The following is a 72089-nucleotide window of genomic DNA, read 5'->3' on the forward strand; positions in this document are numbered from 1 at the left end:
TTTTGATGCACGCATTAGGGATCAACAAATTGAATCATAAGTTTACTGGATATACGCTTGTTTCATTACACATAGTTGCGTATACACGCGGTTTGCCTTAATTGAAGTAGCGTATATGAATCTGAATATGGAAATGAAAAAGTTATATTGATTTGATAATACTGATTCACCTGCCCCCTCTCAGTATTATTTCCAACAATTAGTATCAGAGCAGGACCTTTGGTAGAAGCTTGATCGCTTGAAGGAGATCCATAGAACAATGGGAAGGAAGCTGAAGAAGAAAGTGCCTCAGAAGAAGACATCTCAAAGGGACTATGACAGTGGGAGAATCGATTGGGGAATATGTGGAAGAAACATTTCAGATTCAAAATCACTTCAGATTGAAGATGAACAAGCAAAAGAACTATCAGGTATGAATTTGTTATCCTCTGGTGATACATTTCTCCATCCATTTGAAGATGATGAAAGTGATAGCGAAACAACTGAATTTGCTCTTATGGGTGAGAAAGAAATATATCAAATAGAGGCAGAATTTAAAAGGCTTACAAACAAAATTAGAGATCAACAAGATCTATTGCACAAAAGGGAATGTGTCTCCAAAGAAGAAGTTACCAATCTAAAAGCTCAACTAGAGGAAGGAAACAAGGTAAGGAAGCTATTCAAGGAAAAGGAATATCAATGTCAAAAGTTGCAGGATGAAGTAACATCATTAAGAAATGAAGTAAATGAAAGGAGCACAACAATCAAGAAACTCAGAGAAAGATCCAGTTACTATGAAAGTCTTGAAGCTACGATCCTCTCGCTAAAAGAAGATCTTGAAGAATCAAATAAGCAGAATAAAGAACTACTCCAAGCTCTTGAAAAACAAGAAAACGAAGTTCTTGAATTAAGACATCAGTTGGAAAAAGGAAGAAAAGTTGAAGAAAACATGAAGAAGTAGTATGTTGAAAAAGAAGAGCAACATCAGGTTGAGGTAAATATTCTAAAAGATAACTTAGAAGAAAAGGATAAGCTCTTATGATTTCAAGATAGTACTAAGATCTTGGATGATATTCTTAGTAGTCAAAGGTCTCCTGCTATCAAAACTGGTCTTGGTTTTCATGAATCTGTTAAAGGTGAATCTAGTTCACAAAATAAGACAAGGAACTCTAATACACAATCTGAAATACTCAACAAGGAGATGAGAGGTCAATCCCATCAACAACCAAGGAAAGAAATTCTTCAAAGAAAATATTTTACTCCTCTGATGAATAATGTTGAATGTTATGTATGTCATAATCTTGGACATGTTGCAGCCAGATACAAAAGTAGAATGGTTCAAGACCATCACACAGAAAGATCATCACGTTCCAGGTACTTTAAGGGATATTGTTTTTCTTGCAATATGTTTGGTCACAAAGCTATTGATTGCTACAGAAGGAATATGAAACATGTAAGATTTTATGCATGTAACAAACTTGGACATATAGCAAAGGAATGCAGGAACAAAGTACGGGCACCATACCAAAAGGAGAAAACATCATCACACTTGAAGATATGGAAGAAGAAGGAAGTGCAGTCAGAAAGATGTGGCACATCACAATATACAGACATAACAGACTTAGAGGGAGCTGAAAGTCTGAAACTTCAATGTTCTAAATCTCATACACAAGTTTCATGAAGAAAAGTAGCGTATATATGCGAGTTAGTCACTGCACAGTGGCGTATATGTTAGTTTGAGGGAAAGCAGTGGACAGACTCAAGAAAAAGGGTCTAATATGATTCAGTCCATTATTTGCTCTGTTTGATAATGGTTACAATCTGCTGATGATGTATGAAAATTTCTTGATACTCGTAAGATTTTTAAAAGTGTTTTGATCCTAAATTAATGATGATGATGCCTTGATAAATCTTGCTGATATATGCATGATCAGATCTAACAGTAAGCAAGATGGCACAGGTTCAGGGGGAGCATATGCCTTTAATAATGCATTGTTGGCATTATGGTTAGTAGTCCTTGGTGATGATGCTTATATGGCTAAATTATACATCTTGCTATGGTTATGAGTTTTCCATGACAAAATCTCATATGATTCTTGGGGTTACATAGTTGGTGTTCAGATCAGATTTGTGGTTGATGATGCATATATGGTAATCTTCATAAGGATAAGGAGAAGTACAAAGCTTGAATACACAATTTCATTACTTGATGATGAGTCACTCATATGCTGCTGTCGACATATAATACAATTATGATGCAAGATTCCTATAGTTCTTGGCACTCACATGGATGAGGATTGTTGTTGTTACATAGTGCTATGTACAGTATGCTGGATACATGGATGATTACTCAAAGTTGCATTGTTGGAGACATGATGATTGATTTCTTACCTATATGATGATAGGTTGATACTTACATATGTTGATTGAGGCAGATATTCCCAAGTGATGATACTTGGATGATATATAAGATCATGCAGATCTTGATGAGATGGCTATGGCTCTTTTTTTTCACATATGATATAATGTGAATGATTCGGTTGCTGGTCTAGATGCTGTTGACAGATGCTTATGGAGCAGATCATACATTGTGTATGATAGTTGCTGATGACTATCATGGTCTTATTTAGATTTTTGGTCTCTGTTATAAATGTCATGTAAAGGTGATATCAAGACTTTTGATGTAATAGTTTGTCTCTATCTATTGTAGTCATTTGATGAATCCCTTTTGGTCATATGTTGTAATTTGTACCCCCACTATTCATGGGAAGGATGATGTAATATTTCAGTCATGTAGAAACAACTGGTATCTGATGTATCCCCACTTGGTTGGGTGGATGAGTCAATATTGGTATATCCCCACTTAGTTGAGAGATGGATGTATGTATGAGTCTTTAGTGATAGGAAGGTCATTTATGATAGAGTCATGTTCTTCTTGTAGAACATCTTTTTGCAGACCTTGCTTACAGTTAGGGGGAGCATGAACAACACACTTCAGCAGAGCAAAGATTTCAACATGTACTTAGAGGGAACATGGACAGATTGGTACACCTTGGCATATACAAAGGGGGAGCTCAATCGGAGATTTCAGCAGGTACCCAGGGGGAGTATAGACAGCAGAATGTATATCAAGGAAGAGAATATCTCGGTCTGCCCTTTGCCCTTGATGCCAAAGGGGGAGAGTGACTTGGTATGGTGGTTGCCATCAAGCCCAAAGGGGGAGATTGTTGGCATTATGATGCATGTGTTGTACTTGATGGCAACCCACTTGTAGAAGAACAACTCACTTATATATAACTAGATGAACCTACATACGAATATCAGATGTGACAGAATACATGGGATGCAGGAGAGCTCAAAGGAATCGGTTCAGATGTAATGAACTATGACAACTCATTAAGATGATAGTTCTCAGTATGGCAAGTTAGCTTTGCCATCAAGTCCAAAGGGGGAGATTGTTGGCATTATGATACAAGTGTTGTCCTTGATGGCAACTCACACAGATGATAGATCATAGTGCAACAGGTCAGTAGCAAAGAATTGATGATCAGACTACAAAGAATGAAGAAAGAAAAGTATATACGCAGGTTCACTATATACCAAGTCGCGTACATACACAGGCTCACTATATACCAAGTCGTGTACACGTGCAGGTTCACTATATACCAAGTCACATATATACGTAGGTTCACTATATACCAAGAAGTGTATACATGCATGATCACTATATACAAAGGCGCGTATATTGTACACACGCACTTTCATGCAAGGAAAGGTGCGTACATGTCGAAAAACTAAGTTTTGGGTCCGTGGTATTTGGTCCATGATATTTTGGTATTTGGTCCTTAGTATTGCGTCCAAAGTGTTGAACCCAGGTATTGTGTCCCTAGTATTGGTTCTAAATGGTTTCGTACCATGGCATTTAGTAAGGCCTAAGACTATAAAAGGAGAAGAAGATCATTAGGCAAAGGCAATCAGAATACCTTGAATATCTGATGAAGTATGAGATCTAGTATGCAGGTTATGGGTTCATGATGCTTTGTTTGATCTGAGCTAAGGAGGAATCTCAGCAGTTGATGGTGAATGAGATCTAAGGATAGATCAGGATCTAATGGCTTGGAATGAATCATCTCTATACAGTTTGATCATGCTTATTCTAGATTTGTATGCTGACGTAGGTAATGTTCTATAAATATTATGATCTGGGTATAACTCAAGTTTGGAATAGCTGCAAATCATGAATAAATGTTTACAGAAGTATACATTGGTTGACTTTGATAAAAGCGCATACATACGCATGTTAGATACATCTGAATAGCATATACCATATAAAATATGATGTTTGAAGTTGTAGGTGGTTCTGGTTGATGATGCAAAGTCTGAGTTCTAGTGACTGTTTACTGGTGTCAGTATTCTACATATTTAGATTGGTTGAATGGGTTTAGCTTCAATGTTGATGGAAGAGATCTAATCATAATGACTTATCTTTATGTGATCTGATGAACTAGATCTGGTTGCTAACACATGTATTATCCTTGTATATGTAATGATCTGGGTATGTCTGAAGTCAGGAAGTGTAGCGAAGTTATAAGTAAGTATTTGATGACATATATGCTGGTTCGCTTTGGTGAAGTTGCGTATACATGCTGGTTCGACTCTTCCAAGTAGCGTATGCACTCTAATGCATGATTTTTGATGATACAGTTAGATCTGAACATTGTTGCAGAGTTCTGTGTTCTGCTCTGTGTTTTGGTGACTGCAGTTTGTTGACAGGGTTTCAGTGATTTAGTATTGGGTGATTCAGAGATTGATGATGCTAGTTTTGATTGATTTTGTGCTTGATGGGTCCAGTATGAAAATTGGATGAAACGTGGCCTTCAGATTATGATGTTGTGTTCCATGAGTATCCAGTCTGAAAATTTATGAAACGTGGTACCTGGAGGAAGAAAGAGAAGGTTGTAGCCTTCTGTAGGTCAGCACCTACGTACTAGTACATCAGCTAGTACAAGAGCTAAGGGGGTTGTAGCTCCCTTCCAGGAGAAGCTGGAGAATGAGAGAAGGTTGTAGCCTTCTACAGGTAGAAGCCTGCGTACTGGTATAAGACTGCACCAGTACAGAAATATTGTAAAAAGAAGTTTCTTATTAAAAGAAGATAGAGACGAATTGTAGCAGGTGGTTTTCACCCACATTGGGTTTCCACCTTACATCTCGGTGTTCATGTGTGTTGCTTATGTGTGATGATCTGTTCTGTTTTACTGCTCCTATTTACTGTTCATATGGTTAATAATGTTTTGATGCACTCATTAAGGATCAACTAATTGAATCATAAGTTTATTGGATATACGCTTGTTGCATTACACATAGTTGCGTATACACGCGGTTTGCCTTAACTGAAGTAGTGTATATGAATCTGAATATGGAAATGAAAAAGTTATATTGATTTGATAATACTGATTCACCCCGCCCCCCCCCCCTCTCAGTATTATTTCCAACACATATGGCTATCATCATCATGACATCAATCTTTCATCAATGGTTAGACTCAAAGCAACACATATATGCATCATCATATGTCAAATATTATGGACACAATAGAATTTTCTGTCACTCCATCAAGTTACTATATCCAGTTTAACCATATTTCATCAAGACAAGACCACAAGTAGTAAGAGATCCAGAATATCAATATTACACTTATACGTCTCCAATCAAGTTTATCATTCTCTTTTTGACCAATGAGATTAAACTAGGTCATTCAATAAAGAATTATCAAAACAACAAGAGTGTCAATCACTCTTTCCATATGCTTATCACAAGCATTACCAACAGACTCCTATATAGGAGTCAATGAACTATCATTCTATATGAAATCCATCATGACAAGTATGAAGAGTATCATTTTCTAGAGCCAAGGTGTTATCCTTCTTTATAGGGTCAAGATATCTGATAGATAGATCATAGATGTTAGCCAAACATCAAGAGTATCAATGTATCAACATTAGATAGCCTCATAGAATTCAAGAAGGTCAAAATGTTCAACACCAAGTGCATAATATCATCATAGGAGACATATATCCAAGTCACTATCATATGCATGTATTAGCCATGAAAGAAAGAGGCATTCTCATCATACCTTAGGGATTATTGAGCTAATAGCTGAAATACAACATACCATGCATACCTTGTGATATTCAAATACCTTAACAACTACTCATTAGAAATAGGTCGCTTGAAGCACTTTGTCATCTTTTCATCAAGTACCTCTTCGTCTCTTTTTCCAGATCTACATCTCAAAATTATCCTTAAGAATGATCTACTCATCACATCTCATCTAGGAGGTTAGAAACATCCATATACTCAAATACATATGCATGACGTACAAGCAATAAACATAATAATTAGATATATAAGTCTAACAAGTAAGAAGCATCATAAGTCAAGAAATACTTATCTTCAATGAGAGGTGATCCTCTCGATGTTGAACCAACCGTCAAGGGCCATCAATGTCCATGATCCATATACCTGTATTGCCTTCAAGTATCCAACCAGATCTGCTAGGGATTATCCCCTCTAGGGCTTCATCGAATCTTCGTCAAGTGCTTGAGCATCTTTACATAGATCATGCTAGATTTCAATACATCTAATCTCAAGCCTTTTCCATAAACCAAGGTTTTCATTCCAACCCTAACCTCATATAATCCATCAAACCCTAATCATCAATATGCCTCAGGTTTTCTTCAAACCCTAGATTTTTTTTGGTTCTCCACCATCCTCTTCCCTCTTCCATCAATGGTGTCATCGTCAGGGTGATCTCCATGTCTACCCAGCTCTGATAGCATGTTAAATTTTCTCAGGGATATGTTTTACTTTTCTTTGATAATTGCATTTTATCATTAATACATTAAGTTCACCCCATATCATCATTACATTATTTAGATCTACAACATTATATATCAGCGTATGCGATTACATAGAAAGAAACAACATCACCATCATCATCAATGCAAAAAAATATAAAAGGGACAATAGAAGAAATCATGCACACACATAGAGACATTAGGATTGGTCCAAGGTCAGGGAAAAAACCACTATGGGGAAAACCCTCGCAAAACTTCTTCTTCGTAGATCGTCATTAATAGATGCAACAAAAGAGAGTACAATGATCCATAAATTTATCTATGAAGTAAGAAAATAATGATATCTATGAAACAGATCTAATCATGTTAGGAATTAAAAAACTCTATTGATGATTGTAATGTGCTATCATAAACTGATGTTAACTATTTTATATTGTTGTTACTGTGTTGAAATCTGTTGAGCACTCTTGTCACTGTCAATGAGCCCAATACATATGTTTACAATAGAAACTAAAAAATCATATCTACAGATCTAAAAATCTGTATAACAATGGAGAGAAACTCGGATCTACTAGATCAATGAAGTCAACTGAGGCCAAGATATCAAACCCTAGATCTAAATTCTAGTTGCCCTCATCACAACTATCTTTGTGCGATCAAAACTTCCTGGTCTCTCCCTCAGCTACTGTATGAGGGTGACTGTGACAGAACGATCACTCTAATGAAGTCTTTATGTGTGTGACTATGGCAAAATACACCTAAATCCCAAATTCACTCCTTTAGAGTTGTTGTGCCAGTGACTGAGATGTCCTGGTTGCTCTCAGGGGCTACCATGTGCGAGTGAACATGGACTTGAACATTCTGATCTACCTCTGAAGCCATAGTCGCTCCCATAAGCCTTTGTTTCAGCATCCAAGGGTTTATACTCGCCCTCATAAGATTATGTGCTAGTGTGCAGGGACTAGAATGCCCTATTTTGTACTAGTGATTGAGATCCAAAAGACCCTAACCCAAAGAAAACCTTTTTCCTGTGATTTCACACCCTTGAGCGAACTCCCTTCGTCGAACCTGTACGAACCAAGACAAAAGAGGAGAAGATGCGTCCAAATGATCTTGAGGTATATTATATTTATAGGCTTTCCTGAAGGTCCATTTTGGGTTAAGGCTAATGCAAGAAGTTACTCATGTGGTTAGGGCCAACCCATTTCATAATAAATTTATGACTAAAATAATTCATAATGCAACTTTCACTTGACCAAATTGGGTGATATTTAGGTATATTTTTGTCCTCTCGAAAGTAGGAATATTATGAAATCATTATCTTGGTCATTTGAGTTGTCCAAGGTGGAATTTGACTGCAGTTTCAAAATTTAACAACCTCAAACCCTCGCACTGATTGGACATTGCAACATCATGAGAGGGAAATCAGTGAAGACACTTGGAACAATTTCTGAAGTAGAAATTTTCTTTGTTTCCACATAGTTAGAGGAAGTTCCTAAGCCCTAGGGCATGTGGGAATGAGCCTATCATAAATGGGCCACCACCAACCATAGGAATTTTAATCTTGGGAAATGTGGGCTTATCACTGCTAAAGTGAATAGGCTTGCATCATATCAAGAAGTGTATCTTATAAACCCCAGGGTATAGTGTGAAAGACCATGATTGAGATTTGAGCATTGAATAAAGGAGTGATTCACCATTGAATGCCAATAAAGAAGCGACCGTAAATATTGATATTGAAGAGGGGAATTATCTTACTGCCATATTTTTTTCCCATGAAGATAGGTTCCTTTGTGCCACCACCTATGGACTCAATGTTGCAACACCTACCACCACCTGCACCACTTGATAAAATTCCCTTGTGCCCACTGCTCGAATTCCCTTGTTCCCTCATTCCCTACTTGATGAACGCCCCCATACCATTCTCTTACCACTTTTTGAATGCTCTTACTCCATAATTCCCATGGAGCATTAAATATATTTTATAATATATATTATATATTATGACGATGATTTGAACATAAATTTATCATGTCACTTTGATTTGAATTTATGTTTGTCATGTATGAACTCTAGGAATTATTCATTTGAACTTAGGTTTGTCTTTGAATCGATTCATAGGTCACTCTATGTGGGGTCAACACATAATTTCCACTAATTAGTAAATGGAAAACCTTTTAAATTATTAGTAGAATCAAAGATAAAATGGGAGATGATGGTATAAACCTAAATGAGGTTATCTTTTTTTGAAGAATAATATATTTTATATTGAACAAGGCCAACTACGTGAAGGTGGAAGTTCATTTGGCCCCTCCACCACACCGCCCCCCCCCCCAACAACAACACTCTTAATTCCATTAAATACCCAATCTATCTACTATACTATATTTGAAAGAAACACAGTAACAATCAAATATAAAAACTAGGAAAATAAAAATTTAAGGTGAAAAAATTAGAAAAAACCAATTGAAAACATATAAATACATACCTCGTACATTTCAAAATTTTGATATCATTAATATTCTTCCTCATCCAAATCATCATATGTATTATCCAATTCAGATTTCATGTTCAAAGGATTCACCATATTAAAATAATCATCATCATCATCATCATCATCTATATCATCACCTGGAACATGATCTTCTACATTTGGTTTAAATTATTCAAGTTCTTCATCTGAAATGGCGTCAATATCATCTAGTTGATCTGAATTAACATTGTATCGATTAACATATATTTGAAATTCTTTTATGTATTCATATGACACATGAACCCCCTGTTCCTCTACATCATCTTCTTCTTCAATTTCATTTTCTTCCACTACATTATACTTTACCCACCTTCCTCTTGGATCATATCTAACAACATATGACCAGCCCATTTTACATGGAACCTCTACATAAAATACCTATTCACATTCTCTTGGAAGCACATAGGGCTCTGGTCCTAGCTCAACATTCGTTGTATAAACCATGGTAAATCCATTAGCATGCTCAATAATAGTGTTATTAGGGTCATGTTCAAGGATTCATAGCCTAAACCATTTGATATCAAACACAACTAATTTGAAGGATTTAAAGTCGCGCTCAAGCATAGCATGTAGATACCCATAGTATCAATTTTCAGAGACTTCTAGATGTATATCACCTCTACAGGCAACATTGATAGCCTAAAATATTGTAGTTATCCCACTATCAGAAGTTTTCATCTTTTCATGCAAACTTTTGATGCGAAATTTGTGGCCATTGCACCCCATTTTGTTGTGGTTTTTCAAATGCAATATGTTAAACACATAAAAAATGAATTGTGAGTTGATAAGGATATTTATACTTGGAAAATTTGAAAATTAAGTAAAAAGAACACCATATGCATCAATATAATTCTAAAAAAAACTAGTAGTATGGGTAAATATTATTTCTTGATAATCTTTTAAACCATACGCTAATGCATCATACCATGATAACCTACCATTATTAGCTTGTTTACATTCTTCAATCCATACCTTCATCCAATCAATATTGTTCGCAATGTATAAATATATTTCATCCCACTCTCAACCAATTGTATTAAAATAAAATAATTCACATATATATAATTAGTTACCATGTTATACCTTCATAATAATGGAGTAGGAAGACGAAAAATTAAATAAGTAAAATATACATAAAATCAAAAAATTCAAATGTACTATACATCTCCACTATGTACTTACATCTCACTTTCCTCATTCCACCTTTCTCCAATAGGTACTCCCTTTCAAATTTGTTCATGGGGTTGACATCCCAAATGTGATCCAATACATTAATACGTTTTCCTATTGTGGGGCTATATTGAATAATATAAACCATTGTTTGATATACCATATATCCCCCTACCATAGAAGCCTCAGGACGTGTTCTTTATTTTACCAAAGACAAGTGATTTCAAGTTCCGATCAACCATCCACATTGATCTTGTATGTACAAGTCCACACTTTTCAATCTCCTTGACTTGGTGTATGCGGTAGTATTCTTGTGCATTGAAAAATGTGAGAGGTAGATACTTTTGCATTTCACACACTAGACAAGGAATTTGTTTCCTCGAATACTTTATATCTTCATTATCGATTTCTTTAGATGACAACCATCTACAAATGAAGCAAGAAAATCATAGGTTTCAACAAAAAATGTATATAGTAAATGATGACAAGTAAAACACATGAAATGAATTATAAGTTCTACAACAAATTATTGAACAAATTACACTTTGCACATAAATCTCAACTTACCTCATATATTTGCCAAAAAAATATATAACTTGTTTCTCATTAGTGTCAAAGTTTCATTGGAGACATAGAGGAAGAACATATTGTAACAAAATTAATTATTGATAATTAATTATTCCAAAATTAGTATGAAGAAAAACACTAACAAGATGTTTCACCGATGTATAGATTTATACACCAAAATAATTACCTTAATGAACATATGCCAATCATGAGTTTTTACCCCACCAATTTACCTTTCTTTGTTAGGATATTCTTTATGTTTGAAGAAAATCTAGTTGGATGTTTTTTTTTCAATAACCTCTTTAACATCCTTGCTTTATTGCTTTTTCAATAACCATGGAAGGGCACTTACCTTTTGGTTGTCTCCGTCGCTATTTGAATGAGTCACACTGTGCATTACATGTTTGGCCTCCTTAATGTCATTACAAATATTGGAATTTTTTCCTTAATCTCTCCTTCCATCTAAGATTCACCATAAGGTATTTGTTACATTCTTCCTGATGTACATTGTATCAAACAAAAGAACAAATTATGGGTTCTCATAGTAGGGGAGTCTATTGAATTTCTCAGGAAAACATTTCATTCCTCGTGAAAGTACCCTATTATTAATAACTTGACTGTTAGAAATATGTTGTCATTGATGTAAACAGTATAGCCGTTGATGTCAACGGGGTGTCCATTAAGCATATGGTTTAAAATGGTGTTAACAGGTGGCACAAGTGTCCCAGAAGATAGGTTCCATGCACAAGAATAAGGGTCAAGGTACAAATAATACAAGATAGTTTGAATCCATTTTCCAGGCATTAGATGAGCTCAAAGACTACAACACACCCACTCAAATGGAAAGTGCTTTGAAAGAGCTTTCAAATGGTGTAAAGAAGTATTGAAAAGGCCTCCTGGAGTTAGAGATAGAGGAAGTCAACATTAGGCCTACAAAATTCAAAATTTCAAAAGCCTAGAAGAACATTAAGTGAGGGTAGGAGACCTAGAACTCTAGAACCATAGAATCTTGTAACCTTTTAAAATTGGAAATATTTGAAAGTGTTGGTATTGAGGGCTTCAGGCATTGGAGTTTACAACAAGTTATGGATGCATAGAACCATTTATAATGGAAAATTTCCTACAAAACCAAGGATCGAGGGACCTTTTCTCTCTGCTCTGACAAGACAGTTGGTGGCATATTATTGGGCATAGGTAATGCCAACAACCACCTATTATGAGGTGGACACGTTGCAAGCATTTTTTGTGTTTTTAGGTACCCAAAAGGCCCATTTATGGTGGATACGTGGAGCTATCACTTGTCAACGGGTGGCATGGATGACATCAACATGACATCACCCTAGTAACGGGATAAACCGAAGGTCAAAATGTCATAAGGTTTTGTTAGTTAAAGGCAATGGGCACCAGGGAACCTAGGAGAGCACCAGGGAAAATTTGAGGGGATAATATTCGCAAGTGGGTTAATTTTCAATGTTTAAAAAAAAGGATTAACTAATTTCTACTTTTTTAAAAATGATTCACCCAAATTTTATTGTGTAAAATTATTTTACCTTAAAAATTTCCAATACTTTATAGAGACAAATATAAAATCATTAGAAATTTCAACAATTTTACAAAAATATTTCCAAACATTTTATAGATTTCATATTAGGGGCAAGTAAGATTCTCCAAGGTTTCTAAACTCTAAGACAAGTTCCATCGTTAAAATTTTCCCTAGAGAGCACATATCATAGTGGCAGTGTAGTAAGGTGGGGCCACACATTGGAAATCCAAAATCTCGTAATTTTTTTATAAATGAAATTTGAAAAAGTGTGTGGATCATGGAATTCAAGTGTTAAATTGGCATTTGTTTTCTTTACGTTACAAGAAGAACCAATGGAACGAAGAACCTTTTACACAAGGAAATAGGCCCCTGATAGGACCCTGAAGGGCTTAACACCTAAGCACCTAGCCGCTGGTCACATGAAGAAAACCTTAAACACTTAAGGAAAAGGGGATAAAGCTTAATTTTTCATATTTTTTCAATTTTTTTACGTTATAAAAAGAAAAGGCCTCGGGAAGTTGAATTTGGTAGCGCAACTATTTTTAGTGGTAGTGGCATGTTGAAGAAACTTGAGGTCTGTCAATGAAGGATGAGTTGGTAGCTATTTTAACAGGGTTAAGCTTGATAGTGGCATGGATGGGTCAACAACAATTTTAGTGACAATTTTGGTATAAGTACTTATAAATAGGAATCTTTGGCAGTTTGGCCAAATTTAGAAGGTCACCAACTTTAGCAAACCGCAGTTAACTCTGCAAAAGGCTAGAATTGACTAAATTCAACAAAAAAACTGATAGAAAAGGTTGGGACTGGAAGAGGACCTTAAGAAAACATTAACATTATTATTAGAGGACTAACATGAATAGGACAAAGACAAAAATAGTAATTCATGAAAAAATGCAAGAAAATAGCAAGAAGCCAAAATTAGGAAAAGGAAAAATTTGGAAGTAGGTCTGAACAAGCAGAATTGAGAGACAATGTCTTTTAGAAATATATTCTAGAGCAACAAGGTATTGGTATGGTGGTGTTGTTATAGATGGATTTTGAGTGGTGATTGAAGTAAAATTATTTTTGAAGGAAGATAAGGCATTCATGGATCTAGTGTGAAAATGGATGAAAGATGAACCATTGAGTGTCTAGCAAGTTGTAGCTTGCATATTAGGGGTTGGTGCTCCTTCTAGTGGTTTCTAGTAAATATTTGGGGTTGTAGCTCCATTTAGTTGTAGCTAATAAATCAGGGAGTTATAGCTTCCTACTGGTTGTAGCTAGAAAATTGTAACAAGAAGTTGTAGCTTTCCCTATGAATGAATTGAAGAGAAGTTTTGAAAATTTACTTGTTCTTTGTGTGTTCCATTGATATTGTTGATATTGATTCATGTCATTCTTATTTAATTTAATTTCTTAAGAATTTAATGGTGTCCCAGTATTCTTGCACAAAGTAAAGGAAAGTTTTCACTTGGTAAAAATTCCTACAATATTGATTCACCCGCCCTCTTAGTATTGTCCTAGTTTCCAACATTGATGACCTAGAAGGTGAATCATAGTTAAAAATATTATAACAACAATATAACCTGTCAATTATTATAGTGAAGAAAATTCCATAAAAATATAAAGTAATCCAAAAATATCATGTATACTCATACATAGAAAATTTGATCCATACCTTGAGAGACTCTATTATATTGCAACTTCCATGCACGAGGTTTCATTCTCTGTGGTCTTATTCTTGTCTCTTCTTTCCCATTGAAAATCTATTTTTTGGTACTTTGATAGCTATTATTTTTATAAAGTTCCTATACTCACCAAACACCTCCTTGTTGTTGAGCACTACTAAGAGGACGGGGGGTGAATCAGTAGTGTGATATATATATATATGATTTTTTCCATTTATTAAATTTACTTACTGAATCACTCATACATGCACCAAAAAATCATTACATTATCCATGCATATAACAAATAAGAAGTTAAATCATAAACCATGTGAGAAACATAAATAATAATCAACACATCAAAATCACATCCACACAAGAGATACAAGATTTCTGGTGCAAACCCTTTTGTGAGAAAAACCACCCTTGTTTTTACTGCTCTACTCTGAATTTCTATTAGTCAAGCAATTGGTCTTTTACATAGCTTGCTAACTCCCACCAGCATGGAGACTCAGACTTCTATACACAATGCCAACTCCCATTATCTAGGAGACTCGATACTACTGATCAACTCAAAATAATTTGTTCTTGATGGATCGCTACGAACCACAATCCACTGAAGGCCACCATGATCAATCGATCCTACCCCAACTACCATTGGACTATCCAACCATCATTGGATTGAGAAAATTCTTCCTTTCCCTAAAGCTTCAATATCACTGCTCGACATCCATGAAGTCATTGCTCCTCACCACCATGTGGACCTCCTTTCATCTATTTTCAAACTGGATCCCAAGACACTATTCTTAACTAGGAATAAGCTTTGTGTTCATTCTCTTGGAAACAAGATCTCATCATCAATCAAAATAAAGGTAATGCACAAAACATGTGCTCCCCAATAGAAAACTCTAGCGACACAAATATGAATACTATCAAACCCTCACAACAGTAAAATGATGCATAATACAAATAACATCATAAGACACATTGATATGTGCTAAATGCATTAGAAACTCCTACAAAACGAGTTTTAGAGGATCACCAACATATACTCTAGCAGCATACCAAACTCTCCAAATGATCTCTACTCCAGCAACATCAAATCTGATCTACTATGTAGCATGCTTCATATCTTGATATTATTCAATCATAAACACTCATGGACTGAAACATACAGGCTCTACTCAAGATCTAAAGCATAATCTCACTATTATACCTTCTCTCTATAGATACACTCACACTCTAACTCCATCAATAGCTACAAATCTCACAATGCAAGAATATAAAACATGTAGGGAGAAATTGAACTTGGGGCTTGGATCAAGGGAGCACAAATTGGACCAAATCAATCCACTAAGGTCACTAATAGTGAACTAAATTCATTCACATAATGAGAGGACCTTTTTAAACCATTCTTGTCTTTTTCAACCAATTCTGGAAGCCTCTGGGAATTTCCAATGTAATTTCCTTCCGAACAACGCGAGGAAAGTAGAGGAAATGTTGTGAAAAAACTGAATTGCACCCTTGACACTTTATGAAATCTATTGGGGATATAACCACTTCCATGGGATGGATTCCATGTGACTAAAGCCTTCCAATAGCTCCCATAGGCATCTGTACATGTTACCATGGCTAAGGATTAGGGAAATCATCAATCCTTTAGTCTAGGACCTCTCCCACCTATTGCATCAGCCTTCTCTAGTATTTGTACTATCCTCTAGACCTCTGACATGGCCTCTAACAACTTTGGAAGTAGATAAAACAAACCTCCCAAGTGTCACTTCCAAGCTAATTTAGAAAGGCCAACAAACAAGGTTTGCAAGTGTGTCAACAAGTCCTCCGTTCTCCATCAGACCTCTGAACAAGATGCAACACATTTGAACAAACCTACAATCCTTTGTGTCACCTCTACAACATTATCATCATCATCATGGAGTCATCAAACTACAATAAATCATCTCCATGAAGCATAAGCATGAAGACCTAGATGAATACCTAAATGACAACTCAACTAGTGTGCCATGAACCATCTCTATCATATGTAGACATGATCATCACCTGTAGCGGCCTCCTCTACCTATAGCAACATCAATAAGCCATCATTACATGTCCATCAATGCACATTCCAACACATTCCAACTCCTCCAAGACCATCATGCGACCATCAAGCTCCATCAATGCGAACACATAGTGATAAACACCGTGGTTCATAAATTTGCATCATCATGAGATTGACATTAGTGCATGACCTAAAGAGTTGACATCAATGTCAACAAAACCATCTCACTATCAATACATCATGCCAACCAATATGACCACCAAGTCAACATCCATCACACGTGTATGAAAAGTATGACCATGACCATGACCATGACCATGACCATGACCTTGTTGACATCAATGGCAACACAGTAATGCCGAAAATTTCCTAATCTTTTTGAATGATGAGATTTCATCTTAGGGCCACAAACTAGAGAAGACAATTTACCATTTGTTTGAAGACTTGCAATAGATGGAATAATTTTTATATGAATTACTTTAAGTATGTACAATGAAGGGACTATTTTAAAAACATACATGAAATGAGCTTCATAAAATTAAGCACTATTAATGTGCAAGGTAACGTTATAACATACCTCAAAAATGTGTTAGCCGTGGGGCATAATGAATTGTCCATACAAGCATTACAAGAAATTCAAATTCCCTCTGTGCATCTACTAGTCTAGAGATATCCTACATAGTGACATCATTCCATATCTCTACTAACTCATTAATAAGAGGCTCGACATATACATTCAAATATTTGACCTCGTACTTACCTAATCAATTGAACATACAATACATAATTACAACATATATGCATAAATAAAAAAAAATACAAGTCATAATTGAACATATAGGAATAAATAATAAAATATAAGACATAATTATGAAACAAACAAGACAAATAAGATGTTATTGTGTTGAAAAAAAATATTCTAAACAAATCAATACCAACATAGAGGAAAGATATTTTTTACTATAATAAAAAATAATATACATATTTTGTTAACTCTATTTAAACTTTTATTTTTTTCAAGTAAATAAAAAAATAAATAAAAGTGATATTATATTATTTTCATATTTCAATGACATACATAAATAAATCATTTTAATATTCATAAAACAATAAAATATTTTTTAAAAAATAATTAGAAGTAAAAAAATTGAAAAAATATTTAAAAATATATTAATAGAAAAATAAAGTTTTATTGCAATGTAATCATAAATAAAATATCACAATGAGTTCAATGTCAACCATTTACATTTTATATTATAATAATAATAATATTAACAATAATAATAATGTTGTCTATAATATAAAGTAATTGAAAAATTAACTTTTATTTGTATAGCATTTAAATATCATTCTTTTACATTTTGACCCTATTCTTAAAGTTTAATTTTTAATAGAATAAATATTTGTTAGAATTGCATGTGTAAATTATTTTATTCCATGTGTTCACCGAATTTTCAAGGAATTGATTTCATTTATGCATTCAATTATCAAATCTCTAAATAAATGCAATTTTTAAAGTTCAATTTTTTAGGATTAACAAAAAAAATTTACAACCCAAAAAATTTATCCTCTCCATTCTTGCTAAATCCTGATTTAAGATAAATCTATAACAAAATTAAATATAAAATTACCAAATTAATAACAAAATAATCCAATATAATCAACTCATCAAAATGCAACCGACGATCAATCAACTTATCACAATTCCAGTAATCAGATAAACAAAGATGCTTTTCCAACGAAAGAGTGACACTGGCTTTTAAATTTTGTAATTCCCATTCATGAATGACCAAATCATCTTCCTCCATGAGTGTTTTCCAGCGGTGTAAAAATTGCAAGACTAAAATCAATTCAGTTCATATCACTTTATAAGCAAAAACGTAATAAATGATGAGGCAGCTGTTTAAACCCAGCTTCCACCCCACAGACTACAAATCTAGGCTTCATATGAGCCAGAAGAACTGATTCTAGTTAAAACATTCAACGATGTCTGCATTGAGATACTTCAACAAAAGAGCAGATCCAGAAGAAAATGACAAATTCCTTGCAACGACTAAAAAGGTTGATAGAGGGATAAGATTTCCTGTTAATTATTTCCCAAATTTTGATTGGAGACATAATGCATAATATATATATATATATATTTTAAATGGGGTGGTTAGTCTTTTGAAGAAGTATTATATTAGATCAGTGTGTGCAATTTCTTACATATATACAACCATCACATCAATCAGCATCATTCACCGTATATCAATATACACTCACAATGTTACAAAAAAGCTGCACAGCAGCATCACAATAGCGGATCAAAACTAAGCAGGGAAGAGTAAGCCGTCAGCCCCGCCACTAAACCATACACTCACGTACATAATGCATAATATTTATTATATCTAACCTGAATTGTGATCCTGACCGAGGCACTGAAGCGCAAAGATGCCTAAAGGACCCCTGTCTTCCACTTCCCCCTAGATTTTAAACTACTAATCCTTGTGAACCAAACTGTTGTGTACCTATAGTGCCAACTCATCTGGAAAACCCATCAAGCGTGCTGCTTGTAATCCAGAGATGGAGCAAGTGCACAGCATAATGCATCTTGTTAATTATTATTTATACATTGGCCTGTCTGTCCATGCCCCTGCCACATGCCCATTCTCGCAAACATATGCCCGAACGCTGGGCTCACCGTCATCATGATATTCAAAAGACCTTCTCAAACAGAAGGCAGCAAGCATGTCCCAAGTCCCCGTGGATGAACAAAATGCACAATTCACCAACGATTTCTCAGCTTTCATGTCCTTGATGTTTCTCCAGACATAAGAATTCCTGAAATTCTTAAATATACCCCTAAATAATCTATAGTTTCTCTTCTCTTCGGAGTGTAAACAACCAGGCCAATCACATATATAAAGACTATCACCACGAAACCTACTTGCAAGAAGTTTATTACCTTGTTCTCTGGTGAGATTCCAGATATCACTGGCCAGATGGGGATCACCTAGGTTCCCTTTCTTCCATTTTTTTGCATCACAGTATTGATGATCACCAGCCTGGTCATACGAGGGGTTCTCTTTTCTTTTGACCTCAATTGGGTCTCTTGAATTGTAGGTGACCCCCAGTGATTTATGCGCAGCTCCACTGGGGCTATCAATGGACTTAGAAAACTCACTCGTATTTCCTACAACTCCTGCCGTTTCTCCAATTGGAAAATCATCATCTGTAATTTCTGCATTTAAGCATTCTCTCACCGCCCTTGGATGGACTTGGCAGCTCTCATCCATCTCCCCAGTTGGAATCTCTGTAGCTCCATTGGGCCTATCTGGAATTTGTCCATTTGAGCACTGAGTAATCCCATTGCCCATCTCTACAATCACGTTATCTGAAACCTGATTCAGCGTATTAGCAAAATTCCTGTTTTCTCCATTTCGGCTCTCTGCAGCGTTGTCTATGATTTTTCCACTAGGCCATTCTGGAACTGCGCACCGATTGCTTTTACAGCTATCACCCATATCCTCAGTTGGATTCTCGGCAACTCTATTAGGCTTATCTGGGATTTGTCCATTTGGATCCTGTGCAACTCCATTACCCATCTCTCCAATTCGATTCTCTGCAACTCGATTTAGACTTTTTGCAATATTTATATTTTCTCCATTTGAGTTAACTGTACCTCCACTTAAGTCAGCGTTAACTGCAACTTCTCCATTTGGGTGCCCTCTACTTGCACACGAATTGCCTTTACAGCTCTCACCCGTCAGCCAAATTGGGTTCTCTGCAGCTCTATTGGGCTTGCCTGGAATTTGTCCATTTTGGTTCTGTGTAATTCCATTACCCATCTCCCCAACTGGATTTTCTACAACCTGATTCAGCTTATTTGCACTATTCCCGTTTACTCCATTTGGGTTCTCTGCATCTCCAATTGAGTCAGTGTTATCTTCAATTTCTCTATTTGGTTCAGCATTAGCTGCAATTTCTCCAATTGGGATCTCCGTAACAGCACATGGATTGGCCCCAAACCCATCCCCCTTCTCTCCAATTGAGTTTCCCGTAACTGCACATGGATTGCCGCGAAACCCCTCAACCATCTCGCCAATCGGGTGCTCTGCAACCATATTTGGCTTCTTTGCAATTTGCTCCCTTGGATTCTCTCCAACTCCATTACCCACGTCTCCTCCACTTGGGTTCTCTGGAGCCCTATTTGAGTTCTGTACAATATTTCCATTTGGGTTCCCTGCAAAACCTCGATTTCCAATCCCTGAAAACCCCTCTTCCTTAGGGTTTGGAGTAAACCCTAGCTCTGCCTCGTATTCAACATGGAAGTTGATATCATCAAAGATAGTCCATGGGTAGGCCGAATAGCTTTCACTCGTTCCTTCACTGCAAATATTACTAATGGGAGGAGGCAACCTGGTCTCGACAGGGTACTGGTGGCTGGGGCCGATGGCTCTCTCGAGGCCAAAATCGGTATTTTCCAGTAGAATACCGGCATGACAGAGGCCCGGGCAGCAAACCGCCAGTTTCTGAAGGGCTGACCACCCGCCGGGCGGCTCTGCGGGACGATCTGCCCGCCCGTTGGCCTGCAAGAGATCGGCCACCACCGCAGGGATGACTCGCATGCACCTGCGTTTCCAGCAAATGCTTCGTATTATGGAATTGAATAGCGGGCAAACACAGGCCAAACTGGCCAAGTGACGGGGGTCCTCTTCAAGCTTTGAGAATATATTCATCAGAATGTCCTCTGAAATACTGCTGAATGAAGACGGCTTCTCTCCTAAATCGTTTTCCTCTGCTGTAACATCCGCCATTCTAAGAAAACGGGGGAAAAATACAATTCGAAACAAACCAAACCAAGAGTACGTTGAAGATCAATATCTTGTTGTAGCGACGGACCAAACTTATCACAATTCAACCTCGCATACTTTACAACAGCACGGAATGACCGATGTTAATTACTACTGCTATAAAAATTTATGAAAGATTATTTTATCGACGGGCGCAACATGGTTGGCCATGCTACCTCACAGTTGAATCGACGGGCGCAACATGGTTGGCATATCGACGGGCGCAACTTGGTTGGCCATACTACCTCACAGTTGAATCGACGGGCGCAACATGGTTGGCCATACTACCTCACAGTTGAAACGACGGGCGCAATAGGTGTTTTCACACTGTCGTTGGATGAACCAAGACGCGGAGGGCCGTTGATGGAGCGATGCTTTCGAGTAGGGTTCGACGGTTGGAGAGCAGACGGAAGACTTTGGAGACCTGCTCCCGCCATCGCTTGGGAGTCCAGATGCATCGCATCAGCGATGAACCCATTTCCATAAAATAAATTATGTGTACAAAGTAATGAATATTATAATAATAATGTATACACCATTGAAAATCGTGTATCCACCCTGTTAAAGGTTCCCATTGAAAACCGTGTATCCACCATGTTAAAGGTTCCCATGGTTTAATGTTTCAACATTGCTTTTTACATAATTTATAGATGTGGATTTGAATAAATATTTATTATTATTAGTAACGAATTTATACATAATTTATAGATGTGGATTTGAATAAATATTTATTATTATTAGTAACGAATTTATGAAGACATGACATAAATCTTAATGCAATTATATAAATTAAATGAAATGTATGAGACATTAATTTATTATAAATATCAAAACATTTTATGATATGTTTTAGGTTTTTAAATTTGAAAAAAATCCAGACTAAATAAATAATAAAATTATTATTCTTGTTATTAAAAGAAATGATATATAAGTTAAACATATATACATTTAAAAAAACATGAAGTGATATTCATAACTATGGAGATTTACCCTCGACTTTACCATGGAGTTTTTTAATTTGTAATTAAAATTTGTTACAATACCATGGCTTATGAATACCACCTACTCCAAAAATTATAGATCACTTCATATGATACTTTTCATATGACATCTTTCTAATTAATCAATTTGATTAAAGAGCCAAAAAAATCCAACTAATTTGTAGATAAATCTCAACCTTTAATTCATGTGTATTACTATGAATATTCTAAAATATTTTGTGGAGGTTAAATCCTACCATCCACTTAACTATTATTAATAATTAAATTACAAATCTAAAAATTCTATTCCAAAATAAACAAACCTATCCCCTTAGGAATCAATAAAACAATTTATAATTTCTAAAATTTATATTTAAATATATTAATTATAATATTAAAATTTTCCTATTTTTAGTGAGAGATTTATTGCCATTATAAAGGCAATTTGTCATCTCATTTTTAAAATAAAAATAAAATATTCTTTAAATTAAAAAATATTGTTGACTATAATAAAAAAAAAATATACATATTTTGTTAACTCTATTTAAACTTTTAATTTTTTTAAGTAATTAAAAAAGTAAATAAAAGTGATATTATTTTATTTTTATATTTCAATAACATACATAAATAACTCGTTTTAGTATTCATATTAATTAATTTATTTTAATATGCATTTAAACGTATATGTATATATATGAACAACAATAAAATATTTCGAGAAAAAGTAATTAAAAGTAAAAAAAATGAAAAAATATTTAAAAATATATTAATAGAAGGAGAAAGCTTTATTGTAATGTAATCATAAATAAAATATCACAATGATTTCAATGTCAACCATTTTACATTTTATATAATAATAATAATAATGATGATGATGATGATGATGTTGTCTATATTATAAAGTAATTGAAAAATTAACTTTTATTTGTATAGCATTTAGATATCATCCTTTTATATTTTGACCTTATTCTTAAGGCTTAATTTTTAATAGAGTAAATATTTGTTGGAGTTGCATGTGTAAATTTTTTTATTCCATGTGTTTACTAAATCTTCAAGAAATTGATTTCATTTATGCATTCAATTATCAAGTCTCTCGACAAATGCAACTTTTAGAGATCAAATTTTTAAGATTAACCATTACAACCCAAAACATTTATCCTCCCTACTCTTACTGAATCGTGATTTAAGATAGATCTATACATTATTAGTAACAAAATTAAATATAAAAGTTACCACACTAATAACAACATAATCCAATATAATCAACTCATCAAAATGCAACCGACACTGAATAAACTTATCACAATTCAACCTAGCATACTTTACAATAGCACGGAGTGACCCATATTAATTACTACTATAAAAATTTATGAAATATTATTTTGCCCATCACATCTTAACCAAGAAGCTCATGACAATTCAACCAACATACTGTACACGATACTTTACAGTAGCACGGAGTGTCCCATATTAATTACTACTTCTATAAATATTTATGAAAGATTATTTTGCCCATCACATCTTAACCAAGAAGCTCACGACAATCCAACGAACATACTCTACAAGAGTACGGAGTTACGCATTTTAATTGCTAAATCTGTAAAAAATTATGGAAGGTTATTATAGCTCGCGTAAGTATTCATGTCGCATTTCACCTGTCAAGTTTATAACCAATTCAACCTACATTCTTTACAAGAGATCGGAGTTACCCATGCTAGTTACTAAATCTATAAAAAATTATGAAAGATTAATAAAGGTAGCGTGAAATCCTTTTGATCATTTTTATTCTCGTCACATTTCAGCTGTCAAATTCATAACCGGCCGTTGATCATTTGTATTCTTGTCACATTACACCTACCAAGTTCATAACCTTACCGTTGGATCACTTTTATTCTTGTCACATTACACCTGCCAAGTTCATAACTTCACTGTTGGATCACTTTTATTCTTGTCACAATTTATCTGGAAAATTTATTTTTCCAGGACGAAAAAGCTCTATTGTATTTATATAAGATATATAAAAAAGCCACATATACATATTGAAAAAACATAGCATATGACCTCGGAAGGATTTTCAGGATCAGCATATAAAACCATAGTCAAAATACTGGGGATACAGGGCCAAAAAGACCGAGCTCCCACCATCTGAAGAAGACTGTAGCCAGGAAGCAAAATAAAGAAACAGCGAATTACAATCGGCCACAAAACAGCCACATAAAGATAAAAAACGCTGAGATAAGTTCCTGTGGGGATAAGCCGCATCATAAGACTTTGAGATCAGCCACAGCAATAACGCCACACACAAAAAAATACTACGTTGAGATATGTTCCTGTGGAGATAAACCACATCAAAAGATTACGGAGCTGTGGATATATAAAGCTGGAAAAAACAAAAACTGGAAGGACCAAAAGATCTGCAAGCAAGATAATTTAATAGTTAGAAGGATAAAAATCCTGTATGAAGAAGATATCCCTTTCAACAGAGATCTGAAGATGCCAAAAACCAGGAGCCTCAAGAAGACCTTTTCTCGACAGAGCATCTGCCTGCCCGTTTTTATCCCTGTAGATGTGCTGGATTGAGCCATCCTTTAGAAGATTCCAGTAGAACTTTATCCTGTCTAGCCAACCAATGAGGTGAGGACTGGAGATGGAATTTTTTCCTTTGACATATTCCACCATGATTTTTGAATCTCCGTAGATAGAAACACCCTGAAGATTAAGGAAGAGACAGAAGTATAACAGGCCAGCGAGGGCCATTGCCTCGGCCATATTGTTGGTGCCTCTTCCCCCGTTCCATGACATTAAATATTTTGTGTCCTTATCTACTATAATATGAAAACCACAGCCACATGATCCGTTTTGCTCGGCGCCATCAAAACACGCCCTCGGCATAGATGAGATTTCCATAGCGGGATCGATGCCAACCTGTTTCTTATGCTTGGGGGCGGAGAGAGGGACAGCTTCATAAAGAGAATAAATGTTAAGAAGGATATCCAGGAGGGGGGGGCTTTTACCTTTGAATATGAAGTTATTGCGCCATTTCCAAATGCACCATACAAAGATGATGAATATTGTCCTCCATGACTCTATTTGCTCACTGTACTAGATGAAAGAGTCCTTTATAGAAGCATGAGACAAACGCTGAATGCTGAAACAATTCTCCAGAGATGACCATAGTTTCTGAGTACCCAAACAGCTTATGAATAAGTGATAGTTATCTTCCTCTGCAGATCTGCAGATGGGGCAGTAGCGCGGACCCTGCCATCCCCTCTTTCTTAAGTTCCCCCACGCAGGTTTTTGTTGTGAAATAGTAACCACGAGAAAAAAACCATTTTGGATGGGCACCTCACTTTCCATAATACAGGAGGGAAGATAAAACTGTGTGAAGACTGTTTTTGCTTGATCAAGCTCTGATAAACATCCTTTACCCGAATGGATTGCATCCCTTTTGCATTTTTCCAAAATAAAGCATCATGTTCCGACATGCGGAAAATGCCATTGTTCCTGAGCTTTGTCCTGAGCTGGTCCCATTGAGCAGCAATGTCATCCAGCATATGCAAAGCCTCCGCTTCGCACCACATGGGAATAGGACCCTGCCACCTCGATATTAAATCGTCCCAGAAAAAAACCCCTCTTTTGTGGAGGAAAGCGAGAAAGGATTCTGGGACAATGATCTCCTCCGAGCCACTTAGAAAAGAATCTTTTCCAATAAGGATCTTCTTTCCAGATTGAAAACGCCATATCAAATTCTTCAAAAAGAATTTTTCCATTTTACGGAGACTTAACCAGATTGACGATCCATAGGATGGACCAATCCTTTCCTTCCTGAACCAGAAAGATAAATCCTTTCTGCCTAGATACTTCGTTTGAATAGCTTTCTCCAGGGCCCTTCATCGAATATACCCCTCCATAAAGATTTGCATAAGAGAGCCTTACCAAAAGATCGCATATCCAGAAGACCCCATCCCCCCATGTTCTTCGGCAATGAAATATGGGACAGTTTCGTGAGATGATATTTGCTTCTTCCTGCCTGACCTCCCCAAATGAAATTAGCAGTGAGCTTATTCATTGATTTTATTATGCTTGAGGGAAGGAAGAACAAATGAACCCAGTAGACAGCCAACTGGTTTAATATAGACTGTGCCAATACTACTCTTCCTGCCAGAGAGAGACATCTGTATTCCCATACAGATATTTTCTTGTAATATCGCTCTGGGATCCATTGCCAGTCCGCAGATGAGTAAGCATTTGCCTTCAGTAAAAACCCCAGATATTTGATTCCCCCACTGATGGATCGAGTCTCAAAACCGAAAAGAGAATATAACCAGTCTATATCTCCTTGTTGAATGTCATTATGATAAATAATAGATTTCGAACAGTTTATCAGCAGCCCCGTTGCCCTCTGGAAATTTTTGAGAATTTCATAGTATGAAAGCCATGTGATTCTGCATAATATCCCAAACAAAATGATATCATCCATGAATAACTTATGAGAGATCACAACATTTCTGCAGATGTGCAACGGCTTGCATCTATTATCCTGTACAGCCTTGTTTATAAGTACACTGAGGGAGTTCATAGATAATATAAATAGCAGTGGGGATAAAGGGCATCCCTGGCGAAGGCCTCTGGATGCAGGGAAGAAAGACGATGGAAGCCCAATTATGATAACCGCATAATTCACCTTTTCCACGCAAGCCATGATCCAGTTTATCATGCCGATCCTCAGCGCGATCTTCGCAAGCAAACATCTAATAAATCCCCAGTCCAAACAATCATAAGCTTTACGCAGATCGATCTTGAGTATGACTGCGTCGTTCTTTTTTGCATGAATAGCATAAAGACCTTCTTGTGTTGTTGCCATCGCATCTAGGATATTTCTACCCTGAAGGAATGCATGTTGGTCCGGTGATAAGGATGATGATAGGATTCCTTTGATTCTTTCAGCAATTATCTTTGATATGATTTTATAGGAAATATTACACAGTGAGATCGGGCAGTAATCCATGAACGACTCTGCATTCCCTTTTTTTGGAATGAGAGCAATATTTGTGGAGGCTGTTTTTTGGTTGATGCTACCCGACATCCTCGTTGCTTCTACCATCTTTAACAGGTCTTGCTTGATTAGATCATAAAAATGAATAAAAAACTCTATTGACCAGCCATCCGGGCCAGGGCATTTGTCCCTTTTAAAAAGCTTCATTGTTTTTAGCAACTCCTCCTCGGAAACTGGTTGAAAAATCTGATCATTTAAGGCCTCGTCAAACATTTGAGGAAACACTTCAATGCCCCATAGAATATCCTGGAAACTGTTGTCTTCAGATCTCTTATACTGCTTCTCAAAAAAACTTACTGCCTCCTTTGAAATTTCCTGTTGTGAATATAGAAAACTACCCTTTCCATCACTTATTTTCCAGATGGAGTTCTTTTCCCGCCTAGAGGATGCAAAGTTATGAAAAAATCTTGTATTCTTGTCGCCTTCACTTAGCCATAGCGCTCTGCTCTTCAGCCTCCAGAACAGTTCCTCTTGTTTCAATAACTTTGTTTTCTTCCTTTGTAATTCCTTTATGTTAATCCTCATTTGGAAAGATAATTTATGAGCAGCCATGGCTTCCGTTGCTTGATCCAATTCCACTTGAATTTTCCAGAGGTCGATCTTGTTTGATTGTCTTTTTTTGTATTGCCACTCTTTTACCACCCTTCGGATATGATCCACTTTTTCCGTGAAAGTCAATAAGAACGAACAGGGATTGGGCGATGACATCTCACTCCAGGCATTTTTAATGAGTTCATTAAACTCAGGGTCCTCCAAATAAGTCTTGTTGAATTGAAAGGAATATCCTTTTCTGAAGCCATTTGCCCTCCATCCAAGCACAATCGGTCCGTGGTCTGAAATGAAGACCCTCTCTATCGTTGAGAAAGGCATGCCCATCACATCGATTACGCTGGCATGAAGAATAAATCTATCAAGTCTCTTTGCTATATAGGCCTTTTCATTTCTTCCATTTTCCCACGTCGGATACAATTGGGGAGGGAGAATATCCACAAAATTTCTTTTCAGAAGCTCGTTTTTTATTCTCGCAGCCAGTGGGTCCCTTTTCCTATTGCTGCCCCATATTTCATCCACCATGTTTAGAGTGACATTCAAGTCCCCTAGAGAGATGCAGGCAAGCCCGAAGCGGAGTGCAAAATCGGTAATATAAGACACGTCCAGAGAAGGAAAAACAATTTGCACAAAACAGAATAGACACTCTTCCGCAGAATGTAATCTAATCATCCGGATGAAAGAGGGAATTAAGAACCCACGGGTAGGCACAGCCAAGCGAATGAAGACTTGTCTAGGCAGAATATATGCAAGAGAGGTTGAAGTTTTCTTCTGGCAATCTTCTCCCCTGGAGGGGAGAAAACTCCGGGCAGTCAAACGAAAGGAAGCTTGTCTAGGCAGGAATCATGCAAAAAATCCGGAAAGTTTTCCTCTGGCAGAATGACCCTTTAGGATTTCTCTGATCAAAACGAAGGAAGGCTTGTCTAGGCAGAAAGCATGCGTAAATTCCGGAAAGAGAGAGGTAGTAGATTTCTTCTGACAGAATGACCCTTATGGTCTGCAGGCCTACATGCATTCGCTGATAATACGCACCTGTTCAGCGCTCATATGCTCTTACCCACAGTGTCGGTCTTCAGTTGGTTGATATTACCAGCACCCCGCTCCGTCGCTGCCGCGTCTCCAAATTCAATCCCTTACCTGGAAAATTTATAACCAACTGCCAAACTCATTCTCAGAAAAAGTTTTACAAAATATCAAATTCCAGACCTTTAATATAGCTCGCAGGTCGAGCAAACTTTGCAAGCAGCCTTTCATGGTGTGGATTGCTATCCTAATTGGCAATGTCTACTTGTACTCATTGGCCACAACGCGATCTAAATATCCCAAATGACAATGACTACCTGTACTATATCTCGGCAAGGAAGGCCAAGCAAACTTTGCAACCAGCCTTTCATGGTGCGGATTACTATCCTAATTGGCGATGACTACCTGTACTCTATGGCCACAAGGGGATCTTACTATCCCAAATGACAATAACTACCTGTACTCTATCGCGGCAAGGAAAAGCAACGTGATGCTGTTGCGGGGGTTGGTGTGAAGGCAGGCGAACGTTGAGCCTTTTGATAGTCGGTTATTTCTCCACGTGAGCTGTGGAACCTCAATCACTCTTTTACATTATTCACCTCACTTCTCCTAAATGTGATCATAGTTAAAGCATTGAGGAGTAATTATGAGTTGTATTATATATATATCTATATTTTTCAATAAACGTGGTTGATATTAATCAGTCTAATACACAACCATCCACATTAGTAAATAGTAGGAGGCGGCTGCGTCCTCGTCGTAGTTAGTAGTTGTACTTTATATATATTTTTTATTGTTTTTTAGATAAACGTGGTTGATATTAATCAATCTTATATCCATTGATCTAATACACAACCAACCACATTAGTAAGCAGCGGCGGCTTCGTCGTCGTCAATTGACATATACTAATAGATTGTTATTATATAACATTATTTTTATTGCCATCTATTATTATAATCAACCTAAATACACAACTACATTAGTAAATAAGGGTGGTTGTGGTTGGTTGTGTATTAGATCAATGGATATAAGATTGATTAATATCAACCAAGTTTATCTAAAAAACAATAAATTAATTATTATATAGCATTATTTTTATTATCATATATTTATTATAATTATTATTAATTGGTATTTATTGGATTACAAAAGCCTAAATTCAATTATTGAATCCTTTATAGAGAAGCTATTGCATTCAAAGTTCAGCGTTTTGAACAGGTTTGTTTGCAAGTTTCAAAGTTGAGGTCAGATTTAGCGTTTCTTAAAAGATGCAGAGACTCCTCCATCATCCCTACCTTCCCGAATTTAACTGCTGGAGGCTCTGTTCTAACTATTTAACTGCATTCTATATCTGATCATTCAACTTGTCCTGATGATGAATCAAACTGGTTGGTTCAAAACACATCGACAAATATTCTATCATGTGATTTTAGCCGAAGAATTATCTTAATTTTGACATGGATCACAGAAGCCTAAATTCAACTATTGAATCCCTGCACGGAAAAGCTATTGCATCCAAAGTTCAGCATTTTGAACAGGCTCGCTTGTAGGTTTCAAAGTTGATGTCAGATTTAGCATTTCTTAAAAGATGTAGAGACTCCTCCATCATCCCTGTCTTCGCCCAGATTTAACTGCTGGAGGCTCTGCTCTAACTATTTAGCTGCATTCTAGATCTGATCATTCAACTTGCACTGATGATGAACCACACTGGTTGGTTCGAAACGCGTCGACAAATATTCTATCATGTGATTTTAGCCGAAAAATTATCTTAATCTTGACATGGATCACAGAAGCCTAAATTCAACTATTATATATTTATCAAAATCCATATCATTAATGGTATAGATTTAGTTAATAAATATAAATTATTAATAATAATAAATTTAAGATATTAATATATTAAATTTTTGAAATTAATATTATTATTGATACATGCTTTTAACGATATTAATAATATTTATAAATCTTACTATTAAAAAAAATTAAGGCATTAATATTATAAACCCATGGGCTTTAACAAACCCAAGGGATTAATAAACCCAACAAATGATTAAAAATATGTAAGTCGAAGGTTGGACCTTTCTATTTCATAAAAACATTGCTCAGGTTACTGAAGTTCTGACTCACGACTATAGTGGGTTCAGGCTCTATACTCGAGCAAAATGAAAGAACATTCTTCACACCTGACCTCTCGACTACCAGCTTCCTTCTTACCTCGACTGCGCTACGCATTAGGTCGCGGTCTCTGTTGCCAAAAACATCAATTTAACACAGTGCCGATTTCTGACTATCCGACTTACTTCCATTGTGACTAGGAATAAAATATTTTATTTACTGGTTTGTGTGCCAACCATAATTTTCTTGTTGTTTTCTTTGGGTTTCTATAAATTAACTCCCAAATGAAAATAAGTTATGTTTGAAGAAAACATTCCCTGAACATCAACCATGAAAATTCACTTGGATTATATAGATATTTTAAACCTAATGGATCAATAAACCCAAGGTATTCATATTAAACACATATAATTCATATTATAAACCCTGCGGATTTTATTATAAACCCTGCGGATTTTATTATAAACCTTGCGAATAATATTAAACCCTACAAATTTTAATATAAACCCTTTGAATAATTTTAAACCCTATGAATATAAAACCTTAGATTAATAAAGAAAAATGATTCATATTATAAACCCAAAGAAATAATAAACCCAAGGGACCAATAATTAAATAACAAACAGAGTACAAACCCAAGGGATTAATATTAAACCGAAACAATTAATATTATAAATTGAACGTATATAAACCCTAAGTATGCCACGTGTATGGTTGAACATGATGAACTTCCATATGAAGACAATATTTATTATATGTATAAACTAAACAAAACAAGAATGAGTGTATATAAACAATTATCTCTATTTTCCCCTTCTTTTCATAAATAGTTATTTGTTTTCAAAAAATTTAAACAAAATTTGCAAGAAAAAATAAAATAAAAATAACAATAAATCAAATATACAAGTCAGACGTCAAAGGTCAGGCCTTTGTATTTAATAAAAATATTGCGCATGTTTCCAACCTCCCAATTCTCGACTACAATAGGGTGGAGAAACATACTCAAACAAAATGAAAGAACATTCTTCACACCTGACCTCTCAATTATCATCGTTCATCTTACCCCGACTACACTGGAGGTGAGGGTCACCGTCACCCTAGCAAAACCGTGAATTTAACAACATTTCGACTTCTAACTACCCGACTCGCTTCCGCTACGACTAGGAATACAATATTTTATTTATTGATTTGCATGGCAACCAAAATTCTCTTTTAACTTTCTTTAATTCTTTTTTTTTGAAATTAGCTCCGAAATGGAAATCCATTATGTTTGAATAAAACATTCCCCAAACTTCGACCATGCAACCTCACCTTGATTTTCGCACAGAAGTGGTTGAAACATCTCGTCACTTTAATGAATAATTAACATGTTTCATGTGAATTTATTGTTGCACGTCTCGAGGGTTTAAACAAAATTTAGCAACTTTCCTGCTTTCCTCTTTCTATTTTGCAATCTCTTCTCGAGGCCCTGTTTACACTTCTTCTTTGAAACTTATCTCTCATTACAAAAAGAGAAGTTTAGATTCACTACAAGGCTTCTAATTTATGGTAAACATGCATTATCATAAATAATTCCACTAGTAAATTTGATATTTCTTATAAAAAGTTGATATTTTATTTATTTCTTTTCAGGGCATAGTATGGGTAAGAAAGGTAAATCTATGACATCAAAGAAGGCTATTCAACATATTAAGGAGAACCTAAAGGGAGTCAAAAATATAGAACCAAAAGATTGCAATGTCAACCCCTCTCTCATTTCTCACACCACCTTCAAAACCCAGATGGCAGGTATGATGAAGTCAGAAGAAACTTATAATTTCTTTGAGAGTAGAAGATGGTTAAATTCTGAAACTTTAACTCAAAAGAAAAACACTCAGTTTGAAAAAATTAGAGTTACGGAACCGCACAGTGTTGCTGTTAGAGCGAAAAAAATTCCTTATTATGCCATGGTTTCATGGGTTATGTGACATCTAGATTTTCCTACCCAGACTATAGTAGACTACAAAAAAAATGTTATAACCCCTTGGAATCTGCAAATACTTTCAACATTTTACAAGCTTAGTCCTCGCAAAGTTTCTTAAACAATTAGTTTCTAGATAACATTAACAACATAGTATTCAAGAAGTGTGAAGGGAATTATGATAAAATTATCAAACATTGGTTACGAGAAGATAGAGAAGGGTTCAAACTTAAGTCATCAAAAGAATATCCAGATTCCATCTTCAAGAGACCCGTTAGGTTCCTCGTCAAAATTTCGGTCCGTTTATATTGTGAGAAAGACCCTGAGCATTGCAAATTTCAATGGATGGCTTTAATACATAACCTACTCAATGATTTAAAGTGTTTCAATTGGGTCAATATTATTTCTCAGAATTTAATAGAAGCCCTTAAGTTTTCCATTTTGTCTTCGCTAGGATATAATTAGCTGTTTTTCATGTCATCCTATATTAGGATATTAAATTTTCTTTTTTTATATTTCCGTTAATGAAATGAAATTACCTAGTTGATCACCAAATGCCCATTCAAAAATATGCCCCTATTTTCTTGGAGAGTAACTTCAAATTCTATTTTTATGACATTTGCAATTATGTGATGAATCCTTTCCATGATATTCCATTTGGATAAAACCCTCCTAGGGTTAGCTAAGGCCTTAAAGATGCATTAGAAAAAATATGAGACTTCTTTGTGGAAGAATTATTCACATATATTAGAGTCCATGGAAGTGAAGTTGGCCCTCATATTCATCATAGATATATTCCAGAGAGGATTTCTTTAAGAGAGATAGCCAATCAAACTGCCTTGAATTCTCAAGCTTGAAAAATGAGCAAACTTCAGAAGAAAATCTGGCTGAACTTCTCAATTAACTTTGGAAAATATTTCGTCAAAGATAGAGGGCATGCATTTAAGGAGACTAAAGAAATCCACCATGTTTGGTTTTATTCATTTCCCCTTCATGACTATGATCCTCGAGGAATCATAAATTACCATTATAATGTTTTGAGCTACGTAAAAACCTTTGGACATTAGAAGCCTCTTTTTGATGAAATTTTCATTAATATTGATAATTTTGAGCAAGCCTTTGAAATACGACAATTGTTGAGTAGGGAGATTAGAAATAAACTACAAGAGTTTAGAGAAAATATTTATGAGGACTTCGTTAAAAATAAGAGTCTTCTTATTCATACTGCAATTGAAGAGATAAAAGTTGTTGAGATTTTGAAGTACAATTTCAATCGCATTATTCCAGACCCTCATTTCTCTTCTCCAGAAATAGAAGAATTCCAAGTTGAAATTTTTCCTAATGTTTGTTTCACATCTCTAGAGACAAGCACAACAAAAGCAAGCACAATTAAAGAAAAAGAGCGAGATACCATCATAGACCAATAAAGTCAAAGGAACACAATAATCAAATGTGAGAAACAACGGAGACTTAAGAAAGAATAGGTAACATAAAAATAGATTTCCTCTAGTGACAATATCATTATTATTGATGGCCTAGATGACACTAGCCAAGCACATATAGAGACGAAGAAAATTGATGACGAAGTCAAATATTGTAGATTGATACGAATAAACATGAGTGAATTACTAACAACCCTATTTCGACATGGGCTTCTTTCTCTAGCATAAAAATAGAGTTTCTTGAGCATCAAGATAAAAGTATAGATAACTCTATTCCACAGACTTGTTATGACACATCCATGACTTGTTGCACTAAAAATTGTCACCTTGACATTCTGCAATCTGTGTGAGTCCATTACCACTCATACTTTCCTCCTTTGCAAGTCTTAAGCCTCAGTTCCTCATATCAAGCCTTCAAAATAATAGAAAGCCCTCAAAAGTCTCTAAAACTCTAGTTCTGCACTTTCTCTTTGCATTACCTGCAGTCCCGCACCTAATGGTCATGTCTCCTGCGCACCTGACCACTCTGTCTCTGTGTTATGGGTGCAGACCCTTGTAAAAGTTAAAAAGGCGCGAGTACATTCTAAAAACTCACTTTCAGTCATTTCTAGAAGCTTCTGGAAGGAATCTTGAGGTGGCAAGTTCACTCTCTTAAGGTTCATGCATCCCATACCTTAAGGAGCTAACCCCTTGATGTGAGGAGCTTATCCCTTTGAAGGAGGATTCTATCCCTTCATAGGTGGACCTGTAACCTCCTCCCCTGCACTATAAAAAGAAGCATTGGGCTGGTTACTTGAGAGGTTAGAAGCTGAATATTTTTGAGGTGAAATGTTGTTGGAACTTAGTCTTCTTAGTTGAGTTTTTATGAGGAGAGATTACATACCTCTATGATCTCATTTGGAAGAGTGCAAGGCTTGTCAAAGTAAAGGAAATTCCTGTTTCGAACCCCAGGAAGAGCTTGTTCAACATCAAGGCTGAAAAGGTTGTAAGGTTCTTCTACTTCAAAGTTAATACAAATAAGTTTGTTTTTCTCAATAAGCTGTTGATTCTTGGTTTATTTTATGGATTCCTTGATCACTATAAAAGACATGATTTATGATATTGTCTATGCAAGTACTATTTAATGTTTGCTTGTTTGTGATTGCAGGTCCTCAAAGGTAACTCTTTCGAATGATTGAAGGATGGCTACTATGAACAAGCATTGGATCTAAGGTAGGGTCTTAACACCTTTATAGTATTTATTTATAAATCGTATATGACTAGAGAAAGATAGATTTGTTTGTCTATTTGTTGCTAGACTATCTTCTGATACTAGGGAGATCGGTCTTGCCCGCAAGATCGATTTATCCAGCCAACAAATTGGCAGCTCCACTCGGGAGGGTTTTTAATTTTTGGTTTTCTTTTGTTTTGACTTGAGAAACTTGTTTTCGTTTATGGTTTTTGATGGATGTATGCTGGCTTGGGTAGTTTTTAGAATCTGGATTGTTTTTGTTTTTTTCGAAGTTTTCAAGGGACCGCACTTTCTCTTTACAAACAGTGCGGGCATCTCCGCATTTTTCCTTTAGTAAACAGAGCAGGACCACACCTGTTTCTTCTGGAAGCCTACAGACCCTGTAAAATTTTTTGAAAAACCTAAAATATCTTCTTCCAGTTAAGTTTAGGTTTCATTTAAGATTTTTAGTGTCTACCCAGATCTGTATTTTTCCTGTCAAAAATCTCTTGTGAGTGAGTTCCGATAGTATTTTTGTTTTAGATGATTTTCTAGAAGTTTTGCATGCCTGGAGTGGTTTTCACTTGGTCTCTGTAGTGACTCAAAGATCAGAAGCTTGAGAAACCTTAGATTACCCTGGTGTCTTTTCTCCTTCTTGATGAGTCTAACTTGGTTGTGAAATCTATCCTTTGTGAGAAATAGATTTAGTTTTTTCTTTGCAAATCTTTGAACAAACATTGTTATAAGTTTTGAATTTCATTTTTACAAAAGAAAACATATTTGGATGTTTTTTGGTTGATTTGTTATTTTGAACAAATGAATCCTTAGTTTACTGAACAACTAAGTAAAACATCCTCAAAAAGAATTGAAGCTTTTTATTTAATTAGATTTTTAAAAAGTTTTTAGATCTCAAAATTAGTTTTTGTAGTTTTGAGTATTTTTCTAGAACTTGTAGATCTCTTTTGAAGCAAATTGTTTTTTTGTAGTTTCGAGTTTTGAAAAAGGAAAGTGATTTATTGTGAGCATTAATTATTAGTCTCATTTTGAGTTATTATTGAAAAAGACAAAAGGATTTTCTTTCCATTTCCATGTTGAAAGAAAGAATTGTTTCTTAAAGAATTGCATTCTCAAACTCTTTCTTTTAGCTAGAATTTCATTGAAAGAAAAAACGAATTGCTTATCATTTTAGGTGCATCTTTTTAGTGTTTTTGGAGTCGAGTCTTCACACCATCAAAGTTTCATTTCCATACCTATTGACTTAAAGAACAACCCATAAAAGCATCACTTAATTAAAATTGATCTAGTAATCTTTTCTATTTCTAGGGCTCTTATCACCAATATAGCTTAAGCTAGTATCTTGGAGTAGGAAGTAATTAACTCTCCAAGATAGTTAAAACAAACAAGTAGATACATCTTGTGGTAGGAAATAAATCCAATTGTAATTGATACATTCTAGGAAGCTTCTCTTAAAGGAGTCAATCACGAGATCATGTCCGAACCTTTGAGACAATCAATTATGTTTCATTGGGAGAGATAGAAGATTTGCGCGTATTATAAACAGTAAACCTCAGATTAACCATTGACGAGGAGCCTGGGGTCACTTGTTGGTAAACCTCGGATTGACCATGTCGAGGAGCCTTCAAGGAGATTGAGCTTTGTTACTCTACCCTTGTGCGTAGATCAGATCATAGACTGTTCCCCCAGTTGTATTTGTTGTTGTTGGTAACCTTAGTGTCCATAAACTTAAGATTATTTCCTAAGGTGACGGTGAAGGAAGGATCTCACTGTACCTAGAGCAGACGTCGACTAGAATCACTTGGACTCTCTGGGGGGTTCTTTTCACTCGAGATGGTTTTGTGAAGAAACCTGTGCCCGTCTGTTTCATTAAGCAAGTTGTCAGGGTAACTGTTCCAACCGCCATTTCTGTATTAAAATTCTACTAAGTTGGATTTCATCACTAACTAGTGTTTTTATTACGGAAATTACTATTTGTGTGTGGTTTGAACTCTTATATTTTTTAGGCTGTGATTCAGTTGTTTGTTTCTTTAGAGACTTTAGGTGGTTTTATTGAAATTTTCTTTGTTTGCGTGTGATTAATTAACATTTAATCGTGGTTGAATTACCGAGACAGTCTCGTAAACTTCAAGGGAAACCTTTTGAGTATACACCAAGCTAGCTTGAAGTGCTACGAGCTCTTGTATCACCTAGTGACAGTAGAGTTGGATCACCTGAAGCCAGAGAGTCATCTTTAATTATTCATCCTGATTATCAAATACAAACAACAGAGTATATTCAAGAGCTAATATCATTTTCCGAAGTTACTGGTAGTATTTCTCCTTCCAGTGAATTAGCTGAAGAACCTGAAATTTCTGAGCCTGACACTGAACCTACTGCTACTCCAACTTCAGGATTTGCTTCTCCAACTTCTAGTGGTCCTAGTTCACCTACGGTAGGAAATATCATTACTCAAGATCTTCCTTCTGGCCTCATTTCTATTGAAGAGCTTGTCAGTCCAAACGAAGACCTAACTCTTCCTAAAAACCAACAGACTTTAAATCTTAGGGAGCATGAATCAATATTCTACAGTCCTTTTAGGAGTGACGCTTGGTATGTATCATTGACAAATTTTTTAGAAAACCCGGGTCTTAGTTTTTCACCACCTCGAATTCCTTTTCATCCTACACTAAGAGGTTATTATCCTTCATTGATCATGTCAAGATAGTCATCTATGTTTTCCCAAGCACTTGAAACATTTTTATATGGCAGTCCTTCTGTTCCTTCGGGGTACCAGTCACTCACTGGTACTTTTTCAGGAGCATCTCCTTGGCCAACTGAACATGAGTTATCAACTAGTAGTAATGGAACTCAAGCATTGAATGCAGGAGAACTCGTTATGATGTCTGGTAGTATTCCAAATCCTCAACCTCAAGGTAGTCAGTTTTCGCTTGGGGGGCAACCTCAAGGTAGTCAATTACCGCCTGGGGGGCAACCTCAAGGACAGTACATACCTTCAGGATAGTACATACCTCAAGATAAACCCCAGACTTAGTACATACCTCAAGGTCAACCCCAGTTTCAGTACATACCTCAAGATCAACCTCAGTTTTAGTACGTGCCTCAGGGTTATCAACCTCAAGGTTAGTACCTAACTCAAGGTTACCAACCGCCTGCTAGTCAATCATTTTTACAAGGAGCTGGAAATGTACCGCTTAATTATCAACCCTACATTCATCCAGGTTATGGTCCTCCATATGCTTAACCTTTTATGGGTCCATACTCTGGAATGAATATGGCATGGGATCTATCTCAAACTCAACAGACTATGCAACCTAATGTGCAGTTATCTAATCAACCTGGACAACCTTTGGTTTTTGGTCTAACCCAGCAACCTGTCCAACCTACTGTTCAAACCTTGCACCTGGTTTAGTTCAGCAGCCTGGGCCTAGCTCACCTCATTCTCCGCCTCAAACTGCTACTGCAACTTCTGTTCAACCTACCATACCTATTTCTGGAGTATTTGTAGCTCCGATTTCTACTATCCCTGCATTAGTACAAACTCCTCAAGTCTCTGTGCCACAGTCAGGACCTATAGTTCAGACTTCGGTCTAGATGCTTGTAGGACAAGCTGGTCCAAGTGCAATTTTCACAAATCAACCACAATTCACTTATCAACTGTACCAGGGACAGTATTGATTCGGTCCTACTGTACAAAACCAAGTTTATCAGTATCAATCATATCCTCGCTATACTTATCAACAGCCTCAACAACCCCAATTTGGTCTGGTTAATCCTGGTTTCCCAGGAGGTTATAACATTCCTAATGCAAATCCAATTCCAGGTTATCCCGGATATCCTCCTCCTGGAGCTGGTCTTGTTACTCAAGGTTTTTGCGACCCTAACCGTTAGTTACCATTTATTGCAACTTTGGATTTACCTGATTTGTCGTGCCTTACGAATGATCTGATTTACTATCTTTTGTATTGGCCACCAATGCCTAGTAAGTTGCCCAGTGATATCCAAACATTCGAGGGTAAGTCAGGAGAGGATCCGTCAAATCATGTTATGAATTATCACCTCTAGTGTGCATCTAATTCAATCATTGATGATTCAATTCGATTGCACCTTTTTCAACAAACTCTTATTGGTCTTGCCGCCAAATGGTACATTGAGTTACCACGAGCCTCTTTTTATAATTTCAATTAGTTAGCCACTTCTTTCTTAACTCATTTTCAGTTTCCTGTCAGATACGACAATGGCACAGAACTGTTAACTTCACTAAAACAATCCACGTCCACATATATTTCTGATCATATTCATGAATGGCGACGTAGAAGGCGTTCAGTGAAAGTTTTCATTCCGGATCAAATTTTAGCGGAATGGTTCATTAAATCATTGTTACCCAAAATCACTGAAGATGTAGCTAAGGGAGGAGTTGTCACTGAAGAGCAAGTCATTGCTCAGGCTCAGTACCTTGACCTCGTCTATACGCAGTCAGGTAGTTTACATGAAAAAATCCATGATCTTCCAAAACACGGTCAAATAATTGCAACTCCTTCAGGGTCTCATGCCGCTGATGGTATGATTGGTTCTGTTAGTACTAAAAGTAAGAAGAAATCTTCAAAGAATTCTTCTCCCATAATAACTTTACTTGATTCCCCGACATGAGATTCTTCCACTGAAATTCTTGCCAACATTCATATCATAGACTCATCTATGACCAAATCAAAATCCGATAGTAAAAAGAAGGGGAAGAAGAAAAACAAATGAAATTCAAAAGATAAAACGGATAAAAATGAATCTACTGATGAAAAACGTAAACCTTGCTATCCTTGTTTCATTTGCGACGAGGATCATTTTACCAAAGACTACCCACATCGAGCAGAGGTTTTGAAAATCATTAAAGGTTCTCAAAATCCTGTTGTCTTGAAGGATCCCTTTCCTACTCAAGACAGTAAGATGATTGGTTCTTCCTTGAATGCCTCAGAAGAACCCATTATGATGATGTCTCATGTCAGGATTGCGACGCGATCATAAGATTATGGTAGTAAAAATCCTGTTGGTGGTAAAGAAGCAGAATCTTCTAATTCAAACACATCAACTTCATCTCCTCCTAGTTCCGGTCCACTACAGATCGAGAAACCCAACCTTGACTTGTTAATCAAACCACTCGCTAAAGGTATACTTCGGAAATCAGCTTTCAATCCACATGCGAGAGCTGCTCAGAATTATAACATTGTTGAAGACTTAGCTATCTCCCCTTCAGCAATGTCAGCTTTGGAAGTGCTACAATCGTGCCCAGCACAGCGTAAATTACTATTGTCTACTATAGGAGCTGTCGATATATAGGATTCGAACCTAATAGTCTTCGATTTAGAGAATAGTACACCCTTCCTGCCTCATCAAATGGCTTTCCAGATTCGAGTGTTAGTAAAAAACAGACCTTGCTTTCGGACTGTGATTGATGAAGAGGCTTCTACGTGTACTATGTCGATCCAGTGTTGGAGATCTCTTGGTTCTCCCACACTCAATCAGTCTACGACAATTCTAAAGGCTTTTGATGGTCGATGGTTACATCCTTTTGGTATTTTGCAGGATTTACCTATAGGGGTTGAAGGCAAAACCGTAAATCTAGATGTGGAAGTGGTTGATGCCCCTCTAGATTACAACCTTCTCCTGGGTTGCAGTTGGTCTTATGTTATGACTGCTATTGTTTCATCAGTCTTTCGGCTCATAAAGTTTCCTCATAATGGAAAGATTGTTACGATAGACCAGTTGACTTATTTCTCATCCGACCCAACCTCTACAGATAGTATTCAGCACGTCGGTAAAACAAATATCCCTTACAAGGATGTTGGAGTAGGTTTGATTAAAGATTCTAGTTTACTAGGAACTTTTTCCTTCCCTCTTCCTAATGTATCGCCTTCTATTGCAACTATTCATATGATTTCATCGAAAACTATTGCTTTTGATGATCCTTGGATCATACGTTCTGATTCTGAGGTGGATTCATTTGGTGGCGCGATGCCTTTGAGTCCCTTTGAAATTGCATATAAGGTTGTACAGTCGTTTTCTGATTCTTGTTCAACCGAAACTGATCCAATGAATGTGGTCCATCGGGAATCACTTTCGATATCGACCTCAGCTACAACAACACTTTATGATCCCGTTCATATTGATGAGTAGATTCTTGAACTTTTGTCTGTTGATGATTTACCATGGGAAGCTCTTCATCACCGATCTTCGTTTTTACCTGAGCTTGATCATTTTGAAAATGATTTTTCATCTATTTTTACTACTGACTATGTCAAAGAACCACAAAATCCATTGCAACATACTGATTCTGAGCTAAATTTAGGAAATATTTCTCGAACGGTTCCTATTGACATTTCAGTTAAGCCCAGAATTATTGAAAACATTCATATAGGTGCTTCTTGTACGGATGATGAAATCCAAATTTATAAAGCCCTATTTCAAGAATTCTATGACGTGTTTTGCTGGTCATATGAAGTAATGCCAAGAATCGATCCATTAATTTTTGTCCATGAAATTAAAACATACCTAGATGCTAAACCTTTCCAGCAACGTTTACGTCAGATACATCCATGAAAAGCTGCTGCTATTAAAGCTGAAGTTGAGAAATTACTTCATGCAGGTGTCATTTATCCAATTCCTTTAACAGATTGGGTATCAAATATTGTTCCTGTAAACAAAAAACAAGGAACGATAAGAATATGTGTCGACTATAGGGATATTAATCGAGCTTGTCCTAATGACAATCATCCAACCCCCTATATCGATCAAATTAATTGTGTTGGAAGTGAAATGTTCTCCTTTATGGATGGTTTTTCTGGTTATAATCAAATCAACATACTCCCTGCTGATCAACCTAAAATAGCTTTTATTTGTTCATGGGGGACATTTGCTTATTGCAAATTACCCTTTAAATTGAAGAATGCTGGAGCAACTTTTCAAAGGGCTATGTCTTACGCATTTCATGACATCAAGCACATTGTGCAGCCTTATCTCGATGATTTACCTGCCTATTCATTACGTAGAGCTGATCATCTCACTCATTTACGAGCTATCTTTATGAGATGTAGGCATTATCGAATTAGGCTGAATCCACACAAATGTGTAGTATGTGTAAAAACTGGTCGCTTGCTGGGATTTGTCATTTGAAAAGCCAACATTCATGTCGATCCCTCAAAGGTTGAAGCTATCATAAAATTACCTCCTCCTTTGACTCTTCGCCAACTCCAAAGTTTGCAAGGGAAAGCAAATTTTTTACATCGTTTCATTCCTAACTACGCCGAGATAACAAAAGGTTTTACTAGGTTGTTGAAACATAATACTCCATTCTTTTGGGACGAGATCACTGATAAATCTTTTGATGCACTTAAACACGCGTTAACCCATGCACCGTTACTGCATCCTCCCAATTACAACCAGGATTACTTTTTGTAGCTTGCCGCTTCTCATTCCACCATTGGGATGGTTTTAGTTCAGAAAGATGAATTCAATAATGAACATGTGATTTACTATCTTAGTCGAACTCTGCATCCGACTAAGTTTAAATATTCACATGTGGAGAAATTGGCCTTGGTAGCTATCCAAGTTGTCCAAAGATTTCGTCACTACATCTTATTAAACAAAACCATGGTAATTCTAACTGTAACCCTAGGATGTATATCTTGACTAAAAAATTGCTAGGGGGCAAGTATTGAAAATGGATAGTTATCCTGCAGGAATTTGACTTGGAATTTGAAAAATCCAAGGCAAAGAAATCTTTGGTTTTTGCTGAACTGATGTGTGATTTCCCGCATACTGATACTGAAACTGTGGCGGAGCAGCCCATTGCAGATGAATCCTTGTTTCTTATCAGTACTCTTGACCCTTGGTATGGAGATATTATTGTTTATCTCCAAACCCAATCTTTTCGGCCTGAAATCTCATGATCTCAGCGACGGAAAATACGTTTCCAATCCCAATAATACAATATTATTGGTGATACACTTTATCGTCGTGGGGCGGATTCTGTTTTCCGACATTATCTAACTCATGAAGAAGCTGAAAAGGTTCTGAATGACTGTCACTCTGGAGCATGTGGCAGTCATATGTCTGGGTATGCCACAGCCCAAAAGATATTGTGCACTGGTTATTTCTGGCCATCCTTATTCAAAGATTGTATCTATGTAGTCAGGAAATGCCACAGTTGTCAAATTTTTTATCATAAGATGCGTGCTCCACCTGTTCCTCTCCACCCTATAATTGTTGTCGGTCCTTTCGCAAAGTGGGGTATTGACTTTATTACATGTAACCCTCACTCGACCGAGGGGCATGCGTATATTATCCTAGCAGAAGATTATTTTACTAAGTGGGATGAGGCGATGCCTACATTTTCGGCAGATAGAAAAACTGCTGCAAATTTCGTATTCAATCATATAATTTCTAGATTCGGTGTTCCTCAAGATATTATTACTGATCATGGAAGTCACTTTCGAAATATCATGATGACTGAGCTGACAGATCAACTTGGCCTGCGCCACGATAGTTCTACTCCATATTACCCGCAGGCTAATGGTGTGGTTGAAGCTATCAATAAAGTTTTAGTCATTATGATCCAACAAATCATTGGTATTCATAAGTCGAATTGGAATACCATGCTATTTTCAGCACTTTGGGCATATCGGACCTCAGTAAAAACATCAACGGGTTTCACTCCTTTTCAACTGGTCTACGGTTTGGAAGTAGTGCTACCTATTGAATGCGAAATTCCGTCATTACAATTAGCCATAGAATTACTCCTAGCTACTTCTGAAGAGGAGAAACATTTTTTGTACTTAGCTCAACTAGATGAGAATCGTCGCACTGCTGCAATAGCAAACGAGACTCATGCGAAATGAGTGAAAGCTCAGTACGATAGAAATGTTACACCTCGTAATTTTTCAGAAGGAGACCTATTTTTACTATATGATCAAGCGAACGATAAGCTAGGGGCTGGAAAATTTGTACCTATGTGGCATGGTCCTTACATTGTTAAGCGAAAGCTAGCAAAAGGGGTTTATGAATTGATAGATTTTGACGGTGTCTCTTTGGGTAAACCTATAAATGGACTTTATCTGAAGAGATATTATGCTTAAATTCTGGGTGGAGATTTTTTGTTAGATTAGTTTCTCTATAGCTGGTGTGTTTTAGATTAGAAAAGTGTGCCTAGTTTAGAGAGTTCTCTTATCATTATTGCTACTTATCTTGATTTTACTCTTGATATTGTAGATGTCGATGTCTCTTCAAACATACATTGGTTTTGCTGATGGTGCTTGTCGTAGTACATGGAACATTTCTTCTGCAGCTTGGGTTATCTATTCACCCTCTAATGAGTTAGTGTCTATGCATGGGGTAAGCCTTGGTCAAACAACGAATAACATTGCAGAGTATAGTGCAGTAATTGAGTTATTATCTAAATCCATCTCATTTGGGATTCAAAGTTTGATTGTTAGGTTGGATTCTGAACTCGTTGTATTATAGCTTAATAGGGTTTATGCCATTAGAAATCTAGTGTTATTAAGGTTATTTTTGAGAGTTTGTCTCTTGGAACGTGAATTTGATTACATTGAATACGAGCATATTCCAAGACATTTAAATACATTCGCAGATGCAGTTGCTTCTTGTATGATAAATAGACATTTGCAATAATCAAAACAGTAAATTTAAGAACATTCAATAACACGTTACACGAGATATCCGGTAATAATGATATATCATAGCATAGAAGTAGTGTTTTAAAAATACATTGTCTTCGATCATAGGTTGAAAAACACCTTATGATCAGCAAAAATGATAATACAAATAGAGAGAAGATATTTTTCGGAGGCTTCATAACAAGGTTAAATTGCCCTCTCATGTATAGGTTTATGAAAAGCACGACCATCATATTGGTTTCCATCATTGTCCATTCCAACATTATTAAATTTCTAGGACTGGATCAATCTATTTGTCCCATCTTCTTCAACTTGTTATCATCATCATTATCTTCTTCCATAGGATCATTAGCTTAATCCTGATATTAACTCCATATTCTTGAACATGCACTTGTACTACAACAACCTCCTCCTCGTCGAGCAATGCCCCCGGGGGGGGGAGGCATACTATACAATTACAATAAATAAGGTAATATTAGTATATATAGAAAATATTTAAACGTTGATACAAACATTTACAAATATAATATAGAAAAACAAAGAGAACAAAGAAAAATGCAATGACAACTTAGGTCAGAGCGAGAAATAGAGAAAACAAATCAATGATGGTTTGCAATTTATCAAAATATTTAAGAATATGTTGAAAAAATCTAGGAAAGATGTTACTTTTCTTGACATGTAGGAAGAGATACACTTTATGAGATATATAGTCACAACCATAATAAAAAAATCATGATATTATTTTGTATTCATCATTATATTCTTGATTTCACTTAGAAACCAGAAGTTTTAAGAGGATGGGTGAGAAACCATGAGCTTGGGTGAGAGTAAGAAACAAATATAACAAATCAATGTGATCATGAAGCTTGTGCAATTTCACAAGATGTTTAAGATTATGTTGAAACAAAAATAGGAACAATCACCTTACAATAATCAAACCGTTTTCATTCCATCACATTTACAAATGTACTCAAAGTACAAGACTGAAGAAATAAAACCAATGTATCCACGCAATATAAATTAAGTTAAAGTAGGAAAACCTTATGGTAAATACTACAATATTGTTCATAATGGCTTCCATAAGACAAGCGAATGAGAGGGGAAAGGACACAAAATGTATTTTATCCCCAAATCCTCTCAAATATTCAATTATGACAAGTGGAGGGTGGACCTTATATTATTTTTTTAATCATTTTTTAATTAAAAAATTATTTCTAAATAGGATGTGTAGTTTTAATCTTATATTAAAGGTATTCTCACTATGAAGGTTACTCCTAAAATTGGTTTGTGGCTAGATGGGTCTAGGAATGCACAAGAGGAAGACTTTAGTCTTTCTTATTCTTTATTGTCTAGTCTTGTGTTTGTCTCTAATTATTCTTTCTATACCCTTTTATTCCTAATTTCCTATTTTTTGCATCATTACTCATAAATAGGTAGGTCTCATATTGTCTAGTTAGCTAATCTAGATCTTGGTGGGGAGGCCCCCAAGATCTAAAAGATTGAAATGGACCTTGGGGGGGAGGCCCCCAAGATCTGAAAAATTAAAATTCCATAAGAAAAAGAGGAGAACACCCAATAAATAAAACCATAGTTTTTTTTTATTAAAATATATAATAACTATAAAGGCTACATTATGGTGGACAATCTGGCCTTTTACAAAATGCTTGTTACTTATAGCATTTTTTGGTCACAATACCATAGGTAAATTCCATGGGTGTGTAAATACCATGGGTAAATTCCATGAGTGGATAAATACCATGGTAGGATGAATACCAAGGGTCCATGCCACTTATAAAACCATGGGAAAATACCACGAGTGAATGAATACCATGGGTGGATTCCATTTATAATATCATGGGTAAATTCCATGGGTGGATAAATACCATGGGTGGATGAATACCATGGGTGGATGCATACCATGGGTGGATGCCACTTACAATACCATGGGTGAATGAATACTATGGGTGGATGAATACCATGGGTGTATGCCATTTTCCATTTAGATCATTCCTCCCTCCTTAAGAAGCAATGGTTCCCATTGCACGAAGTTCTCTCCTAAGAAGCCTTTGTTGAATATGAAGAGCCACTAAAGAGAAGTGTTTTGTGTGGTTAACCCATAACCATGACGAACGAAGATGTGAGGATAGAGATTGCTGGGATGGGGTCCCTTGGGTCAAGTTTTGGGTAAACAGATGTAAAGTCTCGGCAAGTTGTGGTCGCGTAGCACGTAGATAGTTAAAGAGTCAAAAATTTTTTCACCCTTCTTTTATGTAAATGAGTCATCTTTTTGAAGATCTATCCATGGTTCGTGGACCATAGGATTCTATAAATAGGAGAGTCTTAGAGAGTCTAAGGCAAGGGGATAAGAATAAGATTAAGGTAATGGGTTAATAAAAGGAAGAGCATAGTAGCCTTAGAGGAGGAAAAGGCTTTGCAACTGAGTGCGTAGAGGCCTAGAGTAGAGTCCGAAACTGAGTGCACGGACCCTTGCAGCTGAGTGCACAGGGAATTCTTGAGTCTGTAAGTTTGAACTAATTATCAATAACGAAGATTATTGCATAAATTTTTGTGTTTCATCTATTTACTTCTGTTATGAATGAATGTGCTTTATGCTGAGATGGATGATGGGTTTATGAAATAATGTTGTATTGATGCATGACTTCTCTTGATTTATATTGTTATATGAATGCAATTAATGTTAATTGTTTACGCAAAGATTATCTTGTTGTATGTTGAAGTTATTGAACAGTTAAACTGAACTGAGTAATTAATAGGTCAAAAGTAATCTTTGATGTGCGTAAGTAGTTGACTCACCTATTCAGGGTCAACGGAAGGCAGTCGTAGACCTTTGCAAAGGTCTAGACGTTGATTAAAGGGAGTTCCATTGATGAGCCTCATCATTGGGTAATTATATGGGCCTTACTTCACCTCCTATCTTAGTCAAACTAACTATTTTCATAACTTATTGCATACTTTTGATTATATTTTGTTTATGAGATGAGTTAGAGTCAGATATTTTGCTTTGTGGTCTAATGTGCATTTAATGCAGGATTAAAGGATAAAAGCAAGGAATTTTGGAAAAGACCATGATCAAAACTCGAATGGGATGAGGGAGAGGAATTATAGGAGGTAAATCCTCCTCATTTATTACCCCTCCATTTAAATATTCCTCCATCAGCTCGGAGTGAAAACAGCCAAATCATGATGACTAGAAGGTAGCCGAGGAAGTGAAATATAAAGCACCAGTTTATCTCGAGTTTGGGAGCCGAGCCTCCCTAATTTTAAGGATGTCGTTGGAGACTTCAGATGTATAAGTAGAGAGGCCTAGGACCTAAGTAGGATTCGGATTTTTTATTGTAAAACTATACTCTATTTCCGAGCTGCAAGACTTGTGACAGTTTTTTGATGTAATCCATTGTTTTGATAATAAGATTGAGTTTTGTTTTGAGCCAGCACTGAGTTAACTCAAAGGGCTAAAGCTCTTGGGTTAGGGCCCAAACCTAGCAGCCAAGGCTCCTCTTTATTTTACATGTATGCTAGCATAGATTCATAGTTTAATAGTTCGTTTTCTTAGTAGATGCATTTCCATTACAACAGTGTAGATTAGGTTGGTTGTGTGATAGTTTGATTCCATTTGTTCCTTCTTTCAAGTAGCAGGTTAGCAAGGAGAAAAAGGATCACCATAAGGTTGTCAGCAGGTTTCTCGATCTCACTTCCTCCCTCTCGGACCATGACTTGAGGAAGGGACCCTTCAACAACCCCAAAAACACAAATTTCTAGTTCTTGCATGAGCTTTGGAGTTTGTTGTCTTTGATTCAGTATTTGGTTCATGTTGCAAAGAAGATTTGATTATCATCTTTTTCCATCTCATTTCTGTAATAATATCTCACTCATGCTTTCATTCCCTTTAGCAACTTTCTTCACGCACAATATAGGCAATTGCTTCATGCTTTTCTAGTTTATAAAAATGTATCTTGTTGCATAGTTCTTGGAAGACACACATGTTTTAAGCAAAGCAAGTACTTCAGGAGGAGACCCAGACTTCATCACCAGTAGCCACCTTCCACTTCATTCAGCTTAGCCATAACTTGTTCCATCATCACCCTCACTAGTTTTTTTATCATTTTTCATTAAAATTCCCCTAGTTACAATGAGCGAATCTAGCCATCTCTTATCTTGGATATTGATTCCTGAGTGCTCCTAGACCTTCTAACACCCCATTCCACTCATCATACACTTTTCCCAAGCTTCGAAACACCTCCAACACCTCACAATTAGCTCACGGTTGTATCCTGTAGGTTTCCTGTAATTCCTACAGGATCATCCTGTAGGTTTCTAGTACATCCTATAGGTTTTCCTAAAACGGCCTGTTTTGAGGGTGAATTGATGGGGAACCTCTAGGAAGGCACAAGAAAGACCTCTAGGACCCTTCCACACCATCCGACCACTCCATAAACCTTCTAGCCATCCTCAATCACCTCCCATCCACCTATCACATCCACAAGAACAATTAATTTGCATACTTGATTTTGCCTTAAAAACCCAAAAAAGTGAAAACAGATTTAGTTTAGTTTTTTGCTTACACATTAGTATGGTTTGATGCTCTTTACTTTTGCAGCTTAGATAGTAGCATTTGTTTAGTGTTGATTTATCAATTCTTCTTAGCATAGTTGTTTAAATGGTTAAATAGGTTATGGTGTGATTTAGCATTACATATTGTTTTCTTCATTACTCAGTAGAGTAGCTCTCTTAGAGTAGATTTTCTCTCCTTCCATGAAAGAATCAAGCTTCGTCTGACTCTATAGAAGTTTGGCTTGGAAACCCTGGGGTCCCTCGCTGGACGAACAATGACAACAGGTAGGACCTTCACTTTTACTTGAGCATATAGAACTATCACCTCCAAGTTTGTAGGAACCCCGTGTTGATAAGTAAAGTCAGTAGCCCAGGAGTTGCAGCATCCTTGCTGTAATATTGGCGCTCATCACTTTTTTTCGTCATTGCTGGGGAGGTGTCTTAGGAGAATGTGATTACTACATTCTTTTCTTCTATTTCTTTTCTTCAATATTATGTTGTTATTTTATTTCCGCAAAAATAATCTAGTTGCTTCCTTTCTTTCATTGTTGATTATCCGCTTTCCTTTCAATTCTGCAAGTAGGATTTCAATTTAGCAAGTAGATTTTTCATTCTGCCAGTGATTTTCACTCAATCAACAATTTCATTTATGTAAGTACTTTATAGTTTAAAAAAATTATTACAAAACCAACCCAAAAGCATTTCCTTTCTTGCCTCATAGGAATAAGGACAACCTAGGAAATTTTTTGCCAAATACCCCCACTGCATCCAACAATCAACCTTCTCTCTTCTTCAATGGTTGTGAATTGGAAGAAACTTTAGGTGAGCAACTTGACATATTTGAAGAACCTACAGGGGAAGAAGAAGAAAAGGAACCCATTCCTACTAAACCAATGGCTCAAAACTGAAATGACAGAGATAATAGAGATAGAGTTGAGGGTGCCTTCCCCATTAGGGAAACCAACGGGGACACTAACATGAAAAATATAAGCCCCTCTGCCCTACCTCATTTCTGTGGCTTGACTACAGAGGAACCAGAAACTTTCCTATTTGATTTTGTTGTTATATGCCGAACCTATGACTATACAGATGATGAGAAAAAGTTAAAACTATTTCCATCTACCCTCAAGGATGCAGCATTATGCTGGTTCATGGGCTTACCTGGAGATAACATCACAACTTGGACTTAGATGTAGCAGGCCTTTAACAACAAATTTCGGGTCTACTATAGGTAAAAGGATACTAAAGGAGAAATTTTCAGGATGACCATAGGCCAGGATGAATCCTTAGAAGACTATGAAGAACGATTCTAGCTCAGTTACAAAACAGCCAGGTGCAACCTTGACCCTGAGTCACTAAAGCTGGTCCTGCTTAGGGGAGTAAGAGAAGATCTTTTGGATACCTTACATTTGTTAGCAGGAGGAGATATCTACCAATTACCCTATGAGGATATGAAGATTGTCTTTAGAAACCATTCTAGGGTAGCCAAAAAAAGGGGTAGGGGTAGTCAACCTATGGCTAGTACATCATCTTCCAACTCATCCATCAAGGGTGAAATTGGAAATATGCTGGAAGATTTCAAAAGTGAGATGCTAGAAACCCTTTCCTTGTAAATGGACACCATTAACATTAAAATGAAGCAAGAGGAAGCAGAGCAAGCCTTGGCCATATTTTCTTCGAGATGCACTAGGAGGCATCCTAGGAACGAATGTCCATTGAACTGTATTGAAATTTGCTCGGTCTGTGAAGAAAACCACTCCACAGATAAGTGCCCTTCTTTACCCAGACTCAAAGCTATATATCAAGGAGCTAAAGGGGTCACTGAGTAGCTTTTCTACATTAACCAAAGGAGACCTCTTGAGCCTAGACCATACCATTAGGGCATGCAAGGATCATCCCATGCATATTACAAGCCCAACCAAACCACAGGTATACCTTCTTGGGGACCCTTTTCTCATCCTTCCTAGGATACAACCCCCTCCTTGGTCCTATGCATCTCATTATCATTCCTAGCCAGCCAGCCAGTCATTTCAACCTTACATGGTCCTATGCATCTCAGTATCATTCGTAGCCAGCTAGCTAGTCATTTCAACCTTACACTCTGCAACAACCTTAGTGGAATACACCACTCCATGGGTGGAGGCCCCAATACAACAATGCTCTAGCTCTATTGCCTCCGCCACCTGCCCAACCACAACTCCTACACTTTGCTCCACAGAAGCAACCCCAGATGCCTGCCCAGCCGAATCCAAACCCGAACAATAGGCAGGCTCAACAAGTATATAGTGGAGAAACATCATATCCAGCTTATGTTGTGGAAATACAGGAGATTAACCTGAGATCTCAGAGAGTTCTCCTGGATAACCAACCTCCCCCTCTACCTAGGGAGGTTGAGGAAGAAAGAGAGGAAAGCAACCTTAAAGTAAACCCACCCTTCCCTAAGAGATTAACCCAACCACTCCAGCCTACCCTAGAAGAAATTGAACTTCTGGGAGAATTAAAAAATCTATGTGTAAAGATCCCCCTTCTCCAGGAAATAAAAGATGTTCCCATTTACAATCAGTTGATTAAGGATAAATTCTTCAAGCATCCAAGGAGGCAAAAAAGGGATGCCCCTACCATTAATGTCATTGGGTAGCTTTCCGACTTAATGTTGGGGCAAGTAATATGTCGAAAATATTTGGACCTTGGAAGCCCTGTAGTAAATGTGCACATCAATGGCACTATTGTCCCACACACTCTGATCGATCTTGGCACTACCATTAATGTGATGACCAAGGACACCATGCTCAAGCTCAACTTCCAAGGGTCATTGAGGAAGACCACAATAGTTCTGCAACTTGCAAATCATTCCACAGTAACCCCTGAGGGAATTGTGAAGGTTGTGATGGTCTCCATTGACTCATGGGAGTACCCTGCAGATTTCCTAGTTCTCTAGCCTAAGGCTAAGCTTATTGGTTATCCTATCATCCTTGGGAGCCCATGGTTGCCCACAGCCGATGCTTACATTAGCTGCAGGTCTCGGAATATGATCGTCAAGAACGGGCATATGTCCAAGCAGTTAGTCCTATACCCTCCTGCTCAACCGTCTCTAGAGCATGATTTACCTTTATGGTTGTGTTAGTGTCAGTATTTGCATCCTTCCTCCAGTGATGAAACTTTCTCTTACAAAGTGATTTTAAGGTGTCAAGGTCAAATTTTGTCATTTCAGTAAGTCTTCAAGCAAAATTTGGTCACTAGGCATTAGATCTAGGGTTTGCTTTTATTCTTGTCAAAGCTGTCCAAATGTCGGTCCATGTCACCATTCATCTGAGTGTACCATCATTCAGAGCGTTTTCATTATCATGTCAAGTTCCACTGGGTCATTTTACACCTTGTTCATGCTTCAGTTGCGCCTAGGTAAGGTCATTTCCCTCTCCTAGGGTTTTGAAGGCAACTTCTCTTGGACGGTCAAATAATCGGCAAAAATTGTATCCTGATGTTCATACACCTTCCCCTATCCTTAAAGTACCTTATCAAACACTTCCCATCACTGAGACCCCCCAAATTCCTCATTTTCGCACAAACCCTAGTTTCTTGCTACAACTTGGCAATTTTCTAGGTTGGACCTGTGCTTTGCCTTTTTGGACCCCTTCCCCTCACTCAATCTTTGAAATTTCACTTTCCCCTGCATCTTAACATCCCTCCCTACTTCCAAGAATTTTCCCAAGAATTTAGAAGCCGCTTATCCACTTCATTTCGCTTCATTTCGACAAATCTCTTGTTCCACACATCGGGATAGGTTTTACTCCAATGATGTTTTAGAGCAATAAAAGATGAATTTGGGAAAAATGAGAGAGGTTTTTTTCCAAAATACGCCAAGGAAGAAAAACCTCCTTCACTTTTTACACAGGTGTCACGGTTTTAGAGAAATGTCAAAAATACAATCACCTCGGGAGAATTGATGCACCTCTGAAGTGACCTTGGGAAAATCAAGTTTTCTCATAGCTAGGTTGGTCAAATGACTTTCTTGATGAGTCAAATGATAACTATACACAAAGATATTTCCAATGAGCTATCATGAGCTAAATTTTGAGTTGCGGAAGGCATTCAAAAGTTGACTGCAACAGCACCCTGCCTTTAGGCAACCTCATTTGGCACATTTTGACCAGTCTTGGGAGATTTGATTTTTGACAGGGAAAATGAACTCCAAATTGAAAAATTCTGGTTGGGTTGGAAAGTAGACTCAAATATATTTCTAACGAGTTATCCTGTGCCCAATTTGGACACCGGGAAGGCCTCCAAAAGTCACCTGGAAAAAGGCGCGACACACACAAGGAGCGCGGTGCATGGGAGAAATTTTCCAGTGTAAATTTACACTGGCGCGACGCACATGGGAGGCACGGCGCACAGGGCTAAAAGGCCTGAAATTCATTGAAATTTCTCCAAATTTCCATTTATTTGCATGGATTTTCCAAGTAGGGTCAACATCTTAATGTTTCACCCATTTTTGTGCTGAGTGATGGTGGTTTATTGATGATAATGATTGAAACAAAAACTCTTAAACCCTACCACTTAAAATCATCAAAGAAAATGCTGTTAGGGTTACAAACTCATTGTGTTGGTGCCAAGGTTCTTCCCCCATTTCATTTTTCCTTCTTTCCCTCATTCCCTTCTTCCCTATGCCACTTTTTCCATTTCTCCCTATCCTAAAATGCTACTAAAATCCTATTCCCTATCCCCTCCTCACATTTGTCAAAGGTAAAACCCAAACCCTAGCCCATATAAATTTCCCTAACACCCCAAACCCTACCCTATATAAAATCTCCTAAACTCCCTACTCCCTAAATAAAATCCCTCCTCATAGTCCCTAATCCCTTCATATTATTCCCCTTCCTAACAGTCCCTTGTTGCATTTTCCCCTTGGTGACAGATTTCAACACATCAAAAAGAGCAGTTCAAGCACAGTTCATACACAACAGTCATCTTGTCTTCAGGGTATTTTGTATAGCAGTCATGGCATCTGAGCATTCATCAGACTATGAGGTGGAGACCCAAAGTGACTCTCCCTTGGAAGAACCGGCACCCCAGAGGCCTCGTAAGAGTGGCAGACATGTTAGAGAGGAACCGACCACCCTTACAGAATTGCAGCTACCGGCATGCCTAATATTGGAGAGCCAAATGGAATATGACATACCTGGAGCAGAGGAACAAACAACTTGAGGACCGGCAAGCTGAGATAGAGTTGCAACTGATCAAGGAAAACCGGCAACACATCATGGCAGCACAAGGTAGACCTATGGAGCGAAGAGATGAGGACTGGGAGTATGTTCTAGAGAAAGTGAACGTTCACTTGGAGTAGCTGGTGGAGAAGGCTAATAGGGAAAAATTAATGCTGAGACACATGGCTTTCCACTACATGGCACGAAACAAAGTGTGCAAGGCCCGAATCAGGAATTTAAAGGCGAAATTGAGGAAGGAAATCAAGAAGCAAAAGAGGAAAAGGGAGCTCTATCGACTTCAAATATTGGCCGAAGCCTCTTTGGCCCAGCATAACACTTGATAAGGAATCTCCAGCCCAAATTTCAAAAAATTTGGGGCAATTTTAGTCACATGGCAAATTTTTGGTCACAACACAGGTTTTTTCTCCCTGTGCGCTGTGCCACTGGCGCGACGCTTAGGATTGGGAGCTCCAAATCACAAATGGTTTTCATTTTTGGATTCAGCATGAAAAATCATGACTGCTGGTGCTTGGACAAGAAATTTTGGCATGATTTGAGTCTCTAGGAGGTCAAAAACACTCAAAAATGATCTCTCTGCCCCTATTTTGACACACAGGAAGTAGTCTCGGGAGAATGAAGTTTTGGAGGGGAAAATGAGCACCAAATTCAGAAATTCCACTTGGTTTGGAAAGTAGACAGGCCAGGCTTTCGAACAAGCACACTTGGGCACAATTTGGACTCCAAAAGGTACCTCAAAATCGCCTCCAAAGTGGCGCTGCGCGTATAGAAATGGGCGTGGTGCATATAGAGAAAAAGGCCAAAATCGCGCCCGTTTCGCGAAATTTCGACTCGCGACTTTCTCCAAGTGGGCCCGCTCACTTACACTATATTTTTCTCAGCAACTAAGGCAATGTTTAAAAATCATTTTCACTAAAGGTGGGCTCCTATCCAAGTGGCAAAGGAAGGCGAGCAATCACCCAAGCCATTTGTCATTTTTGTAACGTTGCACCTGTAACTAATGGTTGGCTTTCCACTTCCACTTTGTAATGATTCGAAAAACTCCCCAACTCTTGGTCGTTCTATTTCCTCATGGCATAGTCTATTTATTGTATGCAAACCATTTGCAAAGGGTTGGTTGGCTTGTAATTTCTGGGAGACTGTGGGAGAGAAACTCAGTTCTTCATTGTATATTTTGACAGAGGATTAATGAAAGGCAGCGGCTCTGTTTCATGAGATTCATGTGGTTGTGAGTGTAGAAAATGTGTCTCTTATGTTTCATATGCATTTCGTAATGTTTCACAGTTCATTTCATATTCATTTCCAGTGAAATTTTCTAAGTTAGATAAGGTAGAATTCATTTTTATTGCTCTGCCTGTGGGAAAATTTCATGTTCAGTGTTCTTCTTTTGCTGAAAAGGATTCAGGTACTTATGCCCTTTTCACCCTCCTAAGAAATTCCTCCATTCCGCGTTATTTCAAAATAAATTGCTAGACTTTTCGCCTGTCTTGCCTCACGAAGTAATCTGTGCCTCTGTATTAAATTCTCTGCTTATTGTTGTCCGTTGGTCCCATACCATCCCAGAAACTCAGTCATTCATAAAAAATTGCTTCTTGTATCCATATTTACTTACTAGCCTAAGATAAATATTTCACTGTTAGTCATCTCAGACCATTCTGTTTACTTATTCGCTGAGCGTGATTCGGAGAGAGCCCTCTCATGTTCTAGTAGGGCTAGCTACCAGACTGAGCGTGGTTTGTGGTTACCCTGAATTTTGCCTTCCTTCAGCCTAAGGCAGATTTAGGTGCTAACAGGTTGGAGGAGGAGGAAGAATATGAGGTTTATTCCACCCAACATTATGCTTTGGAAGCAACCATGGGAGGAGGACAGCAAGATGAGGATCACTTGATTGAACACCTGCTCCAAAGTCCAACTCCTGGTTCATTACCATTAGAAGAAGAAGTAAGGGAAACCCAAAACAATCATTCAATTGACTTATGCTTGGCCAATTCCAACCCACTCCATGTAAAAACCTTAAAATTTGGCCCAGAGAAAACCTTTAAAATTAATCCATCTGTTTTTGCTCTTGAAGAGGAGAAGCTATGCAACATGTTAATGGAAAACCTAGAAGCCTTCGCCTGTAGTTACAAGGAAATGAAGGGAGTACACCCCTCAGTGTGTACTCACCACATATACATCAAATAAGGTGGCAATCCAGTCCAGCAACCACAAAGGAGGATGAATATAGCTCTTAAAGATATAGTCAAAGAAGAACTGCAAAAACTGCTAGATGCAGGATTCATTTACCCTCTCTCTGACAGTGAGTGGGTCTCCCGTTTAGTGTTAGTTCCCAAGAAAAATGGTAAGTGGAGGATTTGTGTTGATTACAGGGAGTTGAACAAAGCCACAAATAAGGATCATTTTCCTCTACCCTTCACTGACCAAGTGCTAGATGGCATGGCAGGGAAAAAAGTTTTTTTCTTTCCTAGACGGATTCAGTGGATACAACTGTTGGATACCTATACCAATAGGTTTCATATTTCATGATTGGCCAAGGAAAGTCCAAATATGCTCTGCTTTGGTATTACAAAGATCCCATATTTCCTAGGGAACAAGAGGTGTGTAATCTGTTTCAAATATTGAAGACCTTTATTTCAATTTTGTGGATGATTCAACAGTCTAATCTGGATCATGCCATGTGTTCAATTTTGAGTTATAGAATAGAGAAAGAAGTCTGTCCAAACTGTTTAATCTTGGCAGACAAGTAGTTTAGGTAGAGAAGCAAAGGTTCCCAACAGCTTAAACTGGGACCTTGGAAGAGATAAGGGTAGAAGTAGATAGAAAAGAAAAAAGAAAAAGCCAAAGAAAAGAAAAGGCAAGTAAGGGTTTGCAAGCCTAAATGCACCCTCCAATGGAGAAACAAAAAATGCTAGGAAAATAGCTGGGTAAGCAGTTGTGGTTGCAGAAAAGGTATTTTCACCATTACACATATGTCAAGAGGTGTTGTGCCAAGGCAAAAATCTGTCAATGGACAAAGTGGTTAAATCCATCAAATTACAGCAAGGAGCACAACTAACCTCCCTCTTCCCCTCTATTCCATTACTAACACTCCCTTTCTTTAGCTGAGATTTATGAAGAGAGATTATGGTTTTATGATGGTTCTAGTTCATTCAGAAGCCACATTTCTTGTCTAAGATCTTTTCATTTTGATCTACTCTCAAAACCAAGTCAATTTCAGATAAACTCAGTAAAATCCCCTTCATTTGCTCCCTTCATTCATATTAACCTCTAATTTTACTATATAGCCCCCCTATTTTACCCTTTCCCCTAATAATATTAACACTATGGTGTATAAAGCCCCAAATCTTATAAATACTCCCTCCCCTTGGCATTATAGCCATATATTCTTCAAAAGGGACCAAAATGACATCTGGTCACTTTGGTGAACCTGTTCCATCCCATTCCCCCTTGCTGCAAGTCAAATTGCTCCTTAAACCATCATTTGCATTGAAAAAACCCTTATAAAACCCTCTTCCGCCTTTAAATCCTTTGCAAAAACTACCAAAGCCAAAAAACCCGCCTCTGGCGCATTTCCAAAGGTTAGCGCATTGTTTGTTTTAAATAAAAAACATTGAAAAACCAATGAAAAACCAACGAAAAACCCTCTACCCAAAGTTTTCCGCCCGCATACAACTCGAGCATCTTGCTGCTCCGCCCACCGTCGGATCAAGTCTCTGAGATCCGACGACCCACAGCAATATCGGAGCGGCCCCCACTGTTGTCCTTTACCGCCCGAGAAGGTGACGTTGCGTCACGTCAGTACCTCTCCACGCGTCAAACGCTAAAGCCTCTCGGAGCAAGGCCTGACACATTCGGCGTCGTACCTAAACCGCCCCGAGAAACCGTAGCGGTTAACCTTAACCGTAACCGCTACGGTCCTAACCGCCAACTATTTTCCGCCAACGAATTGCCACGTCACATCCACCTGTACTCGCTCCCGCTATTCGTCCACCTGGCCGCTGACATGGCTGCCACCTCATCACCCCCTTGGACCAATGGTCTACCGCCACGTCACCCGATGACGTCAGCTGACGTCACCTCACCTTGACCCACCAATGACGTCATGCTGACGTCATCACTAAAAAGCGCCAAAATGGTAAAAAAGTCTATATTTACCCAAAAAACCGTGTTTTTCCCACTTTTCTCTCCTGTCACTATTGTTCTTTCTGCATGACCGTTTACGTTCGAATTTCCGCCAACCTGCTGAGTTAACCCGGGCGACCTCCTCAGCATCAACCGTGCACACCTGCGCAACCTCTGTTCGTCGATTAACAGGTATTTACCATTGTTCTGCCCTCCATACGACTGTTGTTGAAATTTAAGTTGCTCAGAAGGCTTAAGACACCTTGAAACTACATTTACACCGCCCATTTCCCTCTGCACGTCCACCATTGTAACTGTGAAGTCCAAAAAGCACCAGCCGAGCCATAATACCTGTAAATTCGCCCAGAAAGCAACACTCACTGCGTATTCTCGGCTAATTCCTAGTTGGTCTCAATTTACCTGCTAAAAGAGGACATAGTCAGACCTTAGAAAAGCTCTGCTCCCAAAACAAACAGTATTCCAACTGCTGTTGTGTAAATCCCCCTCTGGTATCTAAATACAAACTGTCTTTACAGAGAATCACCTCTATTCTGTGTTGCTTCCATTTTGACTATTCACCTACAATTGTTGCACTTTGAAGAACTATGGAGACTCCTATTGCTCTAAATATCAAGCCCCTCAATGCTCCTCACCAGGAATTAGCATGGAAAGCCCTGGGAGACATGGATTACCAAATGCTGGACTGGTTCCCTATGGGAACCAAATACAATATCCAGATGATGAATGAGTTAAAAGCCCAGCACCTGAGTGGGGCAGACATCTTGGGAATTTGGGACTCAAATTTGCCCATCTACAACCTTCCCCAAGTAAATCCTATGCCAGAACTGATCTACAGCTGCCAGGAATGTTATGACCCAAACCAAAGAGCTGTCATCAGCCCCACAGGCTCAATCCTGTTCCAGACTACCCCAGAGAGTATAAATGGAATGCTGCACTTCCAAACTGCCAAGCAATTGACCCCCCTCTTTATGCAGAATTTGATAAACAAAGGGACCAAGCTGTCAAATGACCAAATCATTAAAATCAATCAGTTGTTTGTAAGACCAGGCTCTGAATCAGTAAGAACCCCTCCTATTGGGTATCACTATTTGAATGAATTGGGTAGGATGTTAGTGGATTTAATCAGTTATGTCCTAGGATTCAGGGGAATGGAGGATGTGGATGATAGCCTAATAGCAATGCTGTCTATATTCTCTCCTGGTAAACCCCCAGCTGTACATTATGACTATGCAACCTACATTGCAGATAAAATCCATGAGCAGTTTATGAACTTGAGGAGGGAAAGACTATTCAGGTATACTTCATATATATACCATCTATTCTTGTTCTATCAGCCAGCCACCTTCTCTTTTCCTTTGAAGCAACTCAATGCCCAGGGAATTCCAAGGTCAGTTGTGTTCTGGACTTCTGTTTTTCATCATACCTCTGTATCACCTTACACATACACTGAGTTCATTGACTTATTCATCTATCCAGTCATGACAGTATTGCATGGTACTCCTCCTCCTAGACTAACTGATGACATGAGGAGAATTCTCCATTTGAATAAGTCCTACAGCATTGGTAATTGGTACTTCTACCAAAACCACACAGTCATCAGGATATATGGCTGTGAGTTGAACCCATTTAGGTTGCCAAGGTATGTCCCCATGAGGCTTTTTGCCTTGGAATATTTCAGACAGTTTGGGAACTCAGACTATCTTCATTTTCAGAGCAACAACAAGAAGTCACAGTTGAAGGTAAGGAACCAGCTGGGTCCTTTCCTATATAACAGAAAAGAGGAAGGGTGGAAGGAGGCAGACAGTATCCTGGAGGGCCTCAGACTGCAAACCAGCTTTGAATGGATACCCTATGACCCCAATCATGCTATCTCCCTCAGGAGGATTAGATACAAATTGGGTAGCTATGCACACAAGAGACAACCCGAGATTGAACAGTATGCCAATGCATCAAATTGGGAAGAGGGTACCCTAGAGGAGGAAATTACTAATGAAGAGTTACTTGAGAGAGAGGCTAGAAATATGCAAAAGGAAGCTGACTTGGAAACTTGTGGACAGGTGCCCCTCTCCTACAAAAAGCAACTTGGAGCAGCTGCTACACCATCAACAGCACAGCAGCAAACTGCCGAGAAAGCACCACAGACAGCAAGCAAGGATAAAGGGAAGCAGGTGGAACAGCCACCTCCATTGACAGAAGAACAAGTGGACACATTGCTACAGCAACAAGAAGAGATGGAGCAGCAGGAACTTGGGCAGCAACAGGAAGAGGAACAATTTAGTGAACAACAGCCCTTGCAGCAAGAAAAAGTGATGAATGCTCCAAGCTCCACGGAGCAACAGGCTCAGACAGTGGTGCCTCCTAGGGCAGAAACTATTGTTGACACCTCGGTCCTCCAAACCCCACAAAAGGAGGACTTGACCAGGAAAAGGGATAGAGAGACTCCCCTGACCTCGTCTTTTAATCGGGGAGAGAAAAGACAAAGACTAAATGACTCTCAAGAGGAGGATATAGCAGTAAGGCAAGCAATGGGCATGAGCCCACCCAGTGGAGAAGTTTCAGCCAGTTCATCTCAGCATGAACATGATAGAACTATAGGAGGAGAGGTCAGCTCCTCCAGCCAGCACAGAGAAGGACAGTCCAGCATCAAACAGCAATTTATTGACATTAAGAGGAGGAGTGATCCTATTAAAGTACAGCTGTACAATCATTTGCTGAACCTGGCTCCTACCAATCAGCAAAGACTCATGTCTGCCTTTGATGTAAGTGAAGGCAAGATGATCATGAGTCACTTCATGCCCACAACGCTGCATCCTCAAACTACCTCGGATTACCTAAGAACCAACATGGAGGTTCTGGCCAAGGACATACACCCTATGGATAAGATTGAATTACATAAACAAACTGGTGAAATGGTGTATGCCTCCTTGGCAGATGAGACATTGGAGAACTACAAATTGAAGAGCAGCCTTGATAACACAGCATCTCAGCTGGAATTGGAGAGAGCATCATCACAAGCCAAGGACAACAGGATCAAGTCCTTGGAAGAGGTAATTATAGAAATAGGACATGATCCTAAAGATGTTAAGGGTATCCAAGAACTCTTGAAGCTAAGGGATGCAGACATGGCGGCCTTAAGAAAGAAAATCAAGCTCCCAGCTACCATCCATCCGCAAACAGACGAGGTTGCCCAGCAAAGGCAGGAAAAGGATGCTACAGACCTACTGATATCCCTGTACAAGGAGCTGGTTCGAACTCAAGACCAGCTAGGACAATCAGAAGCTGCAAAGGCAGCACTACAAACAGCAATGAAGCAAAGAGAAGAGGGCCAACCCTCCCAGCCTCCTCCTGTGATAATTAATCTTGAGGAAGTCCCTCCAACAACTACTCCTCCTCCTCAGCAAACGGGAACTACAGCACCATCTACAGCAACAACTACACCAACACCAGGACAGACTCCCAGTCTGGATATGCAGAAGCTGCAAGCTGAGATCCAAGTTCTTGAATCTCAAATGAAAGAGCTTGATGAAGTCAAGAAATCTTTGGCCAAGGTGAATGAAAAATTTGACAAAAGCAAGCAGAATGAAGCATCAAAGGAGAGAGAGATAAAAGCTCTAAAAAAGAGAATAGCTGAACTAGAAAAAGAGCTTGCACTAGAAAAAGTAACAGCAGAATTGAAAGCAGTCCTCTGGGGTAACATTGGGCGGTCCATCACCAATCAATGGCAGTATATTGAGACTATGGATGAGCAAATAGTACTCATCACCAAGGCAAACAAGGAAATACACAGAGCCAGAGCAAGCCTTGGCCACATGCCAGATGCTGCCAGCAGAATGATCAATGTTTTAAATAACAAAACTAGCTCTCAACTAGCTACCATGGGAATTACTAACAGAACTGAAACAATCTCAGTAGTTAAAAGAGTCCTGACACTAAGAAGTCTAGTTGGTACGCTGGAGAGGAGGACACAGGATATGCAGACCGAGATCAACAAGTTCCTGGACAGATTTGTGGCATTGCAGAACAGAGGCCTCCCCAGCATTTTAAGCAGTGTAGGAAGACTGCTCACCCTGGAAAATTACATCAAAAGGGTTGATGCCCATGCTGCAGCACAGATTGCAAAACAACCCAGTACCTCAGCAGACACAGGGCCAGCATCAGGGCAGAATTTGTATGATAGGGTGGATAACTTGTTTTTTATCATGAATGAAATTGATCATCTATTTGATACACCACCAAATTTCTTTAAGTATACTGAAGCAGATGAGACTATGGGGGCAATCATAAATCATCAATTGCCCACACAGGAAGTATGGAGGAATTTGACACAGATAATTTTATCAGGCCAGAACCTGTAGCGTTAGTTTTCTCCAGTACATGAGCAGTCATGCGCAGGCACAATTTTGATGAATAAAATCTACAAGGAAGAGGCAGATGCTGAGCCAACTCAGCAGAGCTATTTACTCACCACAGCAGCAGTCACAATCACAGGTGACAACCCAAAATACAGCGTACAAGCCATAAAGTCGGGTTCTCCAGCATTTAATCAAAGTATCTCAACCGACTCAGCAGATCCCAAAGGCCAAAATATCTTCTGACAGAACATTAAGGCGCCTTTATTTTGTATTCAATGCTGTAATAAATTTCTGATAATAATATCTCAAAGTTGGTGAGAATATTAAGTCTGAGATAACTCAGGACTCAGATATTTTTGTAAAAATCGCAAGTATATATTCACCCCTGGCAGAAGCTCAGGGGGTTGTTGTTATTTTCCTTTTGGAAGTCTCACTTGCTGTAAAATTCTCAGAGAAGTAATGCAAAGGGAGAATGGAATTTCCGAAGCTTGGTGTATTTGATGCGTTGTGATGAATGGTGAATGTTGCAGGATTCCAGAGTGTTTCATAAAACAATAAGTTTTCTTAAATCTCTGTGTTACATGTTTTCGAGTCTTTTGTTCTCTTTTATTGTCTAAATGTTTTAAACTTAATAGCAAAGTAGAAGAATAGTTCAGGATTTAATCACTGATTACCCTGAACTCAATCTGAGCTATTATCCATGTTTTTCTTCAGATACAGTGAATGAAGTGTAATTCTTAATTGCTGCACTTTAAAACTATATCTTTTACAGTGATAGACATCCCCAGGGATTCAAGTTTTGCTCCTGAGGCATCTATCTGTTTCTCATACCTAGTTTGGTGGAAATACTCGAATACTTTAGTGAAAATTCTTAATTGCTTTCACTAGTTTTTTCACCTGTTTGTGTTATAAATCAAAATTTGTTCTATGAAGTATCCAAATGGCCCTGCAAACTTCACCAGTTCACTTCAAGGTTTCTAGACACCTACAGCCATAGACTCCATTGCCCAATGATACTTGACTCTCTGAATACTACATCACTAAGACCTAAAAGAAACTCTTCAACCAAAACATAAACAAAACCTGTGCATAATAGCTAGCCTAAAACCCTATCATAAACAGTTACAAATCATAAAGAGAGAGCCCTCTCTGATCACAGTTTGGCTAGAAACAGTGATCCAAAGATTGGTTAGTGGTTACCCCGGCCGTATTCCCTTGGGAGTCATAGGGAACAACCTGGGTGCTAACAACAACCAAATCCAAATCTGCCTAGAAGACCAGGAGAAGAGCATATTCACCTGTCCTTGGGGCACTTTTGCCACTTTCAAGAGAGAATTCTTGAGTATTTTTTCCGAATTAGTCCATGATGCGGTGGAAATTTACATGGATGATTTTACACCTTATGGCTGTGATTTTCAAGAATCCCTGACTAACCTAGGCAAAGTACCGCAAAAATGTATTGAAATGAACCTATGTCTCAATCCTGAAAAATGTGAATCCTTAATGACTGAAGGAACCATGCTAGGTCATTCAATATCTTAGGAAGGACTGTAGGTGGGTCCGAACAAAATAGCCATCATCCAAAGGGTCCCACCTCCTCAAAAGCAGAGAAATGTTAGAAGTCTCTTAGCGATAGCTGGATACTACCAAAGGTTCATAAAGGACTTTAGCAAATTGGCCTCTCCTTTACTTGGGTTGTTGGCCAAAGATTCTAAGTTTATATGGTCAAAAAGATGTCAAGAGGCCTTAGACATTCTAAAGAGTAAGTTAACCGCTACACCAATTCTCTGAAGCCCAAACAAGGCCCTTCCCTTTCATATTCATGCTGATGCCTCACACAAATCCATAGGAGCAGCCATAGGTCAGGTAGAGGAAAAACTACCTTATGCCATCTATTTTGTCAGTAAGAACTTGTCAAATGCTGAGCTAAATTATATAGTGACCGAAAAGAAACTCCTTGCTGTTGTGCATTCATTAAACAAATTCAGGCATTACATTATAGGCTATCAAACATTTGTGCATACTGACCATCCTACACTCAAATATTTAATGAACAAACCAAATGTGAATGCTCGAATAATAAGATGGTTGCTTTTATTATAGCAATTTGATCTAACCATTGTTGATAAGCCTGGTAAGGAAAATGTTGTTGCAGACTTTTTATCTAGGGTAAATGTGCCTGCAGGTGAAGAAGGAATGGTGGATGACCAATTGCCAGACGAGCACTTGTTTGCTATTTTAGTTCTCTCTCCATGGTTTGCTGATATAGCAAACTATTTGGTATTAGCACAGTTCCCACCAAAATTTCCCTCTAGAAAAAGAGCAAGATAGTCAGGAAAAGCGCCCCTTTCACCTGGATTGGGGGAAATATTTTCAAACTTGGCCCAGATCAAATCTTGAGAAGGTGTGTAAAGGAAAAGGAAGTTTTTCACATCCTTTTGACCTATCGTGATGGGCCTTATGGAGGCCACTTTGCAGCAAAGAGGATAGCATTCAAAGTGTTACAAGTAGGCTATTATTGGCCCACTCTCCATCAGGATGTGAAAAAGTACACTAGTCAGTGTGATCGGTGCCAAAGGATGGGAAAGCCTACTCCAAGAGATGAAATGCCCATACATCCTCAAGTGGCTTTCGAGCCATTTGACAAGTGCGGCATGGACTTCATTGGGCCTATCAACCCTCCTTCAAAGCAAAAAATAGTACGTTATTGTGTGCACTGATTATTTGACTAAGTGGGCTGAAACCAAGGCAATTAAGGCAACAACAGAAGAGAAGGTGGTTGAGCTCCTAAGGGAGAATGTATTCTACAAATTTGGATACCCTAAAGAGCTAATCATAGACCAAGGCAGCCAGTTTACCTCCAACATGATTGAAGAATTGCTCAGTCATCACAAAATCAAGCATAGGACCTCCACTCCCTATCATCCACAAGCTAATGGGCAAGTGGACGTGACCAACAGGGCATTGGAGGGCATCTTAACCAATGTAGTGAGTAGCAGCAGGAAGGATTGGGCATAAAGACTAGTTGAGGCCACTTGGGCCTATAATACCACATGTTAGACCACAACTAGATTTACACCCTATAAGCTGGTCTATCGGAAAAATGCCTTGATGTCCATTGCGTTTGAATATAACACATTAAGGATGGCAGCTCAACTAGATTTGGATCTCAGTCATGCACAAAAAAAGAGATTGTCCCAATTGAATGGCTTGGATGAATTCAGAATGCAGGCCCTCCTACATACAGAGAGTTCAACTTCAGAGGATGATCTGGCATGATAAACATATTAAGAAGAAGCAATTTCAGGAGGGCAATTGGGAATTGTTATATGATTCTAGGTATAAAAACTTCAATGGCAAGCTAAGGACAAGATGGCTCAGACCTTATGTTGTGGAAAGAGGCCATGATAATGGTTCAGTGCAAATAAGAACTATAGATGAAAAAGCCATTACATTGCTTGTTAATGGGAATCGATTGAAAATGTACAAGAGACCTTTATCAAAACAATATTTCATTGACAATATCAATAAAACAATGATGATGGTGGAGAAATTTCTAGCTCCTCCCTCATCAAGTCACTGAAAAAGAAAAAAGAGAAAAAAGAATACAGACTCAGGTGGAAATCTCCATGCGGCGCCTAAGCCCATCATTGGGTTGAAAACCTTGTGAGGTGGCCCAATGATGAAAAGTAAGAGAAAATAAAATAAGATGATCTAGGGGTGAAAACCTTCCTTGTGGCACCTAGGGCAAACAGATAGGGTGAAAACCTCTCTGAGGCAGCCTAGTTGTTTTTCAAAAAAAAAAAACGAGAGAAAAATATATAATTGTTATTTGCAGGTGGGTGAGAAAGACAGTCAAGGAGCAAAAAGAGGATCCAAAGGGAACCCTGCCTCACAAATATTCATATCCTCCATTCCTTACAATACATCCCTCCATCACTTCTATCATTTTCCCACTCCATTGCTTCGATTTATGTGAAGACTGTGTTTTCTATCGAATCCCCTGTATTCCTACAGGATCCCCTAAAAACCTATGGGATGATCCTGTAGGAATTACAGTGGCCTGGAAAACCTATAGGAAGCAATCCGAGGGAACATTATAGGTTTGTTAAGTCCATAAAATTCACCCTATGCATGATCTAACACCTCACCTAGTCCACCATCATCATCCTTGCACTCACCATTCAAAACAAACAAAAAAATATCAGTTTCAACAGTTTCTGCCAGTCATTAAAAAATGGAAAACAGAAAGGAGTAAAAGAATTACCTGAGTGTCCTTTTCTCTACACATACTCCTACTGCTTCCTTCCATTCATTACACAATCCTCACATCCCTAGCCAGTAACATGATTAAATAATTCTGAGGGAGAAGCAGCTACAGGACATCCTATAGGAAATCCTCTAGCAGCCTATCCCACAGAATGCCAATCACCAGCAATAGGTCTTCACTAGGATGATCCAGGAGCTCCAAAGCAACAACAATGTTAGATCTTCAGCCACAGATACCTGCAAAAGCCAAGAAACCATTAGTAGACATCAAGGGGAGGAAGAAGAATGGCATGTAGCAAATAAACAATGCAACACATCTGATCTTCAACAACTGCAGCATGCCATCGAAACCACAGGTAAGCATCCTACTCGCTCACTCATATGCATCATGTAGTCAAAAGTAGCAAGGGTTACGAGATAGTTGGTTTATAAGTGAAAAGGTGTTATAGACATATTTGGGCACTGCAACCCCAATCTTATATGTCAATAAACCAAGGGCTCTTTAACCCCTAAAAGTGTTGTTTCATACCCTAAAGGATCATGGTCAACTAATTACATCATTCCCCAAAAGTTCCACCTGAAAAACCACTCAGAACTGGCCAAAACTGGACCATACTGACTGCTCCACTGTTAGGGTGCAATGCATACTAACTCCTACACTAGCCAGGTGTGATGCATACTGAAGAGGCCTTCTATGGGGTGCGATGAGTGAGAATGGACAAATGTCTGAGACAGTTTGCTAAGTGGATGCTCATGGAATCTTCTAGAAACTTCTCCTATGACACTTGCCTCTCTGAATTCACCTAGGGATGAGTAAGAGATCCAAGAAATCTCCAAGTGGAACCAAGAACAACAAGTGGAATGACACTAATAAAAAACCGAGAGATGACTCACACCCTTGCAGACATCTATAAATGGATCCCTCATCTGAGAGATCTAGAGGCTGGAATTTTGTAATTTGTAAGGAAGTGATGATAGTTTGTCTTTGAGAAGGAGCATTGTATTGTTGGGTGATCTTGCTTTTCATGAGGTGAAGAGGGCTTTGATGCTTGGAGGATGATGCTGGATCAGACAGTTGGGTTGTAATTCTCCCTTCTATTTTAATAAAGTTCTTTGAGTTTTCCTCCATACAATCATGTATTTGTGAATGTTGTTATTTGTGAATGCCATTGTATGTTCATTGTATTTCTGATTCTGCAATGCTTATGATATAATAGATTGAGATGCTTTGATGGTGTTTTGTTGCTTTGTCTCTACAGGTATTCTTTAAGCGGGATAAGCAGGAGAGAAGTTGCAAGCTCTATCAAGGGAGAGAGAAATCAAGCAAGGAGTCAAGCAAAAGACTCAGGTTGGTTCCTTTGCCTCTCTCTTATCTATCATACATAGAGGAAATGACAAATTGCTTTCATTGTTTGTTTCTAGGATAGCTGCCAATCCTAGAGGGTTAGCAGATCGAAAAGACACTAGTTTTCCCAGAAACAAAATGGCGACTCTGCTGGGGATCGAATAGATGTTTTGTTTGTTTTATAAGCTATAGAGAGAGCCTGAAGTTAGCCAGATAGCCTTCGAACTGCTCTTGCTTTGCAATTGCAAAGTAGATGAATGCTGCTTCAGTAAATCTTTGGTTTAGTTTATGAGTCGAACATCTGACTTACAAGCATTCTAGATGCCCCTTGGTAGCTTAGTAACCTCTTGAGATCATTCATATGTACTTTGCTCTTTACTGTCCATAATAGCTCAGCTTAATTCACTAAAACCAGCTGCAAATTTGAGCCAAAACCCATCTTAGTTAAGCTCCCTGACCCATCGTACTGTCTGTAACTGGAAGCCAGTATGCATCGCACTTCCCAAGTGTAGAAGGTGTGATGCATCCCTGTTTCTGTGAAGCACAGGTGTGATGACTGAGTAATCCTATTTCTCTCGTTGAAATTTGGGGCTTTTTGTCTTTGCTTTCAGCTCTGTTTAGTTGTTTTTGCTGCTTATGAACAGTGCCTCATTGCTGAAGCCTGCCTGCATTACATAGTTTAGCCTCCATTGATTAGCATTAGTAAATGTTTTTATCTGTTTTTCCATCATTTATGATCCTTTGTCAAAACGTTTATTAAATCAAACTGTCGTTTTGGTACAAAATGTGTCGTAATTGTCGTTTTGTGTCAAAAAAGAGAAGTGTCGTTGAGTCTTCCTTTTCTAGATAGTTGATTGAACTTTTTGTCATGTATTTGATTTGATTTGTTGATATTTGAAGTGTCGAAAGAATTTTCTATTCAAAATTGAAAAGTGTCGTTTAGTCTTCCTTTGTATTTTGAAAAAGAAATTTTCAAAATGTCGCTTTGAGTAAAATATTTCAGATCTTTGCTATACTTAGTTTTCCTTTTTGGCATTCTTCACATTAAGGGGAATGAAAAACAAATACATGCATTTGCATTTTCATTTAGACTATGTGCGAAAAATGATTTAAGAAAAGTGCATGAAGTGTGTGCTCTTTGCTCTTTGGTTGAAAGAAATTGAATCTTCTTTCCTTAGTAGCTAGGGTTTTCATTGCTAAAAATAAACAACGATTGTTTATCATTGTAGATTGCAATTTAGGAATTTTACATCTACATCACGCGGTGAACCATTGAAAGGAAAACTTCTAAACAATATCAACTCTAAAATAAATTTCAATGAACTTAACAATGCTTTGGAACTTAACGCAACACATCTAGAGGTCTAGGCTAGAGACGTGTTCTGGCGTCGTAAAATCTAGTAACTATCGTTTTCATCGAAGGTTGGGTGATTCCTCCTCTTTGATACGACAAGTGCTAGCATGGACTTGTGCTCCCCATACCGTCGAGTATATATTGGGAGACCATAATAGGCTTATATCCTTTATCCATAGGAAGCCGTGTCTGCTGCCCTATCGATCGCAATGCACTGAACACATCGTTCGAGAAGATTGACTACTGTACATAAGTCCTTGGTAATTTCTATTTAATTTATAACCAAGGTGTATATTGCAGTTTTGTGATTGATTTGGTATTCCCTTTGTCTATATTTCCAGAGTAGTCACTTTCGTTTCTTTTTGACTCCTTAAAAGAAAAGGTCCATCTGAGCACTTGTCACTTCAAGCTCATTAAAAACCAAAGGGAACTAGAGTCATCTTTAGGTTTTTATCGACTCTTAAAAATTGAAAAAGCAAAGTTGTGTCAAAGCATCATTAAAATTTATTTAATTCAGAATAACATCCATGTTCCTTCATTGATCTTAGGTTGAGATAATGGAGTCCACCAATCAAGGAATCCCTCTTGAGGGGAATCCTAGTCCATTTTCTTCTTGGGGAAATATTGGTGCTCCGTATATGGCCACATTGTCCCTTCCAGGAATCACAATTGGTCTGCCAGTATGGCTATTCTCAACCTTTGTCGTTCAAAATACCGTGATTCCTCAGCAATCGAATCAGCAACCAGTTGATACTAAAATTGACCCTTCGCCTTCTTCTTCGTTTGTTTCTCCCTCCCCTTCTTCCTCTTCTCTTGGTGAAAATAGTGATACTAGTAACCAAGTAGCTGAGAAGAAGAAGAAAGGGAAGGAGGAGAAGAAGAAGAAGTCAGTTAAGCAAGGGGGCAACCATGAATCATCTGGTGAAAATCCACACACTAAATCTCCTAGATTTCCTTGCATAATTTGTAGGGGAGACCATTTTCATCGAGAATGTCTGTGCATCCCTTGGATCTTGAGAGAATGGTCCCCTTGTTCGCACCATCCGGTGTCATCAACCTCTGGTGATCATGTTGATAGCAAACCATCAACTAGTAATAGTGAAGTTCACAGACATAAAGGAAAGGTCAAAACTCCATGTAGACTATGTGAAGGGGACCATACCCACCCCCGTTGTCCTCTTTTGGATGAGGCCAAGAGAGTCTTGCATAACCGTCCTGCTTCACCGCAACGACTTCCACCTGGATAGAAGAAACTCTCCCCAAGTCCTTTACTAGTTGAAAATCCAACTGACATAACTCAATCATCGGTCGAAACACCTATCGTTGAGAGTGAATCTTCTGAGTCCATGCTAGAACAAAGTCAACAGGTCGAGATGGAAATCAACCCATTTTTACCTTCAGAAGATCCACCTTCAAATGATACCATTCCCAAAGAGAGTGAGAACGATGTTGTCCAAATTCTTTTTGTCACTTCAGAGTCCAATGAACTTAGGGGAAATCCACCTGTTCCTTCACAACAGGAGGAAAATCCCCCAGTTCCCACTACTCAAGGGGTTAATTCAACCATTTATTCGGTATCCCCTCCAAGTAGTCTAGTCACTTCCTTTGAT

At 37.8% G+C, this 72089-nt stretch overlaps 2 protein-coding genes across 2 annotated transcripts; both read right to left on the minus strand.

Moving 5' to 3' along the window:
• Positions 1-18837: 18837 nt before the first annotated feature.
• Positions 18838-21291, minus strand: LOC149194957 (uncharacterized). Its single transcript, XM_089405201.1, has one exon. The coding sequence runs from the start codon at positions 21153-21155 to the stop codon at positions 18960-18962; it is 2196 nt and encodes a 731-aa protein (XP_089261327.1). The 5' UTR covers positions 21156-21291; the 3' UTR covers positions 18838-18959.
• A 3310-nt stretch (positions 21292-24601) lies between these two features.
• On the minus strand, positions 24602-25078 carry LOC149194958 (uncharacterized). The gene has a single exon (XM_089407852.1). The coding sequence runs from the start codon at positions 25076-25078 to the stop codon at positions 24602-24604; it is 477 nt and encodes a 158-aa protein (XP_089263978.1).
• Positions 25079-72089: the final 47011 nt, after the last annotated feature.

This window comes from Pinus tabuliformis, chromosome 2_2, assembly GCF_031772625.1.
Source record: "Pinus tabuliformis cultivar Carrire ecotype Pingquan chromosome 2_2, CPIR1, whole genome shotgun sequence".
Classification (NCBI taxonomy): domain Eukaryota; kingdom Viridiplantae; phylum Streptophyta; class Pinopsida; order Pinales; family Pinaceae; genus Pinus; species Pinus tabuliformis.

Coding starts and splice junctions, on each gene's coding strand:
- LOC149194957 (XM_089405201.1), bottom strand. CDS start 21,155: ATGGCGGATGTTACAGCAGAGGAAAACGATTTAGGAGAGAAGCCGTCT.
- LOC149194958 (XM_089407852.1), bottom strand. CDS start 25,078: ATGGAAATCTCATCTATGCCGAGGGCGTGTTTTGATGGCGCCGAGCAA.